The sequence below is a fragment of the Vigna unguiculata genome, chromosome 5 (assembly GCF_004118075.2).
Source record: "Vigna unguiculata cultivar IT97K-499-35 chromosome 5, ASM411807v1, whole genome shotgun sequence".
Taxonomy (NCBI): domain Eukaryota; kingdom Viridiplantae; phylum Streptophyta; class Magnoliopsida; order Fabales; family Fabaceae; genus Vigna; species Vigna unguiculata.
In genome coordinates, this window is record NC_040283.1 from 44230195 (window position 1) to 44294420 (window position 64226).

Consider the following 64226-nt stretch of genomic DNA (forward strand, 5'->3'; position numbering starts at 1 on the left):
CTCTTTTTTATTACTTCTTCGTATGGGTGCTTTTTTGCATTCAAAAAAGCCCGTTTGGAACTTCTGCGCGGGTCCTCTTAAAGCATAATTTGTAATTCAATTGGGCTACTATTTCTTCTTCCACTCATTCAATCTTTCTTCTATTGGGCTCTGCAATTTCGAACTTTTTGTGGACCGTGGAGGGATCTCAACGTCGACAGATCTCAATTTTGTTTGGGGTTTTTCTTATTTCACATCCAATTTTTCTTATTGCACCTCAAAGTTTCACAGTGAAGACCATTATGTCCTTAAAAATATATATAAATTGTAAACTAAATATGTTCGTAGTCGGCACTCCCAAGAATGAAATTGGTACCCAGGTTTTTGAAAGTCGGTATCTTTGGTTTCTGAAAATCGGTAACACCGATTTCTGAAAGTCGATAACACTGGATTCTGAAAGCCGATAACACCAGATTTTGAAGTCGGTAACACCAGTTTCTGAACACCGGTAACATTGGATTCTATAGTTTAATAAAATAAATTTTGTGATATACTACAACCATGATGGAATACTATAATCTAAAAATATAAAGGTTAAAGATGGCTATGGGATAGTGAAACCCGTCTCACCTCACCCCGTTGTCATCCCTAATAAAGATCAACATCGACCACAAATGTTTTGATCTCCTCAACTACTCTCCGCACGTTCTTCACAACCATCATTTGTACAATGCTCACAACGCGTCTTAGTGCATCCTGCAATGGTAACTAGAGAAAACATAAGAATGTTATATAATGGAAGTGTTATAATCTCGTAGGTTGCCTAATGACTCTGTTCTTCTGGGTACGTGTACATCATATGGGATGTCATGGCAATGTCGAGTACATGTGAACCAATGCAACAACTCCCCATGCATATCCACCACATGTCGTAAGATCTCTAAACAACAATAGGTACGAGACATTGATGTATGTTCCACTCTTATCCGCAAAAATTATGCACCCAATAAGATCCAACAACTAAGCTCGTGCGGAATACACCTAACAATTAAACCTGTGGCGCCACAGTACCAACAATATCCAAATGGACGATAGGAAAAAATTTTCCCATTATAGGTAGATGAGGAAACATGAACATGTGATCTTAATAACTACTAAGTAAGGAGATATCATATGGACCTCGAGGATATTCAAGTCCTTCTTGATACTCCTATTTCACTTCTCCAATAACTTGTGACTTGTCAACAAGGGCTTGAGGGTCGCCAACCAAGAACAAAAACACAATACAAAAAAAAAAGTCCAAACAAGATTTTGCAAGCCGGTACACTCGCATCCTGCAAACCGACAACATCGGGTTCTAAAAGCCAGTAACATCGGGTTTTGAAAGCCGACAACACTAGGTTCACATGGGCTAAGAAGGATGGGAAGACCTAATCAAGGACTATTTGCTTGTAAATATTAGACAAGGATTTATTTTTGGGCTTTGCATTTTTGGCCCTGTAGAATAGGATTTTCTTTGGACCATGTATTAGGCCTTGGAGGAAATTGGACTTTAGAAACATTTTGACCAAAAAGGGAGTTGGGCCTAAATTGGACCTTAAGTGGAGTGCTCCATCTAGAATGGATCTAGAAGCCTCACACTTATTCTCCAAGACTTTCAAATGAGTGACATGACAAATGTGACTTGTTTAGGTGGTAAGTCACACTTCTTACATATTCATTTTTTGCTCCAATTTTTAATTTTTTAGACTCTTTTTTCCCTCGTCGGAGACTTTTTGCTCTCCTTCTAGGTTATAAATAAGAGTCTTCTCTCATGTATTTTAGAGCTTGAAGTGCAAAGTGAGAATTTTTATATTTATGAGATGCAAAAGGAAAAGACGGGGTGCAAAAAGAAATTTCCTAAAAATAAACCCTGCATTAAGTAGTGGACCGTCCGTGTTCTTGGTGTTAGAGAGACTTAGGAGAGAAGGAGAAAAAAAAGAAAGAAGAAGCCCAAAGTCAAAGTTGAAATACCACTTACAAATTTACAATTATTGATGAATTCATCACAGTATTATCTCAACAACACGTTATTCAGTATCTAAAAAAGAAATATTTACAAGCTATTTTCAGTTTCAACTCTAAATAAATAGGAGACTTCTGACATAATAACACAATTTCGAATAGAAAAAATTGATTCCTACATGTTAAGCATTCATGTGTGTTCCATATTAAGAGTATGATTATTGAGATGCAAAAGAAAAGTTCTTTTTTAAATCAGTAGATTTTAACAATAATTCTGTTTAACTGGGACGTTCATAGCCAACCAACGTGTTCACACTTTCGACACAAACCTAAAATTGTTATGATGTGTGCGCGTTGCATATCCTAAATATGTAGGTTTGGTAAAGTAAGTTCCCAAGGAATTTAGACAATAACTACACTGAACTTTTTTGGTTCATCCATATATAAATAAAAACGAACCTTTTGTTGTCTTAATTAAGAAAGAAGCTTAATGTTTTGAGAAGAAGACAGCAATTATTGGAATCGTCCAGCGTGTGAGTGAATTGTATTTGTGATTAGAAATATGTTTTGGTCGTATCTTTCCAACCACTCTCCAGACATGGACAACAAATGTGCCACTGAAGCAATGTTTGTAAGCATAGTTTTTCGGAAATAAATAAATAAAATTGAAAAAACAACGATGACGAGGATTGAGATAACAACACCGAAGTGACATGAATAGCCGCCCACCTAATTCCGCTACATATATACGGTATAGTCCAATTTTCTTATTTCAAACATCATGTGTGCATAATTTAAGAAGCAGTGAATTGTGTTTCTGTGGCTGAGAGTGATACACGTGTCGACGGGTTGAACAGCTTAAGGTGTTGATGGTCGTGTGAGATGAAAATGACTGTGGAGGTGGACGGTGGATCTCCTTTGAAATTTTGAAGTAACAATACGATTTCGTTAACTTATCTTTGTGTTTCTGTGGCAGTTTATGGCCGAGTCATGGATTTTTGTGTGCTGCTCACTCTGACTCAGAATGCCACGTTTTTTTTTTTTTTGTGAAGAACAAAATGCACCTTCATCTTGTCACCATCCATTAATTCCTGTTTTTCTTTAATTAATTATGTTAAGACGTGAAATTTAAATTTAATTCTTCATTTAAATTGTTATAATCGAAACTCTAAGACTTAAATTATATATTTGTAAGAATATAAAGACGAAAAAAATTATTATTTTAGTTCAGATGTTGTGAAAAATGATTTTGGAATTTAAAAGAAGAAGAAATATTTTTTTAAATTGTTAGACTTTTTTTAGTATATAGAAAGTACTAGAAAATGGAGGAAGAAAAATTAACAGTGGAATTGATGAACCAGAATATTCACGATAGTCAATGGAAAAAACTCGTGATTCTAATTCATTTCTGAGGTTTCCAGTGGCCCCCACAAACAGGGGAAAGAAAAATTGTTCTCGTCTCGTTCATGTTTATGTACATGTGTTTATGCCTCACTTGCTTTGTGCTATTGGTTTACCTCTTGCAAATATTCTTTCAATTTTTATTTTTCATGATGTTAATAATGATATTAATTCAAACAAAACAGTTTCTCAGCTTTTTATTTCATTTATTTTTCTATCTATTCAATATATATGTAAATTGTTTTAATAAAACTAAAAATAACATATAAGAATATAATAAAAAGTAATAATAAATATATTCTTTAAATGTTAGAAGTCCTACATAAACTAAAATATATAAATGAGATATAAACTTCAACTTATAAGTTGATTTTGTGAAATTAAATTATATTTAAAATTTATATAAATGAGATACAAACTTCATCTTACAAGTTGATTTTGTGAAATTAAATTATATTTAAAACTCATTTGAAACCACTTCTAACGTTAAATAAATAAACATTTCTTTAGAATTGAAACAGAAAGAACATAGAAAACTACAATACATTTTTTCGTGAATGAAAATATAAGTCTGTTTTCAAAAGTTGTTTGCTTTATAAACTAATTAAAAAGTATAAGTTATATTTTAAAGGTAAGGAGAAAATAAGATGGCACTGGTGTATTGACTATTGAAGAATTTTTAAAATTTAATTAATTATAAAATGTTTAAAACTGTTATTATAAAAATCAACATTGTTTCATACAAATTGAAAGAATGACTTGTTATATGTGTAATCTATTAGTTTAGAGATAATTTAAACAAATATTTTAGATAACATTAATACGTTGGTAACTTACATAAAAAGAAAACGACTAAAATATTTTTTCCAATTTTTAAACATATCTTGTATTTATATATCAGCAGATAACATTATATTTTGTTTTCTTTTACCTGCAGCTGGTTTTTGAGATTCTTATAATACTTATCTTATTAAACTTTAGTACCAACATGTGTATAACTTTTGCATTGCTCTTTTATAATAATATCCAAAACGGAATCATCTTTACAATAAAATGCATATTTGTTTACAAAAGGTTAAATTTTTTAAAGCACAGAGAGTATTTAAATGTAGACGATAGTTGATTGAGAACTCTTTCCAGCTCTCCAAAATCTCTTTTCTAAAATATTTGCAACCATTTGCCAATAAACTGAATGAGACAGCAATGAAATCACAGGAAAACTGGAATATTCTTTGTTTTATGGTTTAAACTTCTTTTTGTTCGATAATGAAAGAAGATGCAGAAAATGTATAGTATTAAACCAAGAACCCTAATATATAGTCATGGTGATTAAAACTTTGCATAATTAATCATAATTAATTGATTCGATAGCAAATATAGTGGCCCCATAATTGTGAGGAGGATAAGGTGAATCACCCTTTTGTTCAAAACCCATTTGATTTTAGGTGCCTCCAGATAAGTTTATCTGGCAAACCTTCGTCACTCAACAGAAGTGACAGCTCCTTTTCTCCTTATTTTAATCACATCAACAATCACATAATGTTCCAAATAGTTTTTCATACCTTTCTTTCATTACCTCTTGCAATTTTCTATGCTAATATTTCTTAGCCACGAACTTGAACTAGGAGTGCTAGAAAGTTCTACAAGGGTACGAGATTGGAGCTGTATTAAATTCTTCATGTGATGAAGTGAGGAAGTAATTCTATAGGTTTCACGTAAGCAAAAAATGCTTAATTATAATACAAAAATTACGTGGTCAAATTTTATCCGTCTGTCTATTTAAATCATGCATATTTTTGATAAGTATTTTCAGTTTTGTCGGTTTTAATAAAACTATTTTATTAATGTGATGTTTGAACATTTTTTGTATAGAATAATTATGGGCAATAAAATTGATTGGTTAGTTTTGCATTTACATGTAGCCGTTGGATTAAAGAAGGTTTTAGAGAAAATAAAAGTTGAGGAGAAAGTGGAAGAAACAGAAGAGTGGGACCATGCAAGCGAAATGAAGGTAATAGGGCGGCAAAAAAATACGCTAATCATGTAATCGTTGCCACATAGTCACATAGATACAAAACATTTCAATTAATTATTGATTTTACTCATTACACCACTCTTCCTTAAATACCTACCATCTTTCTTCTCCGAAACCCTCACTCCAACTACACTACCCTCTTATCTTCTTCTTCTGCAACTCTTTTGCTGAATTCCTGTTCTTGCAATGGCCAAAGACGTTGAGCAGGTCACGGAGCAACCCGAATACTCCGCCAAGGACTACCACGACCCACCTCCGGCGCCGTTGATCGACCCCGATGAGCTCACCAAGTGGTCCTTGTACAGAGCCGCCATAGCCGAATTCATAGCCACCCTCCTCTTCCTTTACATCACCGTCTTGACCATCATCGGATACAAGAGACAGAGCGACACCTCCATCGCCGGTAACACCGAGTGCGACGGGGTAGGCATTTTGGGCATCGCTTGGGCCTTCGGTGGCATGATCTTCATCCTCGTTTACTGCACCGCCGGCATCTCCGGTACGCAAACTGAACCTTCATCGATTTTTGCTCCGGTCACTTCTATTTCTGCTCCAATTAGTTAACTTTGTGATTTTCTGTATCAGGGGGCCACATCAACCCTGCAGTGACGTTTGGGTTGTTCCTGGGGCGCAAGGTGTCGTTGGTGAGGGCGTTGCTGTACATGGTGGCGCAGTGCGCCGGCGCAATATGCGGTGCTGGGTTGGCGAAGGGGTTCCAGAAATCGTTCTACAACAGGTACGGCGGAGGGGCTAACTCCGTGAGCGACGGCTACAACAAAGGCACTGCCGTGGGTGCTGAAATCATCGGTACCTTTGTTCTTGTCTACACTGTTTTCTCCGCCACTGATCCTAAGAGAAACGCTAGGGACTCTCATGTTCCTGTAAGCACAGACCGTCTCTTTGCTTTTCCTCGTTTATCATTAAATTTTAAATCTTGTGTTTCTTTTTTGTTATTCACTCACTTAATTAATTGCTTTGAAATTATAAACAAATAAAAGGTGCTAGCACCCCTTCCCATCGGGTTTGCCGTCTTCATGGTTCACTTGGCTACAATCCCTATCACCGGAACCGGCATTAACCCGGCAAGGAGTTTCGGACCAGCTGTGATCTTCAACAATGACAAAGTCTGGGACGACCAAGTAAGTTAATTAATAAACCTTAAATTTGATGTTTTTTATGAAAAGAAAAAGAAAAAAAAATTGTTAACGGTTGTGTTGTGATTGTCGGTTTTCAGTGGATTTACTGGGTTGGACCGTTCGTGGGAGCTGCGGTGGCTGCATTTTACCACCAATACATTCTGAGAGGATCAGCAATAAAGGCTCTTGGATCGTTCAGGAGCAACGCATAAGCTTATCCACCAAGATTATGATTTGTGGTGTGTCACCCAAAACAATAACAGTGTTTGAGTTGAAGTCTGTCTACAGGTCCCTCTCTTGGAGTTCCTTTTGGCTTTTTCCCTTACCCGTGGGCTTTGGGAAAACCAGATACCGTGGGCTCTTGAATTTGTAGATAAGAATGCTTTTATTATCATCATCATCATCATCATCATGTCAAGGGTGTATTTTTATCCCTTTTTTCTTTTTCTTCCAAGTATTCCACTCTTGTATTCACTTCCATCATCTCATGTCATGCTTCATTACCCCAATTTTTCTTTTCTTTTTTGCTTCTTCATCGTTCATCGTTCATCGCTGCTGCTGTATTCTCCTAAAATTTACCACTATGCGTTAATAAGTACAGTTTTAAGCACTTCAATTTGGTAATCAAGTTTTCCACGACTAATTATTGCTGATTCTTCACGCACCAAACCATGGAATAAGTATAGTTTGAAGCACTTGAATTTATGAAAAAACTGTTTCTATCGCGACACTAGTAAAAAGAGCAAAACCAAAACCACTTCAATCGTACTATGCTGCATTTCTTTTAATTTTTCGGATGCACCTTAAAAGGGTTTGTGTTATGTTTCATTCCGATTAATTTAATAGAAAATTTATTACGGTAAGTTTATGAGGTTGAGTTGTCTTTAAAATATCTCTTAAGATAATAGCAGAATCATAACTCAGAGTTTAGTATTTAGTGCAGTAAAATTAGTTGTTTGTTGTTATGCTATTAACTATCCATTTATATTTAGTTTTTATGTTTTGGTGTGAGAGTGATATATTGAAGTTTTTATATTGATTATTTAGTTTTGCATTATGTTTTGACGTGAGAGTGATATACCGAAAATCTTGTATTGATTATTTAGAAATCAAGTGATTTCATAATATATAATTCAATACAGATATTATTTTATAAATTTTTTATAAAATTAAATTAAGTTTAAAATTTATTTCGTAACGTGTTTTTTCCCGTGATTTAGAATTAGATTGGTGTTAACTTTTTTTCCATGATTTAGAACCAGATCGGTGTTAACCTTCATGATGGTGTTTTGAAATTGAGAACGAATAAAAACAAAAGTGAGTGGTCCTCCCAATAGGTTAAATTTGTTGTGCTTTCACAATCATGCTTGCTGCTACCAGAAAATAAGTAACCACAAGTTTCTTGAACCTTCTTATTATTTCACCTGTTTTCGTGAACAAACACAACTCTCTCTCTCTATATAATACATATTTCTAATTTCATGATTTGACAACTATTCACTACCATTTATAAGAAGTATTCTATTTCAAATATAAATTTTATGGATACGACTTTTTAATTAGAAATTCAAGTTTCACATAATTAAAAACGATGAAGTGAAGTATTATATAAAAATAAATATAATGTCCCTCAAATTTTATTGATATTGTATTTTTCAATTTTATTGATATTGTATTTTTCTATTAATGAATTTCTGGAGACCTCAAATTTTATTGATATTGTATTTTTTTATTAATGAATTCCTGTAGACCTAACAAAGTCTTTCATATCAAATAAAAGACATAAATCTTATAGATGCGACTTTTTAAATTAGGAAAAAATATTACATATATTATTCTTTTAAAAATTTAAAACGTTGTTCTTATTAATAAAAAACTTAAATGAGTAATTTCACTAAAGTCTCCTATAACTAGAGGTTGGGATGCTTATCCCAATGCTTTAGTATAGAGATGGCAAATAAACCCGTTCCGTGGGTATTGCCCGAACCCGTCCCCGTTTTGACGGGGAATCCCCGCATTGACTGGGTATGGGTATGGGTATGGGGAATCCCCGATTTTTTCAGTTGGGTATGAGGATGGGTATGGAAATATACATATACCCGCCATAATACCCGTCCCCGTCATATCTCTATTCTCGTTTAAATTATTAAAATATTCACAATTAATCAACTCACCCCTATATATATATATATATATATTCTATTTTTTATTTCTTTTAATTATTTCATTTGTCATGAACCTCATTCTCATCTCCAATATATTTTTTATCTTATCATAACCTTTATGTAATTATGTTAAAATGATGTATGTTAATAAAAAAAAATTATGCCTCACATTTGAATATTTATATTACTTTTAATATTTTTATTTATTATAAATTTTCCTTTCACATGAGAATGTTTATATTCTCAATTTAAGGTAATATAAAAAAAATTCTTTACTTATTATTATTATTATTAATTTTTGTTTAATTTGAAGAACTCTTTTGTTTCATTAAAATAATTATCGTTATTTTTCAACCATTAGGTATATATGTTGATATTTGAAAAGTTTTCTTAGTTCTCTAAGATATTTTTCGTCTTATCATACCTTAGCTATACATTTGATTTCCTTTGTGTGATTTTTTTCGATAGTCTCTCAAATTATTTCTAAAACACACATTTGTTAGTTTTTTAATATTTTTATTTATTGTTTTTATTTTCATCATGTAGAATAATATTTCGTTATATTCTATCTAATTATTTTTTATTTTATAACTCATTATTAATCATAATGTAATTTTTTCACTTTAAATTCTATTTGAAGTGGTTAAAATTATATATATATATATATATATATATATATATATATAATGATATTTAGGAATAATATATGATAATTCACTACAAGAAAAACATGAAATGGTGACTGATTTAGTCAGTAACCCATATCAGTCACTATTTTTCGTCGTTGGTAGTAGTAGTTGATTTATTATCTGAATCAATGACTAAATTAGTGACCGATTCAATGATCGAAACGGTACTTGATTTAGTGACCAATTTAATTACTAATTTATTTGTAATTTAATGACAAATTTTTTGGTCACTAATGATATTTCTATTTAATTTTAACCACTTCAAACATAATTTAATAATTAGTTCTCTAAGGTATTTTTCATTTTATCATACCTTAATTATACATTTGATTTCTCTTGTGCGATTTCTTTCGATAGTCTCTCAAATTATTTCTAAAACACACATTTGTTAGTTTTTTAATATTTTTATTTATTGTTTATTTTCATCATGTAGAATAATATTTCGATATATTCTATCTAATTATTTGTTATTTTATAACTCACTATTAATCATACTGTAATTTTTTCCACTTTAATTGTATAAATAACTTTTATTTACTACAATATAAAAATTTAATGTAATTTCTATGAATATTTTTTGTCACTATCCAACATATAATCCAACATATAATGAAGTTCAAAAGATACAAAATCTATGTCAAAATTTTATTATTATGTTTATTATTTGTTCTTTGTGTCATTTTGATCAAGTGATGTATTATAACTTTTATTAGTGTATAAAAAAGAGATTCATTATAATTTAAAAAATTGAAGTAAACAAACATTTAAAATATATTTTAATTTGAATATTTGTTTTCCTTTTATTATTATGTTTATTATTTGTTCTTTGTGTCATTTTGATCAAGTGATATATTATAACTTTTATTAGTGTATAAAAAATAGATTCATTAGAATTTAAAAAATTGAAGTAAACAAACATTTAAAATATATTTTAATTTGAATATTTGTTTTCCTTTTATATTTTTTTGAAATATTTTTTAATTTTATCAACTAAGTCCATCAATGTTGTAGTTTGCAAATTTAATAAATGTTTTGGTTCACATGAAATTTTATTTGGTATTCTAATATAAAATGTAAACAATTATAATTTATTTTAAGGTATTTGACATCGAAGAAAATCCTCCTAATATTGAATATTTCATAATATTATGTTTTCTTTACCGTAATTTTTTTTCTTTTATAAAAATTAATATTGAAGTAGTTAGAACGCGGGTACGAATATGGGTACGAGATTATACTCGTTACCCGGTGGGGATGGGGATGGGAAAAAAGTTTGATACCCGTTGGGTTTGAGTATGAGGATGGGGATGAGTTTTTTATGCGGAAATGGGTATGGGATAGCGAAACCCGTCCCCGCCCCGCCCCGCCCCGTTGCCATCCCTACTTTAGTACTAGAACTTAGCATCATAATTAAAATATAATTGCAGTATCGCACACGATATGAAGCGGTTAATTAATTTATTTTGTGTGAAACATTTTCTTCTTAGTTGTTATTATGTACACAATAATACAGTGGTAGGTTGAAAGAAAATTTATAAAAAAGAAAGAAATAATAAGTAATAAACACGTTAGGTTGATCATTGGGATTCCTTTGTTTTGTGTTTTGTGTTCGTAAAATAATAAATTGATGAGGTAAGGTACTTATCTTTTGCCATATTTTATTTTTGTGGTACTTTGTGCCTAACTTATATGTATAGTATATGACTACGCATAAATATATTTACACGAGAGAAATAATAAATTAATATTAATTATGACTTTTGGATTAAAGATAATTTAAAATATTTGATTTTGTGTAATGAATATGGATAATTGAATAGTGAAGGTGCAGTGATTGGTATGGTACAGAGAAGAGACAGAGATAGGAAAGAAGAAGTGATTGTGACAATAATATTAGCTGTAATTAATTTGTTGTGATTTTAGTATTTATGAAATTTGTCCTCATCCCATGGTTGGTTTTATTCGTGAATCTCACGTTTTCAACTCTCTTTTGTTATTCTCTCCTCTTTCGATGGTAATGGATAGAGTTTGTATAGGATACTGTCTCCCTGTCTCTTCTTTAAATAAAAGGGACAGCTGAATTTATGTGTTACAGTGGGTATTAAATTGTTATACTATTATTTAAATTATTTTACCTATGATATACATTTTTTATTTTCAATCATTAAATTCTTTAATATTATCATTTTGATGGTGTATGCTAAATTTCTGGGTATATAGTCTAGTAATGATATTTATTTATGTTCAAAATAACATGTTACTTATGTAAGACAATGGGCTTTAGTTATATATATTTTTTTAATTTTTATTTTCAAAATTTTATCATATTTTTTATATTATATTGTTTCTTTTTGGATTTCTTCCTTTCATATTTTGGATCTCACTCTACTTAGTTTTGTTATCTTTGTTAGTTTTTGAAGATGTGTAACTAAACCTATGGTGTAGGATTGAAATTAGATTGACAGACAAAGTTATAAGATCAACTTATTTATAAGAGTTGTGCACTTATAATAAAGATGAGTTTTTTACTTATTAACTATGTTTTTCTATAATTCACAAGTAACTGTGATGCTTACTTAATAATGTTTTATTATTTATTGATATTCTATTGAATTGTTCAGAGTTAACTATTTTGACTAATATTCATGCAGAGCTCTTTTACATTTTTCAATGATTTTAATAAGTAAATAAAGATTTGGGATAACCATTTAGTTATTTTGTGTTTCAGTTAGTCTCGTGTCACTTGTAGAAACGAACGTTTCATATCACTGTGTAAGTTCACGATCCTTGAGTGTGGATCATGATCTGAATTTAATTTTGGTGACCGTTCAGCGATCGATTTTCAAATTCATAGTTAACTATTTTGTGATTAGGATTTTCTTCGTCATATTATATATATATATATATATATATTAAAAAATAAAATAAAAATAATAATTTGATGAACGTGTTAATTAATAAAAATAATAGAATTTTCATCTGGCTATAAAATTATTCAAAGAAAGAAAAAAAAAGTAAAAAATAAAGATTGGATAACGCATTATTCACAATATTTCTTATGAATCAATATTAGTATTCTATTATAATTTATGTATCTTATATTTATGATTCTTCTATTATAATATTTATTCCAAATTAAGTTTTTTTTCAAATTAATATGAACCCTAAGTATCATTTTATAGATTCTTTCATGAAATTGATATGAACCCTAATAATTTTTTTGTTCCCAAATTAGTATAATCCTATATTATGAAATTAAACTATGAAATGTAGGAATTTTGTGTTTTTCGTTGCATATAGTAAAATTTGTAAAATTTTATGGATGTATATTGGACTGTATTACAAATTTCACTGTACATCAAAAATTAGTTGAATAATCTTGAATTGGGATAAAAATTAAAATACTTCTCTTGCGTGAATTAAATGAATTATAAAGATTAAAATAGAAAAGTGTATATGTTTGTTTGAAAATGTTTTAAGATAATTTTTTTATTTAATCAGAAAAAATAATTTATTTATATATAAACAAATTATTTTGACAATGTTCCTCTTCAAATCTTTTAAGGTATTAAGGATTTTAACAATGTTTTGGCACTTAGCAATTAATCACTTTTGTAACTTCTTTTTCAAATGATATCTTTACATAAAACAAGTCTCTTTATGATCGTTGAGAACTCTTGAACTCAAATAGTTTTGTCTTTTTTTATATGTTGAGTTTTTTTTTTTTACCAGCAATAAAGAATATATTAATGGAACAAATAAAATGTTTCACTCGAAAGATTTATATACACACACGAGAAAACAGAAATAAAAAACATAATAATATAACTTCTACTCTTCTAATTTCTAAGATTTTTCAATACAATTATAAGTTCAAAATAAAACAATATAATGACCTTGCATTATATGTTGTTGTTGCCAATCATATTAATGCAAATAAAATGGTCCAAAACTCTCTTCACAATATGCATAATGAGAAAAAAATTATGCGTAGGATCAACACTCCAACTTGCAATATTATAGTTCTTGATTTTTCAACCAAAAAATGATTAGACTAATACGTAGAACTTGATTAGATTCAGATAACTGATATATCTATTTTCAAGAAAAAACAATCTAATAATTTTATGCATAAAGTTAGACATAAACATCGATCAAAATATGAAAACATGACTTTTGAAACTTTATGTGTAATCCAAATCCAAATTTTTACTTAAGCTAAGTTAAATACATCCTCTATATCCTATACAAAAGATCTAAAAATGTGATATTATTTCTATATGTCCATATTACCCAAACTATATCAATCCACGTACACTTCCACAAATTATTAATTTTTCTGATTAGTCTAGTAGTCTAAATTGTTGGGAATGATTTTTTACTATATTATAATGTGTTGTGACGATTTAATTCCATTTGTTACACATATTTAAAAATTTCCTTTTTCTAATATAAATTAAAGAATAAGTGTTAAATCTGTTTTATGTAATGTTAATTATTATCTCTCTTTAAGCAAGATTCTAATAACTAATAATATCTATTTAGTTATGTCAAATAACTCTTTGTTCAAAACAAAATAAAAATAAATATCGTACAAGACAAATAGTCGAACTAATGTTAACATCAACTTTTGTCAATATGGTGCTGAAAAAATAACTTTAATTTGTATTCTAATATAATCTAATTTAAAATCAATAATAATAAGTAATTAAAATCTTAGAAATTAATTTAAACTTAAATTTATAAATTAATTATAATGTTTTATGAATAATATAAATTATTTTAGTTATAATTTTAATCCAAAAAATAATGTGTAACTTAGTCGATATAAATATTAATTTTTTTGTAATGATTTTTTTACTGTGTTACCTATTAAATGACAATTCAATTAATTCATTTTTAATGTTATGAAAATATTAAGTGGTGTAAGTTTACGAACTTAACAAATTATATATATATATATATATATATATATATATATATATTTGAAATGTGTTTATCCTTTCAGTTTATTATTATTTTTTCTATAAAACTACTATAAAATAAAATTTTACTCCTCTAATTATTATTTTTACGTATATCGTAAGAAACAATAGTTTTATTGATTTTAAAATATTATAGCGTCAACTTCTTGAACAAAATACAATATTTCATGGCCAATAACTTACACGAGTTTACATAATATTCGAACGTATCACTCCACACTCTTATGAACTTCATAATCGTGTATTATATCATGGATCTCAAATCCTTATAATTCTATCCCTTCTATTCACTCATTAATCTGCTTAATTTAGGTTTAACTTCAATTATATCAACTTATATATATTGAAATGTAAAGTCACATAAACTATAGCTAAGCGATGACTTTTTATTATTATATTAATTTAAATGTATATTATAAGTAAAAAAACGATAATTATAACTTGTATAAAACGTTTTCGAAATAAAAATTCAGAGTTATAAATTTCTATTACATTTTTTGTATTTTCTTATTGAAAAACAAAATATTAAAAGAAAGTCATCGTTAGTCTTATCAACGACTATATTTATTTTTATATTTATTTTATGGTTCGTCTTCATGTCACATTCGTTTTATATACAAAATAATAGCTAACTTCAAACCATCAACTTTGGGATTAAACAGTACAGTCATATACCAAAGTGATGACTTTTTCTTTTATCACATCAATACAAATATATATTATAAGTCACAAATATAATAAGACTTGGAATACATTTTTTTTAATGATATTTAAAGTAACGGATGTCAATTATAATTTTTTCAATTTTATTATTTAAAACTAAAATGCAAAATATAAAGTCATTAACCAAATCAAGTATTTTATTTATTTAATCATTTGTTGTCGTGTCCAATTTAATTTGCATTTAAAGTAATAAGTCCTTATTGTCGCTAATAACTTGCTTTTAAAGTGACTATTTGTTATCACTGCTGGCATACCATTTCACATTCAAATTGTACATCAATTTAGTGAATTTTAATATTTTTGAAATAAATTTTCTGATTTAATAAAAGACCCAGTAAACAAAATAAACACTAAGATAGGTTTTAGATAAAAGGACTTAGATAATGTTTACGAAGTTGTCTGAATTTAAAATCTTGTGTATGGATAAAATGTTTCAATTTCTGTGTGTTTAATTCCCTTGTTAATAAATTAATTAAATTTTATCCAATTAATTCTTAAGACTTTGTGGAATAATTAATTTTCCTTGTTTTCTTCAATTTATTTTAAGACTAACCTCCATGTCTTCAGATTATTTTTTAGACTTTCTGTGTTTAAGACTTTCTGGAATAATTAAGATTTTTTAATTACTCACAGTCATGCACTCAATCTATACTTCATCATCAATTTTTTATATAATTTTATATTAATAATAAATTTGATGATCCAATTCGGTCGTAATCACATTAATTTAATTTCATACAACCTAATAAAGATAACCCTAACGTTTTTTTTTTTTTCAGGTAAAAGGTCTACTGAAACAACTTAGAAAATGGGCTCAGAGTTCATCAACTTTAGGCCCATTACAATTTAGTTCGTTTTTTGTTCGCATATCTTAAAGCCCTTGTTCATTCCAATGGGCCTTAGTCTTTAAATACACAAGACGAATCACGGCTCGGTTTCTCTGTGATGATTTGAATAAAGCGTAAAAGAAATTATACGTGATCATTTTAAATCAGGAAAATTATATAAACTGATAAAAATACAAATATTTTAAGCAGGTAAAGGTTTCATATAAGAAAATCGTGTATAAAAATTATGGTCATAACAAACTCATAGGAACCCAGCTGAATAATAAGAATACGTAAAGAAAAGAAAAACCCCTAAAAGAAAAGTAAATTTAATATTTATATAACGGAAAAACAAAGAACGAGGAAGTGAGTTTAGTTTTGGGAAACAGAAGACTCTTTTTATTGAATTATTTGATAAGGAAATTTATGGTATAACTTCCATCTTTTGATTCACATATTTTATTTTTTTTATGTGGTTTAGTATGAGTTATTAATTCTTTCAAAGAAAAATAGTGACATATTAATCGATAATCTATAGTAAACCACATCAAGAAATAAAAGATGAGAGGAGAAAAAAATGAAACTCATATCATTTAATAAAACATTGAGGTCTTGCATGCGCTTTTGAGTTGTGCCTTCGCAATAATGTGCCAAAGGGCCTTTGCTGCACCTCTAAGCTAAGCCAACCCCATGCTTCAATTACTACTCCCCTTTCCACGTAGCATAAATCTTAAACCCTTCATCCCTTAATATACTACTCTTACCATTTTGAAGAATTAAGTTACAACATTGGTGTTGGAGATCCAAAATCACAACTAAATTTCAATACATTGCATGTATTATATCTGCACATAAAACCATGTTCCATACATTATATGTGCAGCAAATGATTACTGTTTTAACTACAAAAGGATGGTTAATTAATTGTTGTATCATTTGTTCTCTGGTAACTAATTACTCACACTGTAATGCACTTGATCAAGGTACTCAAGTTGTACATGTATAACCATCTTTCTTGGAGCCACGTCAATACACTCCAAATGGCACAATAATCAAATGCAGGGTCATCAGAAGAAGCCATATTTATGCACAAGCTGTTTCAGTTAATACATTTACAACCACTATGCCATTAAGACATGTATAAAGAATTATCAACTCAATGAATTAAAGAAATGCTATTGTGTTGAGTGGCAGCAGAAATAACAGAGATGTGAAGACTAGTTGTTAATTGGAATCTAAGAGTAGTTAGAGTTGTTGCATCTGTAACACTGTTTTGAACCGGAATGTACCCTTTAAAAACCAGTTACTATATAGCACCAAAGAATCAAACACTTCACAATCTTTCAAGTGTCAAAACTGATCAATACTTGGGAGGGTTTATGCATGAAATTAGAATAATTAAATCATAATGGGGGCAGTTTGGGAATTGAAGAGAGTCGAAGGTCATAATTATGTTTCCCATTCATTAGCCTCCTTTTCCCAACACAAAAATTCAGGTCCAAGGAACAACCTTTTGGTGTCAGAACCATAGCATTATAAAACCCACCCAGAAATTTTCATTCTTTCCAAGTGTTTTGCAGAAAGTGAAGGAGACAGAACAAAAACATGAGTCCCATTGGTTTGTGTCTCCTCTCCCTCGTTTCTCTAACCCTTGTCTCCATTGTCATAGCCCAAGAAAGAGCCCCTCATGGGCTTGTCTACGAGAATCCCGAAGCCTTTTCACCATCTGCATATAACTTCTTTCATCCCAATGAAAAGAAGCCCGAGACCAAAAACCCTTGTGCAGCATCAAAATGTTCACCAATGCCTTTAGCGGCACAGGTGGAAGCCACTGAAATTCATGAAAGCAGAGCGAAAACACTAGAAAGAGGTAGCAGAAAATTAGGAGCTGGTGGCCTAGCTGGCATTGTCTTCGGTGTTGCTTTTGTCGTGGTTTTGGCTATGGGGGTCTACCATGTCAGGGTTACTCGCCGAACCAACATGAGTAGAGCCAACCACAATGGTGCTGTTCAAACACATGTTTGATATGCTTTGTCTCTGTCATAATCACTTCCAAATCTCACCCTAGATGTAGAGCAGGGCATGTAATGTAATGTAATGCCCTTAATATCTTACTTCTACACCATTACTTATTTGCTTTTATCTTCTTCCATTTGTTTTTGGTTAACCAGTGTATCTACTGTTGTGGATTGTGATATAGTGATCTGTTTCTAATTTGGATCTTGTCGAACAATCAAGGTCGAATGTTTCAGTGTTTTTACAAACAAGCTCCTTAGGTTATGAACTCAAAATGTTTTTTCTTAGACCTTCAATGTCTGTCAGAACATCTTAATAGCAATGAAGGTGGTGCAAATAGTAGACTACAAGTTAATAGATCTACTATCCGGGGTTAAGCCCAATAACATGTTATACAAAATTTCACACCATTTTTTTTTTTAAATAGTACCACCTTGTCAATACGATCTTTTTCAAGTATAATTTAAACAAGTAAATTAATTTCATGTGGAGATTTCATATTGTTTTGAGTGTACTTGAGATTGGGTTAAAAGAAAAATCTATATAATGGTATTTTAGTGCATTTCTTTTATCACTCCCTTCTATGTATCTTTAAACTTCATTTAGGTGGAAGAGTCTCTCACAGAGTAATAAAATACTAATTATACTCTAATAAATCACCTTGACATGATAAATTAAGATGATTAATCGTTAGAAAAAGAATCAGGCGATTATTTCATCAAAAACATATAATTGAATTTTAGTAATGTGTTTCTTAATCTTGTGTATTGCACTTCAATAACACTTAAAATGGACCACAGGAAGCTTTTATAATTAAAGTAATAAATATAATTTTCTAAAGGTACATTACATTCAATATCTTTATGTTTCACAAAATAAGAATGATCCGAAAATTTTGACTGGTACCAATGTTTCACATGTAAAAGATTTAGTTGGGAGATATTGTATTTATATTTAATTAATGAGTTAAGAAAAAAAATAAAAAATTAAGATGTATCATTTTTTAAGAAAAAAATAATTTATTCTCCTTAAGTTCTCTAACAAATTCTCACTTAATTTCTGAACAATTAAAATATATTATTAAACATTTCAATGACGATCTAGGTTGTTTCGGTCGTGGGCCTGACCTCACTCGACCATCATCTAGGGTCGGGTCGTCTTGACTACGGATCTGGAATTAGGTCTTCGAACCAATCTGCTTAGATAGTCGGAGTGGGACAAGCTAATGATTGAGATGGGCCCGACTGGTGCGATGATCCAGACGGGCCAACCCGGGCAGACGACCCAAACGGACTCCACAAGCCTGACAACCCTAACGGGTTGGGCTAGCCAAACGATATAGACGAATCAAGCCGACCCGATGGCACAAAAGGTTCGGACGGGCCCGACGACCCATATGGATCAGGTAGGTTCAACGACCCAGACATGCTGGATTGACCCAACGACCAAGACTAGTCGGGCGAGCGGGGCTCGAAAGCCCAAATGTGCTGAGCGGACCTGACGTCCTAAACAGGCCTGCGTCCTAAATGGGTCTAACGACCCAAACAGGTCGAACATGCTCGAAGGCTAAGACAGGTCAGACAGGCCCGACAACTAAGACGAGCTAGGCGGGCCTGATGACCCAAACAAGTCGGGTGGGCCCGACAAACCACATGAACAGAGCATGTCCAACTACATGTACGGATCCGACCGGCCTGACAACCTAGACATGCCCAACCGGCCTGACGAGCTAGTTGGGTTGGACTGACCTGACGTGATAGATTGGTCGGGCAGGCTCGATGACAGAAATAGGTCCAACGACCTAGTGGGTCGTCAAACCTTTCTAGTTTTAAGGACTTAATAGAACACAAAAATTTATTAGATACTTAATCGAAAGTTTTCAAATTTATCATAAACTCAAAACATAATTAAGCCTATAATAAATCTTGTTAAAATGAAATTTTACCTCACAAGAAATTCAATTGTTTCCTCCAAACAAAAAATTGAAATGTAAGATATTTTAATTTCTTTACCTAAACAGATTATTTAAAAATGAAAGAAATTTAATTACAAACAATCCAAATACATATTTTAATTTCTCATCATCATTTTTAAATGTTTCGTCCAATCACAATATAAATGTTTTTAATTAAATGGATTATCTGATTTACCATTTTTTTAGTATTTTAACGAATTCTTCTTCGTGCGGATTTTATGATTTCTTTAAATCGGTTATTTAACCGATTTATTCATCAGACTAAAAATATAGTACAATTCTGTCATTCAATGACAGGTGCATATCAGTTTTAGTTCCTTGTGATTTGCGTAAAACAGTAATTAAATTAAATTATTTTGGTGTATAAAATACCAGTGAAATAAATTTATTGTAAGATGAAGGGATATTGGATGTAAGTTGGTAAAAGTCATAAATTTAGAAAAGAGAATAAAATAATGTTTTTGACCATTAAAGGCAAAAGCATTTTCGAGCATGTGACTTCCCTGCTAATGGCCAATCTACCATTAAAGACCCTTCTTCTCATGTGATCTTTCTATTCTGCATCTCAACATTTTCACTCACGGTCCCCACAAACAACACCTTCCGTCACCATCATGCAACAGACCACTCCCTTCAATTCAAAAGTCCCATGGTCCTTTCGTTTTAGGATCAAGGATGTTCCTTTCCCTCTTCTGTCCCCATCATTTTAATACAACACCACCATGCACACCTATTCCCATCTTATTGGACACACCACACCACACCTTCATTCTCACCTTCATAAACAACACTCACACCAAAACAAGATTAATCAAAATGTATTAAGAAATAAAATTTAAGTTCAACTCAATCTTAAAAAAAAAACTTTACCTTGAACTTCTTATACAGTGAAATTTTGTATTTTTTTTTTCTTAACTGGTTAAGCTACAACCTAAGGTTTAGTAGCTTGAGGGCACTTCCCAAGGGCACGTGAAACAAGGTAGAAATTCAAAGTTCTTATTCTGAACTGGTCATGATTCAGGATGGATATAATGAGTTGTGAGAAAGAACCAAATATGAATAAGATTGTCTGCACCATTTGTAGTGGCTGCTATCTGGGAAGTGGGAATTCTTTTCCTAATTTTCTTCAATGATGATGCCTAAGCAAAGCATTCAATGTGATATTTTGTGGGATCTATAGATATTAGGAATATTAGGAATAAGCATTTTTGCTTTGTGACAAAAAATAAAGAAAAGGGTATGGACAAAATTAAAAGAAAAACAGAAAAAAGCTATCAGGATTAGGCCTTCTGCAACACTAGAAGAGCCTGTACTGCATTGATGAACAGATTCTCTCCCTGTTTGTTTGTCTCCTCTTACTGTTTCTGTTATGCAATGAGTCCTGTAAATGGTGACCCTTTCTTTGTCTTGGGATTATATCTCTCAAATCAGTTCTAGACCCAACCTGAATTGTCATCACAATTTGACACTTTCTAGTTGTACTGTACTTGCTTTAGCCTCAACTCTTTCAAGAGATCTAAAATTCCACGAGCTTTTCCTGACAAAGATCATGTTTTTGGCTTTTGGAGTTTACCTTCCTCAGAATCACCACTTTATACTTTTTACCACGGTCCACACTCACCGCATTGTTCTCCTCTCATTGCACTTTGCAGTATGAACAATGTCCTTCTGCTGTTAAAAAACAAAGTAAGACCCTGATTTTGCTTTTGTAAAACTGTTTACAATTTGCTGAATCAGTGCATATAATTTCAATTCCGTGCAGGTAATTGAGGATGGCCTGGAAAATAATTCTGGAAACCAGTTTGGTATAGAGATAGCTGATACTTTCTTGTTTCACCAGCTCTTGAAAAGCTCTTGGCTCTTAGTCCAGGTTTTGAGATTCCTTGGGAATATTTTGGGATTTGAAACTCCATTTCCCTGCTTTGGAAATTTATGGTCGTAACAATGTTCAATAGAAAGCAGCAATTCCACCTGTCCATTTGAATGAAGACAACCTGTTTAAGGAGTTTTCCAGCTTTTCTTAGCTGTATAGTTATAGTCAACCAAGACCACTGCTTGGATTTTTGGGAAGCTAATGTTATAGACTAGAGTCTTACACTCACCTTCCCTTTTCTATCTCTTTTACAATTATTTCTACTACTTCCAAATCTCCTTGGTAAATATGTAACTTTCTCTAGAAGCATTGTGAATTCATTTTTCTTCCCTCAATTTTGACAGCTATATAAATCAGTTTGCTGTATCTATAATCCATTCCCATTATGACAGTTCATTACACTCCTTGGTATGTTCCCTTTTCACTCGTGAACTTTGTCCCTCGTGTGCTATTTCTGGTTAACAAATCCACTTCCTTTGTCACTTTGGATCTTTGTTTACATTGTGGTAGATCCATTATGGGGTGAGGTTTTCTTCTTAATATTTAATGACCATATTTTGAAACTGTATAGGGGTGATGCACAAACTGAGAATTCATAAGGAGTTCCTTGGGTGATGCATGTTTACAATGCGATTGTTATGGGGGCTAAGGCTGCCTCTGCTAATGATACTGATTCATCTTTTATTTCCCAACAGAGCAACCTACAAATTCTACGGTATGGTTTTCTTGTTTCTTGTTTTTATATAACATTCTTGAAAAAGTTTTCTGTATCAAAAAGTTTCAGGGGACTTCAGAATGAAAAAAGAGTAAATTTTCCATGAATGTTGAATTCCTAGTGTTGCTGGCTTGGTATTTCTATTTGCACGTTATGAATGTACCTGCTTTTTTACATGGAAGTACACATTGGCCATCATGACCATATATAGAATGTGGGGGAAGCAATGATTTAACTTGATGCAGTTACTGAATTATATACTTGATGATTGCAGCTGAGGCTTTGATCACTTTCAAGGAGGGTTTGGTTGGAGGTCCACCACAATTAAGATGCAGCATTGTGAAATATGCATGTCAAAAGCAATGGCCTTGTCTTCACTGCTATAAACTAAAAGATTCAGGTGCTTTTTTTCTCAAATTCTCTGTAAGCTCCTCCTCTTTGTCTATCTGAATTTTGTTTAGTAAGGATTGATTGGTAAAACTGAGTCAAATAGATTCACACCAAAAAATTTAATTGATAAGTCAGCATACTTTTTTTCAATTTTGGTAACATAAGGTTTTGGGATCGATATTAAACCTCTACATGTAAAAAATTTCACTTTTCACTTCAAATGTTTTCCTTGAAAAATTCAGTTCAATCAATCATAAGAGTTGTAAGAAAAACTCTCCACTTGAGAAACAGGTGGAGTAACAACAAAGATAGATGGGAATAATGACATTCCAACACTTACACCTCTTCCAGAAACTCAAGATAGAAAACCAGGTGGAAGAAGGAGTTCTGTCATAATTGGTGGCGTTATTGCTGCCATTGTTGTCGTTGTAGTTCTGGTGACTGTCTATATCTGCTTGATGCGTGTTAAAAAATCTCTGAGGCAAACATCTGAGGCTGCTTCTTCTATGCCATCTCCCACTGGTTAGTTCATTTCATCTCTTCAACGAATTGATACGATTAACTAATCAATGTTCTGTTTCATTCTGTTAAAATTATATGACATTATTTTCAACAGTTGAGATGGGAAGAGTCAACACACAGCATGTCATTGCTTTCTCTCCACAAAACACAAGGGAGTTAACACTTTTGGAACTGGAACAAGCTACACAAAATTTCAGTCATAATAATATCATTGGTGAAGGTGGATTTGGTGTTGTATACAAGGGCTTGCTTCAAGATGGTTCTATTGTGGCTATAAAAAGGTGTCTATTTGCTCTGACAAAAGATTTCGTCCTAAATGTAATTAGATGTCTCCTTTTTTGTTCTGATATATGTATGAAATTAGCACTCTTGGCTCCAATACTGCCACATATGAAGTTTTAGAAGGCCTTTATCAAGTATTTGATTTCTTTCAATGGATAGCAGGTGAAACAGATTGCTCATGTTCACCACATTCATCTTGTGAAACTCATAGGCTATTATGAAGATAGCCATCAACAATTACTTGTATATGAATATCTCCCTAACGGCAATGTAGGGAGTCACCTATATGGTAATAATCTTCCCCTCCTCCATGTTTACATGAGATTTGTTGCACCTTGAATTGTGTATTTTATGCTTCATGCATGTGTTTATGCAATATGCAGATAGTGAAGGTTTACCTGTTGGAAGGTTAAACTTGTGGCGAAGGTTATCTATTGCTTTAGGCGCATCCAAAGGTAAACCAATTTCGGCTATAGTTTTTATTATCCTTTTTTCTTTTGGAATTCACAACACACACAGTTCAATCTTAATTTTTATCAGGAATGGAACATCTTCATAGTTTGGTTCCTCCTTTGGTTCACACAAACTTTAGAACTAGCAATGTTCTGTTAGATGAAACTTACACTGCCAAGGTTTCTGATTATGGATTCTGCAAACTGCAAACACAAGTTGATCATGCAGGCTCGTCTTCAAATGTAGATTGTTTTCTTGACCCAGAGTACGCTACAACTTCAAATGTAGAATCTAAACAATTTTAACTTTCCCTGTTGATTAAAACTAAATGAGATTTTAATTTCCCATGAACAAAGGTTGAGCTTTCCACAAAACTACTCAGAGAAGAGTGATGTATACAGTTTCGGGGTGTTCTTACTAGAGTTGATTTGTGGCTGTGAAGCACGTAACAAAAACATGTTACACCCAGATGAAAATATAGCATTTCAGGTATATCTATACATTCTTAATGCTTCCAAACTTGGTGGATTTTCCAACTTAAGCTTGCTAATCCCAACTTTAACTAATTTGAAGGCAAAAAATCGTGTTGACTTGGACAAATTTGTTGACATGACCTTGGGATACAGAGAAAAGCATGGTGCCAGACGAATTTTGATGTTGGCATTGCAGTGTGTGGATGCTACTTCTAGAAGACCATCAATGGCGCAAATTGTGCTACAGTTGGAGCAAATTCAAAGAGAAATTGCTCCCATGTATTCTCAATTCAACGATGAGATTGGTGCCGTGACTCTTGGGAGTGAGCTTTTTCAATAATAAGCCTTGCCATGTACGCAATGCTACTTTAGAAACCATTTTTGTTGTTGTTGCAGAACTCTTATTTTTATGCTTATTGACTTATTGTTGGTCCTGGAACGATATTATTAATTTGTAATTATTACAAAGTAAATAAAATGTTGAAAACAAGTAGGAACTACATTGGATATTATAAATTTGCGCAAAATATGTTGGTTTTCAAATTTATGACACCATCGTTGCTGCATGATATATTTGATCACAATATTTATCATTGATATTAATAGTTTGTCGCATGTACGATTATCATCTTCTACTTTGTTGTCACTCTCAAAACATAATTTATTCTCTTACATTAGCTGTGTATATAACATTTGAAGTTGACATCTCAACTTCTAGATCTTTTAAAATCAACAACCCATTTTAGAAGATATAAAATAAATAATTTTAGTCATGGATAAAATTAATAAGTTATCCATGTTATCTTTACAAGCATTACAAATTATGGATGCATTGGACTATTGATGATTAATTAGCTTGTGAAATAGATAAATTATTTTCTGTACTTTCATCTCACTTTCTTCATAAACAAACAACTGTATATTTCTTTTCTTTTTCTTTTATTTTTCCTTTGTTACACAGGCACGAGAAATAAAAAACTACAACAATAAATTATACTAGTTTCGAATCCAGTGCAATAATGGTATCAATAAATTATCAATTACTACTAATAAATGTAGTAATTAAAAATTCGATATCTAATATACTCGTTTCAACAATTTGCAGCAAAAATTGAGTGAGCGTTTATTTTTGGGTAGAAAGAGAATTGGTTTGATTTCGGTTTCATTAGGGTCGGAGTTGAGTTGAAAGTCAACGAAGTCACACACACAGCACATAGTCATAGAGTTCCCACTGTTGTTAACACCCAGATCTCTCTTTCTTTTTCTGCAATCCCAATCTCAGTTTCTTCAATTCTCTCCTTCACTCTCACAATGCGAATCCTTCTCCTTCTCTCCCTCGCTACGCTCCTCCTCTTCTCCTCCTTCTCCTCCACTCTCTGCGCCGCCCCGCCCGCGGCCGACGACGACAATGAAGACCTCAGCTTCCTCGAAGAGGAGACCTCCGCACCGGACCACCACGACCACCACTTCGATGACGCCAATTACGGCGACTTCGACGACTTCGAGGACGACTCCGAGGCCTACAAGCAGCCTCAGGTTGACGAGAAAGATGTCGTCGTTTTGAAGGACAAGAATTTCAGCGACGTCATAAAAAACAACCGCTTCGTCTTGGTCGAATTCTACGCGCCGTGGTGTGGCCACTGTCAGGCACTCGCGCCGGAGTACGCCGCCGCCGCCTCCGAGCTCAAGGGCGACGATGTCATTTTGGCGAAGGTCGATGCCACGGAGGAGAATGAATTGGGGCAGCAATACGATGTGCAGGGTTTCCCCACTATCTACTTCTTCGCTGATGGCATTCACAAGCCTTATAATGGCCAAAGGACCAAGTAAGACTCCTTCCCTCTCTCTCTCTCTCTCTCTCTCTCATTACAACTCTTGATTTGATTGGATCTGACTCATTTTTTGGTTTCTGTTTGAACTTGATTGGAATGCAGGGATGCTATAGTGACGTGGATTAAGAAGAAGATTGGACCTGGTATATACAACTTGACTACATTGGAGGATGCTCAACGTGTTTTGACCAACGAAACTAAAGTTGTTTTGGGCTTCCTCAACTCTTTAGTTGTAAGTATTCAGATTTCTTCGAGCATTGTTTGAAATTGGTTGATAAATATACAATCACGTTGACTTACTAAATGTTCAATTTTGGTTCTGCTTTATGAGTTAGTTCGGGACCAGAATTGATTTTGACTTAAAGTAACGTTACATTTACATGCATCTCATTGGATCCAAAAAATCATACTTGCAATTAACCTGTTTTTAGAATAAAACATCCAAATATAAATGACATCTTCAGAATCGATTTGATCTAGAATTAATTTTGTAAACACTCACCGAACACACATGCAGCTGACGCTTTTGGAATATTGATGTCTTCTGCAATTGTTCATTTGATTCTCTGGATTAAATCAGATCCTAGAGCTGTATAGTTGGAATGTATGAAATGGTTGATTGTTTTTTATTTGACAAATGACATTGTTGGTTGTTATGTTTCATTATCCTGTGATGCATAATGTGCAGGGTCCTGAGAGTGAGGAGCTTGCCGCCGCTTCAAGACTTGAGGATGATGTCAATTTTTACCAGACTGTGAATTCTGACGTGGCAAAGCTTTTCCATATTGATCCCGATGTGAAGCGCCCAGCTTTGATCCTCGTCAAGAAGGAGGAAGAAAAACTTAGCCACTTTGGTTTGTTTAATTTCTCATCCTTAGTCTTTGTTTCCCCGTTGACATGTTTTATCTTTCCTTGTTAACAAGGATGTATTTTCACTATGTCTAAGCAGATGGCAAATTTGAGAAGTCTGCAATAGCGGACTTTGTCTTTTCCAACAAGCTTCCTTTGGTAACACTTTTTACAAGAGAAAGTGCCCCAGCAGTTTTCGAAAATTCAATCAAGAAACAGGTAGGTATTTGAATACATGTATGTTATAATATTGTAATCTCTTAAGAAAAATATTCTTGATAACGTTGCTTTGTGTTCGAAACCACAATTTTAGGTGTTGCTGTTTGCGACTTCAAATGATTCAGAGAAGTTCGTCCCAATATTTCAAGAGGCAGCAAAATATTTCAAGGGAAAGGTATATTTCTTACAGGCTACTAATTATTACTGTTATGTCATTCTTTCTCTGGACAAATTTGCATGTCTTTTATTTCAGAATCAGAACAGTGCAAATTGAAATAGAATTCATTGTTTTCCATGCGAATTCTGGGGCAGGGCACTCCTTAGTTGGTCATGAAAGTAGATTGAGAGGAAGGATTTCTCAGCTATAGTTATGATGGCATGGGATTTAGTTTCTTGGTGGGCGTAGTTTTCTTTTGCTAAACTTAAAAAGTAGATAACTAGGTACGAAGTAGGTTTAAAATCTTACAGGCATGGTAGTTGCTCGAATTCTGAAAGTTAGTTCTGACTTGATTAGCTTTAGATAAAGATGTGTACAAAAGGAAGTGCTGTGCAGAATTGTTTCTAAGCTAAACACCTTTTAACCTTCACATCCTTGTTTTTGCAAATATCCATCTCGTTTTAAAATCATCAGAGTATTGGTCTTGCCCCTAATGATATAGGAAATTTGTTTTTTCATTCTGGTCTTGCTACATTTCGCTGATAGCCCCTCTCCATCATTTTATATGTAGGAAAGAATAAAATTTACTTTCTACATTTTACTGATAAAAGTTTTACATATTGTTCTTTTAGCTCTTGCCCCTAAAGCGTACTTAGATATTTTTAGAAATGATTTAACTTTATTGCTATTATCTATTGCAGTTGATCTTTGTATTTGTGGAACTGGATAATGAAGATGTTGGAAAGCCTGTTTCAGAATACTTTGGCATCAGTGGAGATGGTCCAAAAGTAATCATTTCTTCTTCCCTGTCTTAATTTTATTTAAATGACAAGCTATGAAAATCATGACATTAACATATTACATCCTTTAAATCATTCGGAAGTATATTTAATGCTCCAAAATTAATTATTTCTTCTTCACTTTTAATTTTAGTTAAATGATGTGCCATGGAAATCATGACATCAACAATTACATCCTTTAAATATTTTGGAAGTGTATTTAATGAACCAGTGGAATTTTCAATACAGGTACTTGCATACACTGGTAATGATGATGGAAGAAAATTTGTACTTGACGGAGAGGTGACTGCTGACAGAATTAAGGTACTTTTTTGCGAGTTTTCTGTTCATTTGCTTACATGCCAGGAAGTGTGCATGGATGCTTTTATCAATACTTCATTAGGTTTGATAGCTATAATTTTGACTAAATTTCTAATCTCCATTTTTCACAGGCATTTGGGGAAGATTTTCTCGATGACAAACTAAAACCATTTTACAAGTCAGATCCGATCCCTGAAAGTGTATGTTATTTTATTTTCCAACCATCAATTCTGTCCTATTAATTTAGCTTTTCATTTCTGATGTGCTTCCTAACTTTGTAACAGAATGATGGTGATGTGAAAATAGTAGTTGGGAATAATTTTGATGAAATTGTCTTGGATGAGTCAAAGGACGTTCTCCTTGAGGTGAAATTTTAACCCTAAACTGTGAGTTTTATTTGCATCTGCACCTTTATCATGTTAATTTAATGCTTGTTGGACTCAGATTTATGCTCCCTGGTGTGGCCATTGCCAAGCACTGGAGCCAATATATGACAAGCTTGCGAAACATCTTCGTAGTATCGATTCTCTTGTAATAGCCAAGATGGATGGAACAACAAATGAGCACCCCAGGGCTAAGGTTAGCCCAGATTTATTTGCAAGTATTTGTTACATGCTATTGTTCATTATCAATATAAACGTTGTTAAGTGCTAACTCATGCTAGGTTTTAGGTTTACTATCCGAATCTACTATTCCGTTAATGAATCCATCTCTACTGAGTAATGAAAAATATGAGAATTTAATTGTGACTGTTAATCTGTTTTCACTTGGCAGCCCGACGGATTCCCCACCCTTCTTTTCTTCCCAGCAGGAAACAAGAGTTTTGAACCTGTAAGTGAATATTAAGCAAGAGCACATATTTTATCAATTTACCTATTCTAAATATGCTTATACATATGCTTTTATCATTGGGTGATTAAAAAATATGTAATTGGTTCATTGCGTGTGCAGATTACTGTTGATACAGATCGTACTGTGGTAGCCTTCTACAAGTTCCTCAAAAAACATGCATCAATCCCATTCAAGCTCCAGAAACCAACCTCTACTACTCAATCCGAGAGCTCTGGCGCCAAGGAAAGCTCTGATGCCAAGGAGAGCCAGAGTAGCAATAGTGATGTGAAGGATGAATTATGAAGAGTTAAGTAACACTTTTTTCTTTATAAAACTATAATTGAGATTAATGATAGCATGTGACTGAGGGTGAAATATCAGCTACTTCTTCTCACCCCGGCCAATAAAAAATGTGGGGAAGGAGGGGGCTAGATTCAGAAAGGGCACAATTGCAAGGCAACATATGATTACTATTAACTTCAAATTTGACAACTGTCGGCACTTTAGAATTTTTGGGTTGAGACTTCAATAAATTCCCTGCTAAATTTTACTTTTTTTTTTCTCCGTACGCATAATAATGAAAAAGTTGCATGTATCTACTTGATTGGCTCTGGTTTTCTTCTCTGTATCATCAATATAATGTTGTTGTTGACGGAGAAATGACACATACACGCAAGGAACCTCACAACTGACACTAACCTCGCACAAGGCTATGTAGTGCCAGAAGTAAGGAGTATGTAAACTCATGGGTGTAGTGCAGAGGCTGTAAATAAGGCTAATCAACAGTATCGATGACTGATAATTGAAAATTAAGTAGTTGGTGGGCCTCGGATTTTTTTCTTAAATATTTCTATATACATTACTTTTATGTACAAGATAGGATAGGTTCATTTGTCAAGTGTCAAATGGCTAACAACGCACCTAAGTACTTTACAAAAAGTAATTTTTTGTGACTAATTTCTTTTTCCATTCGAGTACTTTTGGCTGAAAGATCTTTCAGTTTTTTTAGTGGACTTCATAACAAAATTCTAAATCATGAGTTAAATATCATGGCGGATATCAGCTCTGGGTGATTCGCGACTGATTTAGGAGAGCAAAGTGAAGGACAAGGTAAATAAATGGTGTCATGCCAAAGGCATTCAGAAGGGTAATTTAAATTCAAAAGTTTTCATAAACCTTCACTAATTTAAAATTATGTTACATTTTATTAGTGTTCATCAAAGCTATTATTACAATTAGTTTTAATATACATAAAAATAAATTTATTTAATCATATTATTATTATCATTTATTTATTTAGAAAGAATTTATATGAATAGTTTAGATAACAAACAATTAAATTAGTAAAAAAACATTAAATTTTTATTTACAATTATTAAATAATGTGCAAAACCGAGTCTAGATCAATCCCTTCTTTTAATTTTGCCACTCAATGATTTAACCAACTCAAACAAGTTTATTTTTATGAAAAACACAAACGGTTAAGGATCTTTAAATTCTTGAAATAGAAAACTATAAATCGAATTGACGTGTTTCGAATCAACAGCTTTCTATTATCTAAATCAACTTGGCGTTTGGGAGATCCATGAGACGAAGTTTCGCTTTCTTTTGTTTCTTATATTTAGACACCAAATATTAATAAATATTGTGCGGTACGCCCTCGTTAGCAAAAAATAAAATGAAAATAACAAGCAAGAAATTGTGAATATACTACAAAGTATAATTTTCTTTAAATATTTTCATTGATTAATTCTTTAACAATTATTTTCACATATTCTCATCAGTATTAATTACTATATATTTCAGGTCATCCTAGATGTTCTATAATACTAGATCATATATAAAACTGTGAATCAAATGCGTCACCGTAAAATAGACATCATTGTTATTTAAATTTAAACCTATAGAAGATGCAAAAAATAAAATAAAATAAAACATTGAAAAGCGCTCCTGCGTGCGTCGAAATGCATAGAATCCAGTTTTCCTTTGGCTTTGCATGGAAGCCACACCATTTGGTGATAGATCAGTCATAAGTTCATAACTCATAAGCAAGCATCAAATTGATTTTGCATTACCTAAACTTTCTTCAAAACACTCCAACTCTTCTTCTTCTTCTTTTTCGCAAACAGCCACGTGTCCAAATCAGTGCTACTCAGATTTTTTTCTCGTGCTTCGAGGTCTTCCCTCGCTTTATGCATGCTGTGACTTGCTGCAGACTCAGATCTACCGGTTTTTCATATCTTCAACTTTCCAACTCTCGATTCAGATCAACACTATTTCTCTTCTTTTTATTCCTTTTTTTCTTAGAAATAATTAATCAATGCCAAATGTCACGGTATTTCCAGTTTTTCTCCTCTTCCTCTTTCTTTCACTGCACCTTGTTCTCTCCGAACAACCGTCTCCCTCTCCATCTCCGTCACCGTCACCGTCACCGTCCTTCCACGCTCCGAAACCTTCCCCGGCCAGCTCACCTATAGGTTCACCGTTGCCTTCGCGGAGTCCCGGCTTCTCTCCGGCGCCTTCGCCGAGTCCCGGCTCCTCTCCGGCGCCTTCGCCGGGAAGTTCTCAGGGAGACAATATCCACGACGACGAGGATGAAAGAGCAGAAAATTTGTCAAGAGGAGGATTGAGTTGGAGCAAGAAGGCAGGACTAGGGATCGGAGTAATTGTAGCGGCGAGCGTGGTAATATTGGCGGGAATGGTGTACAAGAAGCGGAAGCAGAATATACGGCGCTCTCGGTATGCATACGCTGTAAGGAGAGAATTTCTCTGAACGCATTCTTCCTCTATATGTTTGTTTTCTTCATATGTTAAACATAATTTCTAGATTCTTTTAATTTGTTTTCATCTATCACCATTATTATTGCCAAGCATTTCTATCTTCCTAAATCATGTTCGTCATCATTTTCATTTTGCACATTTAATTTCCTCTTGCTGCTACTTGTAATAAAGATTTGTAATAAAGATTCTCATGTATATTCTTTTTTATATTTTTCAACACTAATTATGTTTCATATTTTCCTTTCTTACAATATTTAATCATAATAAATGTGTGTATGTGTATAGAAATTATAAGGTCAAGTTTAAAAATATAGATTTTGTCTTATAATTTTTTATTAATACATGTATTTAATTTTATCTTTTTTATATGATAGTATAGTATTATATCATAATAAATAAATTTACTCACTTTAATGTTTGATTTCTTTTCTGTGATGTAAGGTAAAAAATAATCTATTTACATAAGTTAAACAGTTGTTTTTGCCAACAAAATATCTAGAATAAGAGGTAAAGGTATCCTTTTATAATAAAGGAAAAATAAAAATAATATAGTTATTTTGTACATAAATATATCTACAGTATTAATTTAATTATTATATTATTATATTTAATATAATTATGCATATATGAATTGAAAAATAAAAGAATCGGAAAACTTTAAAAGGAACGAATTTAATATGACACTGGCATGTGATATTTTTTAGTTAATCAAATTTGATATAATATGACGATAAATGATACACTAATTAATAGCACGAAGGAAATTGAAATAAGGTTTTGCGTATTAATTTTTCGTATTTTCATCACAAATATAAAAAACAATATTTTTAATGCATTAATATTAATTTTCGCTGAATATCATTTAAAGTTCTACACAAGAAAAAAAAAAGTTTTTGTGTTTTAAATTTTCAATTCTTTTATCAATTTATAAAATCATTTTCTCCAATAATATTTTGACAAAAAAAAAATGTTGGAGAGGGAAAAGATAAATTGAGAGGGACAAATATCAATTTCTGAAGAGGCTGGTTGTCAGGTATGGGCTTATGCATAATTTATTCAACTGTTAAAAAATGTTGGATGTCTCACCTGCTCTTATTTCGATACTTGATAAGGTGCAGAAAGAAAAAAAAAATGTTACACATTCAACATATAATAAAATATTAAATTTTTAATTGAGATTTATAAAATAAAAATTTGTTAAAATTTATTGAAATAGTTTTATTAAAAAAATATATAAAAATAGAAGTTGGAACTTTTCTATACAATATTTTTTTTTTTAATTTTGAGAAGTTTGAGTATCATAAAATTTTAGTTTTCATCGTTTTAATAAATATTTTGAAATGTATAATTATTTATTGAAAATGATTAACTATAAGTTTAACTTTTTATAGTGTAATGTAAATTTTTATTATTTAAAATTAGTTAGGAGTAAAAAATTAAAAGAATAAAAATTCAAAAATCCATATTCAAATTGAATGTTTTTTTTAAGTTATTAATTACTTAAATTTAATTTAATAATTAGAAAAATAAGTTATCTGCTCAAATTTTTTTATCTTTAAAAAAGTTAGTAATAGATGTAAAGTAAAATTAAAATAAAGAATAACATGATTAAAAATTGCTACTCTTTGCTACAAATTCTATCTTTTTGTTTCTTTCTCTTTTTATTTTTGTGATGCATTTTGTCTCTCTTCCTCTATTTTTTTTCTAAGTACATGTATTTATAAGTTAAAAAATAATGTTATCTTACTTTTTATTTTAAAAGACATTATTATATTTATTGAATATGATTGTATCTTATTTTCTTATTATCTTGTCTTACCTCTTTATTTTACTTTTTGTATTTTTTTTTTCCTTGTTATGTATTCTAAGATTATATGACCCTACACAATGTCTAAGAACGAATTCCATGACATCTCTTCATTTATAAATGTAGGCTGTCAGAGTCTATATATGCGCAAACCATCAAACATTTAGCTTTTAACCTTTTTGTCCTGTAAGAAATGAGTTCTTTATTTATTAATGATGAGCCGGGGTCGACAATTTTTTGTAAGTTACATCACACCACCTTCGCTACCAAGACTATTGAAACAGATAGATTTGCAAGGAATAATTGTATTGGTTTATGTAAATTTGAAAGTATAAAAGCGATGGATGTGCAGGAGAGTCTATTATTTTCATCAACACAAAATTAAAACAAAATTTCAGTCAATCAAATTTTATTTTAAATTTATTATATCTGTTAACTTTTTATTCTAACTAAATAGCTTATATTTTCCATTAATTCTAAATTAATTTTATTTAAATAAAATTTATTTTCTCTTCATTTTAATTATAAAGACAAAAAAAAATTATAATTTAATCTATTAAAATATATTTTTTATTTGTCACATCTATCACATTATTACAAACTTTCATAATTTTTTTTTTAAATTCTTTTATATATCCTTCGAAACAAACACACTACAATCACTCATTTATCTCTTTAAATTCATTCAGTTACTATCCTTCAAATTATCTACTAAAATGAACATAACCTTAGAAATCGTCTGTTAAAACAGAGCTAGAGTTGTAGAGAGGTTCTTGTGTAGTAGTTCAGGGAAGATTTTGTTCTGCTCCGCAAGCACATTATTCCATGTATCCAATTTTATTTTATTTTTTAATTTGTTTATTGTCCTCTTTATTTTGATTCAGTTCTTGGATTCAATCTGTTGCCATTCATTTGATACGATTTAGGTTTCGGTCAATTCAATTGTATTTTATTTTATTTTGTTTTTAATTTATTTGTGGAGCAGTTAACATGGCAAAATCCAAAAAAATAAATAAATCTAAGACTTCAGCATAAGAGAGGAAAGAAGAATAATCGGAGCTATCTAGCATAAAAAAAAATGGGTATAAAACTTACGTGTTACCAAGTAGAACACGAAGTCCACATACAAAACAATAAAATGGACAAAACCATCAAACAGAGAAGGAGACTTATTATATAAGTTGTTTTTGTTCATTTTATGGTTTTGTCCATTTTTTTATTCGATATGAAATATCTTTTCTATGTAATATGAGATATGATGGCCAATACATACTTTCATTGTGAAAAAGGAAACATTGATTATAATAAGCACTCTACCATGTTAATATGAAAATAGGTACATCATAACGTGCAAATAGAAATATCATGCTAGCAACACTAAATAATTTATTTAAATAGTGTTGAATGTTAGTTTATAGATAAATGAAGTTATTTTTTTAAATCAATTAACTCATTCAAAATCAAGAGTTAATATTTTAATTTAGTTGAGAGTATAGCGAGTACGGGTATCAATGGGTATGAATAATGTGAAACATGTACCTATCTCGTTAATATGCGAATATAAATAATACACGTACCCATTACACGCGGGTATACTCGTTGCGAGTTGTATTTGCGAATACCCACAGGTACAAATTTTTTGACATCCCTAGGTATATTTTGATCATCGACATTGTAAGTTCAATTAGAAATTTTTCTTTATTTTATTTTCGTCCATTTGCATTTTTACTTTTATCAAGAATTAAATATTTGATTTGAAACTTTGATTTTATTTATTTGTATTAGATTGTTAATTCTATTTTAACTGAGATTTTAATTTATTCGTGAGAGCAGTCAACATGTCAAAATCCAGAAAATCCAAAGATAAGAGGTTTCGATCTAAGAGAGAGAAAAAAGTTTCGATATAAGAGAGTAAGAGGAACCGGATTCTCTAGGATAAATAAGAAGAATTGGTCTATGTCTAGATCAAATTAGGAGTGAAAAAAAAAATAAAGTCGCATATGATGTGAGGAGATGTCAAGCATACTACCATGTCAAGAAAAAAGAACACAGTAATATGACTTTGCATACGGTTAGAAGTCTATAAACACCCACTTATCAATAATAAAGATTTTTTAAAACTAAGAGATTCCATTTCAAAACTCATTTGATCATGACTCTCAAAATCCTCTACCAAATCTGTAAGTATTTAAACATATTTGATTGATCTATTTACATGACTAGTAGAACTTCTAATACATAATAATAATAATAATATAAATTATGTACATGATTTTGTATACAATAATATTAATGAAGAATTGAAATTTGATTTTTGTTTATAATTTTTTTGTTTTCTTATTGAATATGAAAAAAAATAATTAAATATGAGTATAAAACTTGGAATATTATTATTATTAATAAGAAAGTTAAGTACAACATAAATTATTCATCTATCACACTCAAAATTTTGACATATGCCTTTTCTTTTGATTTTTTATTTTTATTTTGCATCGAACTATTATTCACTTAATCAAATTATCCCTGTTATTTTTTCTCTGTCTATTTTTTATTAACAAATTTATTTCTTTCAAAACAAAAGCACAATTTTTAAAATACTTCCTAAATGATTTTAGGTAAATTTAAATACTCCTATTACTTTTATTTATACTGATGCACTTATATTGCCTTCATTTGCATGTTAAATTTTTTTAATTTCAATTTTCAATTACTAAAAATCATGTTATATATTTATTAAACAATTAAATTAATACTATAGTCTTGTTTGAAATTTCAAATAAATTAAAAAATGATTTATATATGGAGAACAAACAAAACAAGGTTCGTTTTCATTTTTTTTTTCTTTTTCTCTATAGCATGTCGACCTGATTCTTTTTAAGAGGACCACTCTCCTGGAAAAACAAACCTCAGTCACACCACATGATAAATGATGGTTTTTTTCTCAATCATTATACTATTTTTTTATTATTATTATTATTTGGTCCCTTTTCATGATATGTAAGAACGTTTACACAAACAAAATACATTATTTTGAGTCTTCAGCTTGAACTTTAATCATAGGTAAACTTAATGCGTCCTATCAACAATTATTGTAAAGTATTTCAAAAGACTTTTATGAAGTAAAATGAATTTAATTATAAATACTACTAAGATTGTGATATATATGTTTAAAAGATATTGTAATCTTATAATAAATATACATACTTTTTTATGTTTTCAATTAATGACATTTACTTATTTTATATTTTGATAAAATGATATTCAATTTTCTTGTTTTATTTAAAAATATTTTATTGATTAAAATTTAAACATTTATCATTTTTATTCTATAAATATAGAAAGCAGTCAAATAAATTATTTTAATAATAAAAAAATTTATATTTATTATAATACTATTTTTATATTAATATCAAAATTTTCCGTTTAATAAACAATAAGAAAGTAAGTTAACAATCAATTAATGAAAATAAAAAAAACTAATTAAAACTACACCAATAAAATTAAAAAAAGTAGTGATTTTATAAGAAATTTAAAATTTTATTAAATCTTATTGGAGCATATTTTGATGATATTTTATACTTATGTTAAGTATTTTTTATATAGTTTTAAATGCATGCCCAATATTAGGTGACATGAAATAAAATATCTAAAAAAGTAAAAATCTAGGAATAAGCTTTTCTACGATAATACTTCAATAAAACTTGAATATTTTTTAAATCAAACACTTCCATAACAGTGTTTTTATTCAAAACTTATTAATATAGTTATATTCATTTATTGTCGCTTTTACAAATTAGGATTCGACCAATAAAAATAAAATAAAATTTAAGTGCTCATTGTCCAAATAATTAAATATGCAATGTGTTAGGTATTTCATGGACTTGTTATGCATTGCTTACTTATTTAAAAATAGAGAGATAAATAGCTTTTGCAGCACATGAAGATGCCATTACGCATAGAAAGATGAAGTTTGGGTTCCAACATAATACAGACAAAACTAGACCAGAGTAAATGCATAAAAAATATTATATTTATTTCATTTTTTTATTTTTATTTTTTATTTTCCCCGTCTTATTTTCATATCTCGATTCCATTATCCTTTATTTTTCTTTTGGTTTGAAAAGATGTTGTAAAAAAATAAAGTGAGTATAATGCTTCTCTTCTAATTAATGTGTTTCATAACACATGTTTTGAAAACTTTTACTTGTAAAATTGACATATATTACTCCACTGAAAGAAAGTTATATAATGTTGTTATAACATATATTACTTGTTCACAATTGATGAGTTTGAGTGAAAAAATTTTAAAAGTTAAATGTGTTTTTAATACTTTAGGTAAAAATTAGATTTTGTCCCTTTTGGAAACCTTGAATCAATTTAGTTCCTCTTTTATGTAAATGTGTGGATTTAGTCATTTTAATTAAATTTTATTAAGTTTATTTGACTTTTCAAACACATTTCATTATTGTATTTTAGTTTGTTTACACAGTTTGACACATATTTTATTCAATGTTAGCTGAAAAACGTGTTTGAAATGTCAAATAAACTTAAAAAAATTTGGTTTGAATAACTAAATCCACACATTTCTAAAAATAAGAAACTAAATTGGTTCAAAGTTTCCAAAAAAAACTAATTTTAATTTTCACTAATAATTGAAGAATAAAAATATATTTAACCCACATATAAATAATTTAATATTATCTATCACCCACTAACTATTATAAACCCACCAATAGGTTTATCTATTTCACAAACATTACCAAAAACCACAAACCAACTCATTAATAAAAAAATAGAAAACAAATGTTATTTTCTCATAATATCACTCAGATAAGTAACATAATAATTGAATCATGAAACTTAAGCTACAACGTTTTTATAAAAAAATAATTACACTTTAACTATTAATTATAATTTTTATTATAAATTGAGAAAATCTTAATATATATATATATATATATATATATATATAAAGAAAAGTTAACTTTTTTTTTATACTTAGCGTGTGTTCGCATGAGAGGATTTGACTGTAGGCATGAATTACAGAAGATGGATTTGCAAGTTGAATAGTGTTCTTATGCAATGATTTGTGAGCAAGTGCAAAGACAGATTTAAGAGATGCATCAATAATTCTATCTCACCTAAATGGTAAAGATTTGTAGGAATTAAGTGTATTTTTACTTTTATGTCCTTTATATCCATGTCTTCATATATTTCATTGGGCAAAACTATGCTACACGTGCGCGTGAGTGATATGTAAGTAAAAAAAAATCCAATAGAAAAAATTTTAAATTTATATACATATATAATTTATTTATCATTATATATATATATATATATATATTAGGCACAAATTTTAAATTTAATTGTATAACCTTTTTCATATTTATAAAAATTTTAATTTTTAATTTTTAATTTCATATAATTTTAATTTTTTTAATTAGTATTAATTATTTCAAATTATTTTTATAACATCAAATTACAAAATCATTTTATTTTTTCATCAAGGGTATTTTGGTAACTTTCTAATTCTATCTATTTTTACAATTTATTTTATCTATCACATCAATCAAATATTTCACTAACTTTCATAAAATTTATCTCCAAATCCACTTACTTTACCCTCTAAATCTACTCAAAAAAAACACACATATTCGTCAACTCAAATTCACACAAATCCATCTTTACATTTTTCCTTAAATCTATCCACACCCTTAAAGTTCATTTGACCATGTCCCCCACTCACCTAAAGAACTCATTTTAGAATTGTTTATACCCAACAATGGAAAGTCATATGCTATTAACATATGTTATTGATCATGTAATGTTGTTTCCTTCATCTTCGTATTTATTTGCTAAAGTGTTGATATTTTCCTTTGCCTTTCATCATGTTTTATGTTTATTTATTCAATCATCGTGATGTTTTCTGTTCCAACTTCTTAATTGAAATAATGTTTAACATTTATGCCAAACTTTCTATAATGGATGTCGTTAATTTTAAATTTTTATTTTTATATATTTTTTAAATATTTATTGAATAAAATTTAGACTTTTTTATTTTAAATTTTTTATAAATTTCAATTAAAAATAATAATATTTTGTGATATTTTTTATTCTTAGACACTTTTTATTTAATAGATCCAAATGTGGATATTTATCCGAACTAATTAGTATAATTATTTTTAATAATTTAATTAATTCAAATGTAATTACAAACTCAAGTATTAAGTGTTTAAAAATTCATTAAAATGATATTAAACGGATATTTCACTCATTCTAATGCATAACCGAAGAAGATAATCATTGGTAAATTAACTTCAGCACAGGTTAAGTTGGATGTTACTGTGATTTAAACTCATCTAAAAATTTATTTAATATTTAATATTGTACAGTTGTTATAATATTTTATTTAATATTTATCGATAAAAATTAAAATATAATTGAGGGTTAAATATATTTTTGGTCTTTCAAGTTTAAATGAAATTTGGAATTAGTCTTTTTTCAAAACTTTTGACCAATTTAATCCTTTATCTTTAAAAATACGTGAATTTAATCATTTTAACCAAATTTTATTAAGTTTATCTGACGTTTTAAGCGCATTTCATGATACTATTTAAATTTTTTACACGGGTTGACACATTTCAGCTTTAATGTTAACTCAAATATTATCATAAAATGCGTTTAAAATGTCAAATAAACTTAATAAAATTTGGTAAGAATGACTAAATTCACGCATTTCTAAAGATGAAGAACTAAATTGGTATAAAATTTTGATGAGAAACTAATTTCAAAGTTCACTGAAATTTGAGGGACAAAAACATATTTAACCCTATAATCAAATATATAAAAAATTAAATTAATAGAAAAATGAACAAACAATAATACTAAACATCTAAAAAATTTACAAAAATAAAAGAAAAATTAAATTATCAATTTGATATTTAATTGAATTTTCAAAATACTCATTTTTATTGCTTAAAAATTTTAAATAATATTTTTATATTTATAAAATTAATTATATATTTATATTATTTTAATCAATAAAATTAATTATTCTAACTTTCAATATAAAATTAATTACATTTATTATTTTTAACCACACCAGTTAGGATTAGGAATGACAATGCGAGTCGGCCCGCTCCGCACAATTTATGCGGGCTGTAATCACTGGTCCGTCCTGCACATCACTTGGTCCATAGGTCCGTGGGCTGTCCCGTTTTTTGCTTTTTTTTTTTTAATTTTATGATAAAATTTTCAATGTTTAAAAATTGAGAAACTTTAAGAAGTTCACAAAATTAACAAAATTAAGTAAAGACTTTGAGGAGTTGGATGATAAATTGATAATTCAACATTTTTATCATATTCATATTCATGACATACACAATATATTCTTTAAATTTTAACACATTAAAAAATACATAATATTTGTCTTTTCTAATTATACAAGATTTTGAAATATTAATGTAAGAATCCATAAAAAAAATAATAATATACACAAGTAAAAGATTTTTTTATGCAGACTTACCAAACCAACCCGCGTGAACTGCAGACCACGAACTTATACGGACAGGCCAGCACCAGACCCATATTACCATCTAACACAGGTTAACATTCTCCTTTACCATACTGTGAATATATATGGTCATAAAATTATCCCATACTTTAATTTTTTATTGGAACTTGCACATGATAGAGTACTTTTGATATACTAAATATGTAACTGTTGACTTGTGACAATAATGTGTATTAATTTTCCACCAACTTCATACATTTATCTATATCATTACTAGTAGTCAAAACATGAATAACTCATTTATACCTTCATAATATCTTCTCTCATTCTCATTACAATTTTCCACTCATATAAAAAACTCAAGTATTACCTCATCCTATATAAAAATAGTCCAATCAATAACCAATATAATTAGCTTTTATGAGATAAAATATTATAAAAATCACACAATATTTAAATCTTGAAAACTATTTTAAACAAGTACACTATACGTAAGATATTGTCTGAATAACATTATTAATTAAAACTTCATTTATTTTATTTAATTAATTAAATGACAGGATGATGTTTGAACAAAAATCTCACAAATTATTAAAATTACTTATTTTAGCAAAGAATTTTAAGACTGAGGTTATATAAATTCACTTAAATAATCTTCGTATAAAGATTATACGTAGAAAACAACTTAAAAAAAAAAAAAAAAAACCACAATCTAACAAAGTTAAGGCAATATTAAGTTCACATGTAACCTTAAAGTTGTATTACTCAAAATTAAACTATATCCTATGCAATACCTCACTTAACTTAAAACTTGTATCAAAACAATTATTAAAAGATTGTATTTCATTTAACAATTCATTACAATAAAATAACTTTCAAACTTGTTATCAAAGTTATAATTCTGGCACATATGTATAACAAGCTTGATACATTCAAACTTATAAAATAATAAGATATCTATTAATGAAATCACTTATAAAGAAATATCTCAACATATCTATCAACCCATAATAATTAACCAAAAATTCAAAATTTACCCAAATTCTACACTAGTAAGGATTTGACATTAATCCACAACTCATTTATATACCTCAAGTAAATCTTAGAACAAAATTATTTATCCTTTATCTTAGTTTTTCTTATAGACTACAAAACTGAAGATTGAAGACATTGAAGTGGAAAAGTCAAGAACACTCATTAAACTCCTTGGTCACCTTAAAGATGAAAATCATTTAAATTAAAAATCTCAAAATCAAGTTTCAACCCAAAATTTCACTACTTCCCTGCAAAAACTTAGTGATGCAAATAGATTCTAGAAGATAAAGATGAAAATTTGAAGAAATGGAATATAATATGAACTTATCTATTGCAATTCTTAAGATGGAGACTTTGTTTATGATTTTACTGTCTGCTAAGCTTAAAAAGTGAAAGAAAGCTTAAAAATGTGCAATTAGCATCATTGTCTGTCTGCTAAGCTCACGCCCCACTCCTTTTGTTTTTTTAGCCCAAACTCCCCAAAATCAAAGCCCAAAGTCAAGCTATTTATGTTTTCTACTTCTTGTAACATACTATCCCCAGTCTTCCATTTTAGCACAACTATTATCTTTACTATAAAAAACTAAAACTTAATTTATAAAAGGGTTAAGTATGTTTTTAATCCCTAAATTTTGACTCAAAATTGGAATTCGTCCTTGTCTGAAACTTTGATACATTATAGTCTCTAAACTTTAGAAATAAATGAATATAGTCCTTTTAACTCAATTATGTTAATTTTTTTTGACGTGTCGAACGTTTTTCATAGTATTGGAATTTTTTACACTGTTTGACACATTTTTTGTTCAATATCTACTGAGAAATATGTTCGACACTTCAAAAAAAAAGTTAATGTAATTGAGTTAAAAGAACCATATTCATTCATTTTTAAAAGTTTAGGGACTAAAATATATTGAAGTTTCATACGGGGACGAATTTCAATTTTAGATCAAAATTCAGAGACTAAAAATATATTTAACCTTTTATAAAACTCAGATACCTTCAACACAGAATTGATTAAACTAAATATCAAACACAGATTAAATTTAGTTATCACTTTTGAATTTATTCACACCTATTTTAAGGCACAAGTGAAAAAATTATAGAAAGTATACAATGTTACTAAGATATAAAATGAATAAATTTTAATGTTTTTTAAAAACATTTTACTGGGTTATCGAACTAGGTTTATGTTAAAAAAAGTAATTTTGAAAGGATAATCAATTGCAACTAATTTCAATTCGGTTTGAAATAAAAGAAGTTTTACTTTATATATCATCAACGAAAACATTGACACTCACAGCAAATACAATTATAAAATAGATATTCTAAAATCAACAAGTTTATCGTATCGTGTACATATACATAATTTGATTTTGTTATTGTATAAAACCATAAAAAATCTTTACATTATTTATATTTCCACTTTGTCGTAAAAAAAAATTGGTTTACTCATTCAACAAACCAACTAATCAAATCAGTTTTGACTAATTTAATTGATTTGGCTGAAAAGTCAAATTCTAGGAGTCAACCTAAATCGATAGATTCATTGCACACATGGGAATGAATTTATTGATTTGTTCGCTGCCTCTCTTTTTCTTACCCTTTTTTCTGTCAACAGTTATGACTTAAACCGATGGGAAATAGTGATTAAGAAATTGAATGCCATCATTGACATAAAAACCATGATAATAGTCCAATATGGACAAATGATATCCCTGGAATATTCCAAGTGTTATTATTGGTATTATTGATGGGGGCAAAGGAACACTGTATTGTCTGTATACATGATGTAACTGTTGATTTCCCCGTCCTAAGATAAATAGAGTTGGGATAATATTTGGTAGAAGGAATTTCAAACTATGCTGCAACTTATGCTTTCAGTGCTTAACTTACCTACGTGCAATAACTATCTTATAATCACCTTAATTGCAAATCTAAAAATTGAACTCCCTCTTTTACTCCTCTGCAGGAGGATCCACCCAGCGTCCGTGCTCTTTTATTAGATCAATCAAGGCATTGGTTGCATGCTCCATTTCAATTCCACGCTTCACCACAGTCTGTAATTGCAACAATTCATTGAACATTATGTCAAAATCCATTCAGTATACATAGAAAGTTGGAAACAAGTTGAGTTTTCTTTTTCATTTTGATAAGGTTTTGTAATTTGGGTATGAAGAATGTTACCTTTCCAACATAGAGATCGATCTTCCCGGGAGTGCCTCCCACATACCCAAAGTCTGCATCAGCCATCTCGCCGGGACCATTTACAATGCATCCCATGATTGCAATCTGATGCAGGAGAAAGAAAACATAGGAAATCAAAGGCATTTCCCATTTTGTTCAAATGAAATTAGTTTACATTGTGGCAATTGGAAGGTAGGAGCACGACTAGAGAGGAAAGGATATGGTGATTACCGAAACCCCAGGGAGATGTGAGGTCTTCTCCCGAATTTCTGCACTTATTTCTTGAAGATCAAACAGCGTTCTGCCACATGATGGACATGAGACATACTCCTGCAAGTTCATGTCAGGGATGTCAATAAATAACATGGTTATTTCTTTTTCATAGTCAATTTATGTTTTGTCTGCGGTTGATCTACTTACTGTCTTTGTATTTCTCATTCTGCAGCCTTGCAACAAATTGAAGGAAGTGTTTCTAATAAATTCAAAATCTTTGTCTGGGGCTTCCAGAAGAAGCCCGTCTCCAAGCCCATCAACCAGAAGGGCCCCAGCATCAGAACCAGCACCAATTACCAAGTCATCCCTACAAGAAGTAGTGATTAGGTTTCATAAGAACTACTTACTTTTTGCATATTACTATAACTTGAAAAACTACCTGTGAATCCCATTTGGAAACTGAATGTGGTGAATAACAGGGAAGTTTAGAGAGTTGTCGGATAGAAACTCAAATAACCTGATACCAATGCAGAGAAATCAGGATTAGAAAAATTTAAGAACCAATGAAGATTAATTTTGTGGAAAGGAATCATATATACAAGCAGCTCAGATCAACTATGTCACCAATCAATTATGATTTCATTTCACTATTTAGTGTTCATCATCAGTTAAACTCAGAAAGCAAGGTCAATCAGGGACTGGATTCACAATGCCAGAATGCTGCAACAAATAATTATGCATAATTTTCTTACCGCCTGGCTGCATGCACTCTACTAACTTTGTCTTCTGTATAAGGCAAGTCGTGGAGAAGCATAGTAGCATCAACACCTTTAAGAATGTCCAGTTCTTCAAAAGACTCATCACCTCTTACTGACACAACCAAGCGTGTCCCTGATAGGTTTAACAATTGATATAAGGTCACGTGAATTTGAAGTGGACTAGGAAAAGATGTTATCAGAACCCCCTATAGCTTTTACGTTAAAATTCAAAAAATAAGGGAGCTCAACATAATTTTCAAGACAAGGTCTGATCAATGTTATTAAACTGAAGGGAGGTCCATGTAATTAATTTGGAATCTAAAAATAAGAGAAATGGGGCTAAGAGAATGAAAAGCACCTTGTGGCAAAAGTTTATAAGCTCCTGTAGATAGTTCCTTCAGGTTTACTAGAACCAATGCATTGGGTAATGGCTTTGTTAGCTGCTCCGACAAAGGAGTTATTACCCCCATGCTAATATCGACTAGTCTCTTGAGAGCTAGTCGCTGATCACAGTATCCAAAATCACAACAAAGAGGAAACAAAAATCCAATCGTCACAACTATTGACAAAGCCAAAATAGTTTGATAGAAAATGAAGTAGAACAAGTAAATTAAGACTTGGTTGCCACAGTGCAGGTTCTTACAGCCTCAGCATCATCTAGTGGAGGAAGTTCCCGTAATAAAATTGAATCTACAGTTGCCAGATCCTGAATATACAGGCCATACTATGTCAATAACTACTTGTTCAAATCCACAACACATTCATCCATTAAAAGAGAGTAACAAAAACCTTAAATGGCATGCCAACTATGAGTTTGGCAGCAAGAGACTTGTAGAGGAGCTCTGGCGTCTGTAAAAATCAAGAGGGAAAAATTTTCAGAATGACAATACCCACCTCCAAATAAATTAGAAAACAAAGATAATGGAAATGTGATGCATGTAAACATATACACTGGTAGAGAAATCCAATCAAACAAACAGAAGAGAAAACAAGGGAAGAGTTGTTAAAATGTCACCTTTAACTGATCCAGTGAGACTGACATAAGTACAGAACCATCACGGTGGAGGACACCTCTGTAATCCATCTCCTCACCCTGTCCGAAGATGGAGATTTCAGTAATAAATGTAAGGGTGGTGCCAGAAGAAGGAAGGACAAAATAAATACATTGTTCCTGTTTGTGCATATGGTTTCAAGTGTTTTTATAGAGTTTATAACCTCACCTCTTTTTGCACTGGCAATTGACCAGATCGGCGTTGGAAGTCAAAATAACGCCTGTTCTTTTCTTCAAAAGGTTCCTGATGGAAGTAATGTCAACAAAGGTAAGTTCTAAGTATTTGAGGATAGAAAAATTTAGAAAGTTTAGTAACATCTCATTGAAGTGTTATTTTGAATCTCACCACTCCCTTCTGGAGTTCAGAAGCTCTCATTCCAAGATTTGCCAACCTTCTGCAAGGATCTATCTCCTCCTCTGGTGGTTCTGTGAGAGAAACCCTAATCGTATCACCCAAACCATCCTAAAGAACGTCATATTGTCAACATACACAGTGAGTCAGTGATGAATACACAGATGGAAACATATTTTCATTTTTCATGGCAATTTGAATAATTTCCATTTGACAATGCAATGAATCACATGCATACCTGAAGAAGAGTTCCAATACCAATTGCAGACTTCATCCTCCCATCTTCACCTTCTCCAGCTTCAGTAACTCCTAAGTGTAATGGATAATCCCAGCCTTGGACATACATTTCAGCTACAAGTAAGCGGTATGCCTGAACCATGATAACGGGGTTGCTTGCTTTCATAGAAAAAACAAAATTGTGGAAGTCCAACTTTCGGCATATCCTTGCAAATTCAAAAGCAGATTCTACCTGTCCAATCATTACTCAGTAAGAACGACAAGTCTGAGGAATACACAAAAGATGTATTGAACATGCAGAATAAGAGGGGAAAGGACTGCTTACCATCCCCCTAGGAGAATCTCCATAGTAGCTCATTATACGATCAGAAAGACTGCCATGGTTTGTCCCAATGCGCATTGCTCTTCCATATTTCTTACATTTCTCAACCAGTGGTGTGAAAACCTGGCATTTTTTAAAGCTAAAATGGGTCAATAGTTCATATTCTGTATTATTAATTAATTCCAACAGGAATTGAAAATAATAAAATAGACTTCTCAATATCCATGCATCAAGAAGAAAATACAAAAGTGACACAGTTCTGGAAATCTTTTGTTTAGACTTCTGTTCAACTTCAGTAAAAGCCTGTACTTATTTTTCGGAAAAAAAGAGTAAGGAAAGAGTCTTGCGGACAGAATGATTTAGCATTCCAAATCCATTTCCTGTATACTGGATCATTTTTTAATCACATTGACATAAAACATGTATTCCCACATCTTCAGTAAAGACTAAGGAGGCATATATGAGTGTATAACAGGAGCGGGACCCAAAATGAAGTACTGATAAATTATCACACTGCATGCTCTTCACTAAAATTTGAAATCGACAGATGATTGGCCTAACCTTCTCAATATGCTCAAGTTCTTTCTGATAGTCGTCTTCTGTGTACTCTAATTGTTCAAATTGAGCTCGTCTATCAGCTGCAGAAGATCAACATCTTGGATTCAGAATGAAAAGCCAACACTCAGAAAAAAAATGAAGAAAATAAAATAAAAGAAGTGCATACCAAAGTTTCCAGGGTTAACACGAATTTTATCAAAGCATTCAGCTACCCGTAAAGCAACAGTAGGAGCAAAATGAATATCTGCCACCAACGGTATGTTGTAGCTGGAGAAAGATCAATAAGGACCCAGATGAATACATAAATAATATATGCTTACAATCTCAACCAAGTCCTTTACAATAACTATAATTTAAACTTACTTTTTCTGAACAAGGGTGTTTTTAATCTCGAAGCATGCATCGGCTTCTTTCTTCCCTTGAACTGTTATCCGTACAATGTCAGCTCCTTTATCTGCTATTCTCATAACCTGCCCATAGACATCAGATAAATCAACAAAACTACTACATCCGTCAGGCAGTTATATCGAGAAAAATAGATCGGCATAACAGTGTAAATTAGTCAGAAGCTTGTGTTATTACTGCAAAACAGAATTAACAGTTGTATAACCTGTTCAACTGTTCCAGCAATATCCTTAGTATCAGTTGTAGTCATTGTCTGAATTCTTATAGGATGCTCGCTACCAAGAGCCACGTTACCAACCATCACTGTGCTAGTTTTTCTCCGGACAGTTTTGTGTAATGATTCACAATACTTTTGCCTAGGAACTACAATAAAGAAAAATCATGAAAGGATCAGGTGAACTGAAAATAAAATAATGCAAGTTAAAAACACGTTTTTACTCAATCCAGATCTTAACAGAAATACGTATCTTAAGTCTCTAACCAGACACCAGAATAACATTACTTTTGAGAAAATGTAGGAACTAAAAACCAAATTTTGAACCGTTTCAGAGAACCAATATATTTACACGTAGTCAAGCACAGACCCAAATAGTCGTTCGAGACAACATTTAGAAATCCAAATTTGAAAATCGACGGACTAAAAAGACAAACGAAGCTTAAAAACAGTAAAAAAATACAAATAAAGCAATATATGTGAAGCTAAGTAAGCATGCATACCCAAAAGAGGACTTCCTGGGGATGCGGGTTGAAGTTCAACAATATCCTGGCCAGGATTCGAGTTCCTGATGATTGATACCCTTTTCTTCGCAGCTTTCATGCTCTTCAAATCGGAAACTCTCACAAAATCAACGTTTTTTGCAAACCCCAGATTGGAATCCCATGTCTTGAGGGAGGAAAACGAAGTTGGCACAGTTCCGGAAGCCATTTCTGAAGCTCAAGATTACCTTATTTCACAAATTAGATATCCAAAATAAACTTAGTAGATGTATGGCAACACCAAAGAAACCACAAGGTATCGAAATTTAACCAGAAGAAGCCGTCAACAAATATTTTTTTGGCGAGACGAATTTCAAAGTCACAAAATATTATATTCAGTCAAGAAGAAACAATGAGGGAAAAGAAACATTGACTACAAGTTTTTTATTTGTAGCTGAAAATGTTGAATTGAATCGAATCGAATAGAATTGAAATGAAATAGTTTACCTGGGGGAGATGAGAAGAAGGGTGTGGTGGTGGGAGGTGGACCAAAATTCAGAGCCCTCTGTTTCACACAAATTCACTCTTTATTTGAAATGTGTGAAGCCACTGAATTGCAAATTCCAGGAATACTGACAAAATCATGGTAATTAGCCAGCTACCAAGACAAACATTATTATTATATTATTATTATTAAATAATAATAATAATAATTATTATTATTATTATTTTTTTTATTATCCCTTCCTGTAAGCAGCCATGCATGTGGCTCAGTTTTTACTTTTCTCAACTACCATTTTTGCTATTTCCTTTTCTAACCCCAATATTTTCTTTCTTGAAAAAGTAAATAAGTAAATTCTTACATTGTAACTTTAAATCTTATCATAATTATGGTAATTTTGACCTTGTAATCCACATACTCTCTCGAGGGTATTATTCGTCTTTTTCAAACACCCAAACAATATTTTTATTATTTTTTATTTTTCTGTATTGCTTTTAATAAATGTTGGAATTATATTATTGAAATAATGTGTTTGTTGAGAGAGTGAAAGACACACGCCCAATTCAAAGTCCCAACACGGCGGACTATAAAACGAGAAAAATGAGTTCCGAATTTGGTATGAGATCCCTGTACCCGTAATGTCTCTCCAGCAAAGATCCTCACCGTTGATTAAATCGTGTGGTTGTAAAATTTAACGTATAAAAAATATATTTTAGAGATAACCAGTAATGAATAATTGATGTAGAGCTGTAGAGGGATGTGGACAATCAGGATGCAAGTTGACGTTCCAAAGTTTGTCAGATACTATATTACACGATCCGATCACCAAAGTGATTAATTAACACTAATTAAAAATTAATTAACAATATTTAATTTATTAGTCTCGTATTAGGGATACCCGGCCGCCAGAATAAATAGATAAAAAATATGCCGCCATCGGCAGACATATAAGAATAAAATTGCTTTATTATTTTGTTAAAATAAAAAGTTAAGTTATTTAAAGGTAAGATATTTCAATAATTCAAAGATAATGAAATTACTGAATATGTAGAAATAGAATCATTAGTAAAAAATAATTACAGAGAAGTTTTTTGTAACTTGTTGTGGCTATAGAGTAGTGTTGAAGAGTGTGTAGTCCGTGATCAACACCACATTGCTTTCTAAGTGTAGTTTTCAAAATAAAATAAAATGTAATAAAAACATATGATTGTGTTTTTTTCTAAAATAAACTGAACTAAATACTAAGTAAATATAAATTGTTGTAAAATAAGTGACATTGATGTTTTGGTTCCCCTCACATATGTCATTTTTTCTTTTCTTTTTTTCGACGCTGCTTTGGATGCGAAATTGCAGCAAAGAAGAAAAAAACAAAGCAAATAATCCTGTCGGGGTGAGCGAGATCACATAATCAAATATAAATATATTTTATTTAGGAAAACACATCTAATACTCAATAAAACTTTTTTATTCTGAAAATTTCTTCAATAATTATTAAATAATAAAATAATATATCATGAACTTCAGCATTTAATAATGTCTTTAATCTGTTTTATTGTCTGTCAAAACTCTTTAATTGAAGAGTGGGAAAAAGCATGAGAAGGTATCCCGTGAAAAAAAATCCTCAATTTTTTTAATGCAAGAGATATCATATCATGTAATATTTTTATTTTTAAACAAAATTATTTAAATTATCAGCTCTAATAAAAATTAACTTTAAGGTATAACTTTTAAAAAACTATAGTCAAGTATAAATAAATTTAGTTACTCTAAACAAAACTACATTTTGTTTTAATGATAATAATAATTATTATTACAGAAATATTTATACCATAAGATATCAATAAATGCATCTATTTTTTCAATAAATGATTAATTACTAATATTTATGATTTGCAGTTACTTATTCTATAAAAGATTGAAATTAATTAGTAATATTTATTATCTATGGACACCCATGAACGAAATAAATATTTTGATAAATGTACCATAGTATCAATAAGTGAATAATTAATTAGTAATATTAATATTGGGAGGATATGCTTTAAAAAAAAGTTGGTATCGGTATGTGTTCCAGAAGTGTGAAGGAATGGAAATGCAATTGGAGATTGAACCCAACCACTCATCATTCTTCCACATGTTTCACTGTTCCATGTGCTCTGCATATCATGTCACATCATGTCTCTGCTTTTGGCCACCACCATTTTTCTTTCGTTTTTTCATGAATTTGGTTTCTACCAAATACAATAAAATTATAAAAACTGATGAAATGAAACATGTGTGATATCTCACTTGTTATATATTTTTTCTAAAAAATGTGTTTAATTCTGATAAATAAAGATAAATATTAGAAAAAATGTGTTTAAATTATGAATCTTGTATTTAAAACTGATTTGCATGTTAAATTTTTTTTTCACAGTGTAAATTTAATGGAAGCAACCATTACCAGAAGTAAAAATTAAAAGGCTGACCAATTTATTGAACCACTGTGGTAAAAGGTCAATTTTTGTTTAAATACCTACCACATTAAACATTAATTACATATTTATAAATTTTCACAATTCAACAACTTCTTTTTATAGTAGCTAGAAATATAACGACCGTTGATGCATGATAACTTTTATCATTGATCAAATTTTAATTTTAATTATGATTTATTAAATACAAATGGTTTAAATATTATATATATTTGTGTGACAGAGAGATAGGAGCAACTTCCAATGTAATAGACCACAGACCTCGAAAAATGTTACAGTTTTAAAGTGCAATTATTAAGCATCAAAGTTACTTTCAAACTGTTTTAGGAAAAGAAGAACTAATATTTATTTAAATAATTCAAAAATCATTTTATATTAATTTTAAGAAAAAAGACAATTTAATAATCTTATTTATTCATTTATTAAAAAATTTATTTACTACATTTGTTCATTTTTTCACAAATTTTAACTCTCACTTCTAAGTACATTACAAAAAGGGTTGAATATGTTTTTAGTCCTTAATTTTAAATAAATTTTAGAATTAGTCTATTTTAAAAATTTGGATCAATTCAGTCATTGATATTTCGAAATACATGGATTTAATCTTTTTAATCAAATTTTGGTAGGTTTATTTGATGTTTCGTATGCATTTCAGAATTGTATTTGAGTTGTTTATACTGTTTGACATATTTTTATTTTAATGTTAAGTCAAATACTATTATAAAACGTATTTGAAATGTCAAATAAACTTAATAAAATTTTATTAAAAGGATTAAATACACGCATTTCAAAAGATGAAAGACTAGACTAGTTCAAAGTATCGAAATAAACTAATTCCAAAATTTACTGAAAGTTAAGGGACCAAAAACATATTTAACCCTAAAAATAACGAAATAAATTATACCTCAAAATTTACTCAAATTTATCAACTTATTCCTTTAAATCTATCTCTTAAAAGGAATACACTCTTATAGTCCCTTTTCTCAATTTTATATATGAAACATATTTTTATCTTTTTGTTAAAAGTAGATTTTAAATTTAATTTAATTTCATAAAATAAATTTATAAAATAAAATTTACACACTTATTTATATATTATAAATTTATCTTATTTTTATTTTTAATCGATTACAAATCTCTAACATTTCTTTGATTTTCTTTTTCATTCTAATATCTCGATCATAAAATAAACGAGTGAAAATAAGAATGATATTATTAAATGCAGAATACAAAATTAAAATTACAACTGACACATAAAATACGTTCATGTAAGTTAAATCTAGAACTAACAATACTTTCATGTAAGTTAAATCTAGAACTAACATAAAAAGTATATTCTTTTTATGGTAATTGAAATTAGAACCAACATGAGGATTCTTTCATATCTTTAATTGTGTCATTGTCTTGAAGGTTCAAAATAGTTGATAGTATTAAATGTCTTTTTCTGTGACATAGAAGGGTTCCGGATTCTTTTATGTGATATGGATATAATTCCAGCATAGTCCTCACTTTCAAGAGAATTTTTTTAATCATCGTATTAATGAACTTATATTAAAGGTTTTAGACATCTTGATATTGATATAGAATGAGATGTTACTATTACATATGTTTTAGAAGCTCTTATCGAGTCAAAGTATAGATAGAACCCTTTTACTTTTTGAACGTCCCTCTAGCTCAGGAAAATAGAAAACAGGTTTGGGTAAGTCATACAAATCACAATGCCTCAAAGGCTTTTACTTTCCGCACTCCCACAAGTTCTTTGTGCACCTGATCATATTTGCAAAATGACAATTTTACTCTCCGTGAAACTAACTTTCAGAATACATGCTTTAGAGATTTTCTGGACAAGTTTTTCACAATTTTCAGAATAATATTTCTGGTGCGAAATTTTTGAAAAAGAACTTTTAGAATAAAATTTACAGAACAGAATTTTTTGGAAGCATTTAAATGTATTTCAAAAAATATTTTTTGGAACACATATAATGGCTTCCAGAATGGATTTTTCGAAACACCCCCATATGAAATGTACTCCTAAAAGAGCTTTCCAAAACACTTGAAATATGGGAGAGACAATGTTACTTTCGGAAGCAACAATGCTTTGCAAGCAACTTTTTTCTTTTTTTCCTTCTGAAACAGTGAGAGTTGTCGCCGAAGTTTGTTGCTTCTTCCTCAACACTGCTTCTCATAATTATTATTAAAGGAGTTATAAATATACTTGAGTTGATTGTATGGTTATTCTAAACTCATTTGTTTTTCATTTTATAGTTGATCAAATGAATTATTTTTGGCGTTTTAGTTTAAATTGTTCAAAGTTTTTATATTTTCACGAGTCTAACACGTCATGGACAATATAAACACATGTTCAGTTGAAGCTACCCAGAGTAGCTTTCACATTAAAAAAAGCATAAAGTTAACCTTATAAAACATGAATCCCGACACAACAAACATGATTCGTATTTCAATTTTCTGTTTTCCATATACACAAAGATAAGGACATACGAGGACTTACAATTCATTGAACGTAAGTCACAGTAAAATCATAACATTCATACATATCATACAGTAAGTGCGATTAGAATTCCATATATTATCTGATCCACTAGCCCAGAAATAAATCAATTGTTAAAATCTTTTGAAGAAAGTTTTCAAAGTTATTAGAAAAACCATTTTCGACAGGCTGTTTTTGACAGAAAGGATTTGGATAGTGTTCTCATGCTCTTGCTGTTTTACTGCAGAAAAATAGTTGAAGCAAAAAAATAACCACTGCAAGGGAAAACACTAGTCCTAAGTTATTCTCTATTACGACAATATATAAGCTGTACATTGAAGTCTGGTGCACATGTACACTGAAGTAAAATCCTGTGAGGGCTTAATTGAAAATCAGTTTTTTCCAATTCCCTTACTTGACAATACCATTTCATAGCCCTTCTTGTATCATCGACGAAGAACCACGTTGCTGCTGTGATAAAGTTAGCCATCTTCTTCTCCATCGAGAAATCTCCAAAACAATTGAACTTCCACTCATCACAACACCAAACCCCGCAAATGTAGCAAGAAGGATCGACAAAACCGCATGCTTACCAACCTGAACTTCACACATCAAATTAACATCTAAACAATTTCTCAAGTAACAATATCAGTGAAAATTTTGCAGGTATCAAAATCTTACCAAGGGGTAAAATATATGGGCGAATAGGACCACCGAAAGAAATTGGACAGATGCATATAACCAGATGAACTTGCTCTTCACTGGAAAACAAACAAAATTTAGGACAGACAGTGATGAATTTCACGAACGAGTATTTTGACAATGTTTATCAAGTATGTTTGGTGAACCTACCCATGGTCGTTGATGTCACGGAGGAGAGTAGGCCTAATACGCATGAAAATGGAAGAGAGACAAAAATTGCCCTGGTTCCCATTTTTCCAACCTACAGAGAGAGTTCAATAACTCAGGCTATAGAAAAATTTATAACTTTGATTGTGTTGAATCATGTGATAGGACTTCTATTCTTACCAGCAGCTGCTCAAGGAAACAGAAATAGGCAAGCATGCTGACAATAACAAGCACCGGGAGTTCCTGCCAAACCCTGTCAAATTCAACAGACAAATTAAGAATTGTTGTGTTTATGATACTAAAAAAGACACAACAAGAACACTTTATGTAAGAAAACAAAAACACATGCCTGTAATCATCTCCCTGTTCGGACCTTGCTCCAGTGTTCTGGGTTTGAACACTTCGGATCCGTAAGAGAGTGACAGGGAGGTTCCGAACTTCCTCCTTGCACACATCACAGGTCTTGTTACCCTTGATACTAAACCATTTAACAGCACATTCTTGGTGAGCCAGAGCCAGTTCACCTTTGCAGCTGCATTCCATCTTTAATGTCTCACCTCCTTCACATAGATCAACCAGACAAATTCTGCACACCGCTTCCTCTTGACCAATATCTTCACCACCACCATTGTCTAAGCCATACAATTACAATATAGTGTTAATATTTATCGTAATCCAGATAATCTTGTTAGAGTTTGACGTAAAAAAGTATTTGTTATGAATACTCATTCAAGTGCATAGAACAAGATACCAGAATCTTTTGTTGATTCATTCACTTCGTGTACGCGAGGAGTGGAAGGAATGATGCGGAAAACTGAATCCATTCTCCTTACGCCTTTTTCTTTGCCATTGACAGGCACTGAACGAGAACGAGCTATCATCCCCTGCGTCTCTCTTTCCTGCTAAAGGACCACACAGGTTAAAGCACATTTATGTGATGTATCACTCATTCACAATTTCATACCAGAAATAAGTGACAGCAGAAAAATAAGGGAAATGATTACTCGGTACACAATGGAGTTTCATCAATTCTTCATAAATTAAAAAATGTACTTACATGTTCTGCAAAAATTGACCTAGTATAGTAATAATTTATCAGAAAAAAAAAGCGGAGAAAAGGAAGAAGCACCGAGCTATTAACAAAAAAAGTAGCAGTAAATACAATCGTTTAAAACAAAACTTCAGTGTTCATTGTTCCTATTTTCCTATAGTTTAAATCTAAAAAAGAAATAAAAAATTACCCTGATTATTATAAGTCTCCACTGAACGCTAATTTTAATTTCAGTGGGAGAAATCAAGCAAATAATGAAATCCTTATGTCAAATTCTGCTATTAAAAAGACAAGATGGCCATTAATTAAATAGTGATTTTAAAACTCAATTGTTTAGGCTTGAAATCTTACGTATGGAGAAGCACCAAGAGTTCCAACCAGAGCAGATTCTACGTTTGCACGCCCAATTTCTTCTACCGGTAACGAAGACGTTCTATTAATCTTAGGAGTGAATATCTTGGTGAGAGACACTGATCTAGCGATGGAGGACTTTTCTTGATGGCCGGAAAAAGAAGCTTCTGAAGCTGCGGTAACAGCCTTTTCAACATCAAGCGATTGACGATTCTTGAAGCCAAACCTGGGCAAGATGTTTCTCATGGATGATTTGCCTCTGGAAGCCGAAGAAGAAGAAGGTCTAGGAGCATCGACAGAGCGAGAAGTCACAAGAAAATTCACTTTCTTCTGACTAGGAGTTGGACTTGGCGTGAGCGGCATCCTTATTCCAACAAAATCCCGACAACAGTCTTCCGATGTTGTGGTCGGTATTTCCAACTGAATTTTGTCTCGCTTCCACTCATTGTTTACATGCGAGGTTTCACCGGTTACCCCCATTGTATCATCCACCTACAAACACAACAACACGGGATTGAATTGAATGTTGGGTGTTCCTAAAATACAAGGAAAGAAGTAGTTAAAGGGAAAACATAGTATGTATGTAGCATGTGAAGTGGAAGAGAAACCGTTGGATTGGACGAAAGCGTGTGATGATTTTCCGTTTCTTTTTGCTGAGCACTCATTTGGTGGTGACAAAGCAAAGCAACAAGTCGGAACTAATCACAATACAATACTACTATTAGTAGAAGTAGTATCACTTTGTTAATGGTTAGTGCGCGTGTTCGTGAATTCAGAATGGAAAAAATTCTTAAATGGGGTTACAGAGAAAATCGAAACATTTATGAACAAAGTAGGAGTATGTCCCGCTCTCACTCTCCCACACACACTTCTTTTTTCTCCACTATGCTCTCTCACCATATGCATTATTCACGTACACTTTTATACTCATAATCCATGCCAAGACAATATCCAATTAAAATCAGTTTTATTTTTTCAACAAATTTTTTATTGCATTTTTATTTAATTACCGATTACAATATGATGCTAACATTTTTTTTTTCATTTTAAATAAATTTGAGATGATAAATGAGAATGTAAGAGTTGTATTTGTGTGTGTGAACGCAAGAACTATATATAGTGAGCGATTTATATATGAATTAGGTAAAAATTGGAAAGAATGGAGAAAAAAGAAAGAATGAAGCGTGGGTGACGTGTAGCAGTGAAGGTTGGTTCTGGAGTTGAAACGTGGGATGAGGAGGAATGGCGGTGAGTTTTAACCTAATTCCTTTCCATTCACGCATTTCCTGTGAATTTTGTCTGTGAGAAACTGTGGCCACTCTTTGTTGTTTTGTGAGAAGGGGCAAGTACTTTTCATCCTTTTTACTCGAAACGATTAAGGAAACATCATTAAACCCAATCTTCATCTTCTCTTAGTATCCTTATACATCATCACCAAACTATTTTAGGTTTAAGATGATTCATGCTGTTACTGTACATGTAATACTGTCACATTCTTTATATATCGATATTTATAATCTATAATCATATATAAAAAAAAAGTTATTTTCTCTTCATATTTTATAATATTAATTTTATTAATTTTATCTTTTATAATATAATTATTTACTAAATTTTTTAAAATTAGTTATTAACTTTTATAATACTGTTTTTTTTATTCATCAACAAATAATTTTTTATTTATTTTATTATTTTTAACATTTCATTTTATTTTTAATAAATATAAATTTATTTTATATATTAACTTAATAATATTACATTATTATTATTTATTAAAATACTTTTATTTATATTTAAAAATATATATATATATACACATACGCTACTAATAATAATAATAATGAAAAATAATAAATATTTTGAACCAGAACAGTTATAAAATAAACAAATTTCAAAACTATTATTACTTCAGACGAAGTCATCAACTCTGATAACCTTATTTATCCGACTTAAAGTCGAAATGGAGTATTTAAAAACTAATGAACTTATATTTTACATTCGTTTGCAATTTAATGGTATGTACTTCGAGATAATTCATTGCAAAATAAAAATAAAAATAATAATAATATATTTCTCAAATATATTAGGATGACAAAACAGACTACTCTAACCTGCTTTGTAGTCCGTTCTTGGCCTGTCATTTTATTTAACCTTTTAATTTATTTTCAAAATTTTAAAAAAATTTAATTTTAAAATTTATATATATATATATATATATATAAATTAATATTAAAAATATATTTATTAAATAAAATATTTTTTAACTTTTAATATTCATTAGTTAATGTTTTTAATAAGATAAATTAAAATAATTATTACATTTATATATTAAATCACTGAATTATATAACTAACAATTATAATTGAGACTTAATTTATAAACGTTAATAATTTAAATTACAGTACTATTATATATTAATATATTAAAATATATAATATAAAAAGGTTAATTATTTTGATTTTATTTTTTAAAAATTGGTTAATGGATCGGGACAGACTAATCTGTATTTTGGCTCATCAAACCGATGAACTGGATAGAACAAACTAAAATGAAAACTGAAGAATTGAAATCTTCAACCCAATCCGTTTTTTTAACATAAACTGATGAACTGGTCCGTTGGACAAACCCATTTACCGTCCTAAATTCTACACAAAAAAACCTTGAGAATATTTCTGATTTAAAATATTAAAATGATATATTTATAGAATTATTTTATATATTATTCAATTTTATTTTTATGTAAAGTAGAACATAGACTTCGGATATTTAAATTTACATTTAGAATTCTCAACATTATAATATTATTAAGATTTTGAATATTATTTATATATGAGATTATTATTAATTGACATTGATGGTAATCAACACCATTGCTATTCTGGACAAGAGGACAAAAATTTTGAAATAAATTAACAGTAATTGTATTTAATGATTCTAGAGCTTTCTTGTGGCATGAAAATGGTAGGGCAGGAAGATGAGATGAGCTTTAACACTCTTGCCCAATAAATTGGGTCTCAAGAGAAAAATTATAACCTCAAATATTTCCGAAGAAAACCCTCAAAAAGATTTGCATCTGGCCTACATGGTTACATCAATCAGATACAGCAACATTTATTTGATTTAATTATATATGTATTACGTATACGTGGTATTTTTAATTTCTTTTTAAGTTATTTTACTGTTTTATACATTTTGAAAATTCAATTGTTGTACTTTTATCAATTTTACTCGATAATCGAATGCACACTAATTTTTAGATATATGTTTCATCTTAATAAGAGAAAATAATATATATAATTTTTGTAAACATGTTAAAATGACTTGTATATGATCAAGTTGGATTGGATTGAAATTTTTTATTTATTTATTATAACTAGCGTATTTTACTTATTAATTATACCAAATCAAAATAGGTTAAAGTGAAATTATCTGTAATTTATTCATATTTAAAAGAAAAATAATTGTTTTATAATTTTGAAATAAAATCTTATGTTTTTCGTTTTTTCTTTGTTTCACACCTTGCACAATGATAACTACATTTTTGACTCCACAAATTCAAAAAAAGACTTGTTCTTCTCTGAGAACACTCCTCCCTCTAATATTGTCTCATATCACACTAATACAAAAAAAAAAACTTTTAATATATATTGTTTTAAGTTTGTTATAAAAACAACAAAAGTTAATTTGTGAGATTTTTTTTAAAGTTTGTCAATATTTTCCTCCATTAGAATTATGGAAAATTAATGTACAATATAAGAATACACCACCAATACTTTCAAATTTTTTGAAGTAGTATGGATATCTCAAATAAATGTGTACAACATAGAAAAATGGATGAAAAATACTAAGAAAAAAAAAACATACCTTAAATGATATATTTTTGAAAATTCTAGACTACTAATCCCTTTTAGGTATTAGTCAACGCATTTGTCATCCCATTTCTAACAATTTTCATTTGTGAAGCATCTCCATCTGAGATCCATAGCAAAAGTTATGACTATTTGAAGTTTTTTTCCTTCGTCTTCCTTCAACTTAACCCTACATTTCCTTTTCTTCTTAATTTGTTATTATGTTTTGTGTTACTTGCTTCATCTGTGTCCAAGCAATTAAGTAAGTCAACTTACTAACTTGTGATGGATTAAGTCGGACTATAATTTTTTTTTACATAAAGTGAACCAATTTAAACTCACTTATTTTCAACCAAACCTAGGATAAGCCAAAATAACTCACTTTAACATCTATATATTTTGTTGTATATTTACATATCCATTAGTTTGATTAGTTTTTATAATGTCTTATTTTAAGTTATAATAAGTCATGACATGAATATAATAATGTTGGATGACAATCCTTACACATATATCATGATATATTTATCTTTTGGTCCTTAAATTTCACTAAAGTTTCCAATATGATTTGAGGGATATGCATAATAATATTTCATGTGACAGTAAAACTTGTAACGTTGTTGTTGTTTAATTGTTAAAATTATGTGCACTATTAATAGATGTTAACTTTATGATTAAATATGTTTTTGGTTACTTAACTTTCAGTGAAAATTATAATTTTTTTTTGCGACTTTGATCCTATTTAATCTTTCAACTTTAGAAATACCTGTATTTAGTCTTTTTAACAAATTTTTGTTAAATTTATTTGACGTGTTGAGTTTATTTGACGTTTCAAACGAACTTCTAAGTTAATATTGAAGCGAAAATGTGTCAAATAGTGTAAATAACTCAAATATTATCATAAAACATGTTTAAAACATAAAATAATTTTAATAAAATTTGATTAAAAAAACTAAATTTACGTATTTCTAAAGTTGAGATAGTAAATTAGGTTAAATTTTCAAAAATAGACTAATTCCAATTTTCATTACGGAATGAAAATCATATTTAACCATTAACTTTATTTACCTTAGTTCCGACAAAATAAAATTTACTTATTTAAAAGGGCAGCATCTTAATGTTGTAAATTTTCTGATGAGCTAAAACATAATATAATATATTCTTAGGTTAAACAACAAAATAATGGCAAGTTACAATTTTATATTTTAGCTTATAAGAAAAATATAACGTATCTTTACACAACAATTTAATTAAAGGTAATTTACATCTTCAACAGCCCATGTATAGCAAGTGGTGTCTTCTAAATACTTTTTCATAATAAATAAAAAGTGAGATTTTTATAGTTTGAAAAGATACAATACAATAGTTTAGATAAATAAAAAATATTAATTTTATATAATTTTTTATATATTTTAAGTAATAAAATATTTACTCTCTTTATCATTGGTTTAGTGTATTACTTCATAAACTTAAATAAAATTTGTGTTGACTTTACTCAAGAGAAAGTTGTGTGGTAGAGGGGCGTTTGTCTATATACGAAAAAAAGGTTTAAATGTTATCAAATTAATAACGCGTTTTCTAAAATATAATTTCTGTTACCATTTCTATTAAATTAATTATAAAGTAAAAAAACATTTAGAAATATTGCATTAGTTAGTATATTTTTGAATTTTTTAGATAATAATATAAATAATTTTACAATATGGCGGAGTCAAAGGAAATGTTTAATGATTTATTGTTTGTATGTATTGAATTAAAAGTAACTTATAAAAGAGGGAAGTTGAAATAAATAAGTATTGTTGAGTTGTGGTTTTCCCAGGAATACTTGTGGTTTTGAAGACTACCCTTAACTTTCTCCCACTGCTAATGTCACTTTAGTTATTATAGGCAACAACTTTCATTTCCCAACATTCCCAATAATTCTCAGACTAGATCATTCTTTTTTAATTCATAAACTCTATTATAATAAATTTATAATTTAAGAGGTGGACTTTTAAGCCTAATTTAACCCACAAAATTGACTTGTAGAATGAAAATTATACCATTTATATATATATATATATATATATATAATAAATTGACTCGATGAGAATTCCAACATAATATACCATGTCTACACACAAAGTTTAATATATAGCATTTTTTTTTAAGGTAATTATTGTGTAGACAAGTTAATTAGCATAAAGAATAAGAATAGGTTTAATAATATTTTTGTTACTTATATTGATTTAATGTTTTTTTTCTTTTTGTTTTACTTAATGTTGTTTCCATATTTTTAAAAAGATTTAATACAGTCTATTTCGTTGGATCAGCATTAACGTTATTTAGAGGATAATGAGTTGACATGTATTAGTACAATAATCAACTGTTTTTTTACGTGTTTATTGTCTAATTCCAAAATGGGAGGAAAGACGTTGATGTTAATTTAACTAAAAGCGACCATTTTAAATATTTTTAAAAGAATATAAAAATCACATTTGAGTAAAAAATAAACAAAAAGAAAAATATTGAGTCGTTGCTATAAATAGAGGAATAAAAAATGTTATTAATAAATTAGATTGTAAATGATATTTTTTTTTGATTCATCTTGTTATTGGTATAATTTTTTTTCATATAATAAGTATATATTTTTTTATATAATTATGTTTTTTTAATATGAGTTTAGTGTGATTTTCGAGGGGTTTTGTATTTCTTGTATGAAATGATTCATTCGACAACAAATAACTTTTGAAATATTAGTCTAATTAAGATGTTAAGTTTTTCTTAACCGGTTAAAAATGAAAGATCACTTTTATCTTTTTTTTTCTAAAAAATTAATATTTTTTTACCTGAATGGAAGTTTTATACAACTTTTATATTGAAACTAGTGTACATAGTGTATACATTTTTTAAATATATATGATATTATATTAGTAGGTGATGATAATGTAATGTTATTAAGTTGTAATATGTTAAATAAAATTATATTTATTAAAAATAAAATGAAATATATCATAAAAGATGAGAGAATAACTGTTGATAAATAGAAAAAAAGAGAAGAGTATATAATAGACGATTTTACAAAAAATTTGTAAAAGTAACGGTCAATTTTTAAATTTTTTATAAATAATTATATTTTAG

The 64226-nt window shown here is 30.1% G+C and overlaps 7 protein-coding genes across 11 annotated transcripts; 5 read left to right on the forward strand and 2 right to left on the reverse strand.

Moving 5' to 3' along the window:
• The first annotated feature begins 5521 nt into the window (after positions 1–5521).
• On the forward strand, positions 5522–7179 carry LOC114185047 (aquaporin PIP2-7). Its single transcript, XM_028072542.1, has 4 exons — positions 5522–5918; positions 6005–6300; positions 6418–6558; positions 6654–7179. Exons 1-4 carry the CDS (start codon positions 5606–5608, stop codon positions 6765–6767), a joined length of 864 nt encoding a protein of 287 aa, XP_027928343.1. The 5' UTR covers positions 5522–5605; the 3' UTR covers positions 6768–7179.
• A 10107-nt stretch (positions 7180–17286) lies between these two features.
• LOC114185834 lies at positions 17287–18247 on the forward strand. The gene has a single exon (XM_028073767.1). It carries the CDS (start codon positions 17550–17552, stop codon positions 17967–17969), a length of 420 nt encoding a protein of 139 aa, XP_027929568.1. The 5' UTR covers positions 17287–17549; the 3' UTR covers positions 17970–18247.
• A 2774-nt stretch (positions 18248–21021) lies between these two features.
• On the forward strand, positions 21022–25155 carry LOC114184287 (probable serine/threonine-protein kinase PBL28). 3 transcript variants are annotated; one of them, XM_028071576.1, is made up of 11 exons: positions 21022–21621; positions 21698–22216; positions 22380–22523; positions 22798–22923; positions 23205–23435; positions 23530–23753; positions 23880–24006; positions 24101–24172; positions 24258–24435; positions 24527–24659; positions 24744–25155. In XM_028071576.1, the coding sequence occupies exons 3-11, from the start codon at positions 22427–22429 to the stop codon at positions 24981–24983; spliced, it is 1428 nt and encodes a 475-aa protein (XP_027927377.1). In that variant the 5' UTR covers positions 21022–21621; positions 21698–22216; positions 22380–22426; the 3' UTR covers positions 24984–25155. The 3 variants fall into 3 exon arrangements, with proteins under 3 accessions (XP_027927377.1, XP_027927379.1, XP_027927378.1); XM_028071578.1 differs by having other exon boundaries at positions 23265–23435; XM_028071577.1 differs by having other exon boundaries at positions 21698–22523.
• Positions 25156–25777: 622 nt separating this feature from the next.
• LOC114185612 (protein disulfide isomerase-like 1-4) lies at positions 25778–30230 on the forward strand. Its single transcript, XM_028073450.1, has 12 exons — positions 25778–26469; positions 26578–26707; positions 27164–27329; positions 27425–27543; positions 27638–27718; positions 28402–28488; positions 28729–28803; positions 28932–29000; positions 29085–29165; positions 29245–29379; positions 29575–29631; positions 29752–30230. The coding sequence occupies exons 1-12, from the start codon at positions 25955–25957 to the stop codon at positions 29932–29934; spliced, it is 1698 nt and encodes a 565-aa protein (XP_027929251.1). The 5' UTR covers positions 25778–25954; the 3' UTR covers positions 29935–30230.
• Positions 30231–31615: 1385 nt separating this feature from the next.
• LOC114185613 (classical arabinogalactan protein 5-like) lies at positions 31616–32552 on the forward strand. The gene has a single exon (XM_028073451.1). It carries the CDS (start codon positions 31952–31954, stop codon positions 32402–32404), a length of 453 nt encoding a protein of 150 aa, XP_027929252.1. The 5' UTR covers positions 31616–31951; the 3' UTR covers positions 32405–32552.
• Positions 32553–44453: 11901 nt separating this feature from the next.
• On the reverse strand, positions 44454–50183 carry LOC114185229 (4-hydroxy-3-methylbut-2-en-1-yl diphosphate synthase (ferredoxin), chloroplastic). Of its 2 annotated transcripts, XM_028072841.1 has the most exons (20): positions 50051–50183; positions 49565–49791; positions 49053–49210; positions 48806–48912; positions 48609–48709; positions 48446–48522; positions 47888–48007; positions 47564–47794; positions 47320–47436; positions 47143–47217; positions 46938–47015; positions 46712–46771; positions 46566–46628; positions 46281–46425; positions 45917–46055; positions 45604–45681; positions 45372–45531; positions 45183–45281; positions 44952–45056; positions 44454–44824 (listed from the first exon to the last, which is right to left on the reverse strand). In XM_028072841.1, the coding sequence occupies exons 2-20, from the start codon at positions 49770–49772 to the stop codon at positions 44723–44725; spliced, it is 2223 nt and encodes a 740-aa protein (XP_027928642.1). In that variant the 5' UTR covers positions 49773–49791; positions 50051–50183; the 3' UTR covers positions 44454–44722. The 2 variants fall into 2 exon arrangements, with proteins under 2 accessions (XP_027928642.1, XP_027928643.1); XM_028072842.1 differs by lacking the exon at positions 50051–50183 and having other exon boundaries at positions 49565–49926.
• A 5100-nt stretch (positions 50184–55283) lies between these two features.
• Positions 55284–58155, reverse strand: LOC114183587. Of its 2 annotated transcripts, none has more exons than XM_028070660.1 (8): positions 57867–58155; positions 57259–57750; positions 56608–56758; positions 56206–56488; positions 56037–56109; positions 55860–55950; positions 55689–55768; positions 55284–55604 (listed from the first exon to the last, which is right to left on the reverse strand). In XM_028070660.1, exons 1-8 carry the CDS (start codon positions 57921–57923, stop codon positions 55437–55439), a joined length of 1395 nt encoding a protein of 464 aa, XP_027926461.1. In that variant the 5' UTR covers positions 57924–58155; the 3' UTR covers positions 55284–55436. The 2 variants fall into 2 exon arrangements, with proteins under 2 accessions (XP_027926461.1, XP_027926462.1); XM_028070661.1 differs by having other exon boundaries at positions 56608–56755; positions 57867–58153.
• Between the last annotated feature and the right edge of the window lie 6071 nt (positions 58156–64226).

Bases quoted from the DNA above. Each gene is read 5' to 3' on its own strand.
- LOC114183587 (XM_028070660.1), bottom strand. From the start codon at position 57,923: ATGAGTGCTCAGCAAAAAGAAACGGAAAATCATCACACGCTTTCGTCC. The intron at 56,489-56,607 runs GTATCTTGTTCT...TGTATGGCTTAG, and splicing joins TGAATCAACAAAAGATTCTG to ACAATGGTGGTGGTGAAGAT. The intron at 55,951-56,036 runs GTAAGAATAGAA...CTCTCTCTGTAG, and splicing joins GTTTCCTTGAGCAGCTGCTG to GTTGGAAAAATGGGAACCAG.
- LOC114184287 (XM_028071577.1), top strand. From the start codon at position 22,427: ATGTTTACAATGCGATTGTTATGGGGGCTAAGGCTGCCTCTGCTAATG. The intron at 23,436-23,529 runs GTTAGTTCATTT...TATTTTCAACAG, and splicing joins TTCTATGCCATCTCCCACTG to TTGAGATGGGAAGAGTCAAC. The intron at 24,436-24,526 runs GTACGCTACAAC...CCATGAACAAAG, and splicing joins GATTGTTTTCTTGACCCAGA to GTTGAGCTTTCCACAAAACT.
- LOC114185613 (XM_028073451.1), top strand. From the start codon at position 31,952: ATGCCAAATGTCACGGTATTTCCAGTTTTTCTCCTCTTCCTCTTTCTT.
- LOC114185834 (XM_028073767.1), top strand. From the start codon at position 17,550: ATGAGTCCCATTGGTTTGTGTCTCCTCTCCCTCGTTTCTCTAACCCTT.
- LOC114185229 (XM_028072841.1), bottom strand. From the start codon at position 49,772: ATGGCTTCCGGAACTGTGCCAACTTCGTTTTCCTCCCTCAAGACATGG. The intron at 49,211-49,564 runs GTATGCATGCTT...TCTTTATTGTAG, and splicing joins CCCAGGAAGTCCTCTTTTGG to TTCCTAGGCAAAAGTATTGT. The intron at 48,913-49,052 runs GTTATACAACTG...GTCTATGGGCAG, and splicing joins TTGCTGGAACAGTTGAACAG to GTTATGAGAATAGCAGATAA.
- LOC114185047 (XM_028072542.1), top strand. From the start codon at position 5,606: ATGGCCAAAGACGTTGAGCAGGTCACGGAGCAACCCGAATACTCCGCC. The intron at 6,301-6,417 runs GTAAGCACAGAC...AACAAATAAAAG, and splicing joins CTAGGGACTCTCATGTTCCT to GTGCTAGCACCCCTTCCCAT. The intron at 6,559-6,653 runs GTAAGTTAATTA...GTCGGTTTTCAG, and splicing joins ACAAAGTCTGGGACGACCAA to TGGATTTACTGGGTTGGACC.
- LOC114185612 (XM_028073450.1), top strand. From the start codon at position 25,955: ATGCGAATCCTTCTCCTTCTCTCCCTCGCTACGCTCCTCCTCTTCTCC. The intron at 28,804-28,931 runs GTACTTTTTTGC...CATTTTTCACAG, and splicing joins TGACTGCTGACAGAATTAAG to GCATTTGGGGAAGATTTTCT. The intron at 29,001-29,084 runs GTATGTTATTTT...ACTTTGTAACAG, and splicing joins CAGATCCGATCCCTGAAAGT to AATGATGGTGATGTGAAAAT.